Source organism: Hyalella azteca, unplaced genomic scaffold (assembly GCF_000764305.2).
Source record: "Hyalella azteca isolate HAZT.00-mixed unplaced genomic scaffold, Hazt_2.0.2 contig5073, whole genome shotgun sequence".
NCBI classification, from domain to species: domain Eukaryota; kingdom Metazoa; phylum Arthropoda; class Malacostraca; order Amphipoda; family Hyalellidae; genus Hyalella; species Hyalella azteca.
The window spans coordinates 1-72,089 of NW_025935277.1; the positions used below are offsets into that span (position 1 = coordinate 1).

The 72,089-nt window shown below is 39.7% G+C and overlaps 4 protein-coding genes across 4 annotated transcripts; 3 read left to right on the forward strand and 1 right to left on the reverse strand.

Moving 5' to 3' along the window:
• Positions 1-3: 3 nt before the first annotated feature.
• Positions 4-6,575, forward strand: LOC108679325 (the record flags this gene model as incomplete). Its single annotated transcript, XM_018167927.2, has 7 exons — positions 4-14; positions 1,151-2,115; positions 2,322-2,461; positions 3,181-3,364; positions 3,596-3,755; positions 4,769-4,896; positions 5,640-6,575. Coding segments are annotated over 7 exons (1,644 nt in total), but the record flags the coding sequence as incomplete, so codon positions are not given.
• A 716-nt stretch (positions 6,576-7,291) lies between these two features.
• LOC108679326 lies at positions 7,292-17,908 on the reverse strand. The gene is made up of 9 exons (XM_047880252.1): positions 17,561-17,908; positions 13,696-13,807; positions 13,207-13,337; positions 12,531-12,613; positions 10,846-11,014; positions 9,263-9,442; positions 8,604-8,789; positions 7,997-8,299; positions 7,292-7,948 (listed from the first exon to the last, which is right to left on the reverse strand). Exons 2-9 carry the CDS (start codon positions 13,797-13,799, stop codon positions 7,845-7,847), a joined length of 1,260 nt encoding a protein of 419 aa, XP_047736208.1. The 5' UTR covers positions 13,800-13,807; positions 17,561-17,908; the 3' UTR covers positions 7,292-7,844.
• Positions 17,909-19,248: 1,340 nt separating this feature from the next.
• Positions 19,249-38,022, forward strand: LOC108679327 (transcriptional activator/repressor MOT3). Its single transcript, XM_018167929.2, has 3 exons — positions 19,249-19,475; positions 36,261-36,446; positions 37,801-38,022. Exons 2-3 carry the CDS (start codon positions 36,297-36,299, stop codon positions 38,020-38,022), a joined length of 372 nt encoding a protein of 123 aa, XP_018023418.1. The 5' UTR covers positions 19,249-19,475; positions 36,261-36,296.
• A 175-nt stretch (positions 38,023-38,197) lies between these two features.
• Positions 38,198-48,468, forward strand: LOC108679328 (tyrosine-protein kinase CSK). The gene is made up of 10 exons (XM_047880253.1): positions 38,198-38,205; positions 38,760-38,892; positions 41,410-41,485; positions 42,064-42,203; positions 42,866-43,002; positions 44,194-44,355; positions 45,006-45,201; positions 46,154-46,240; positions 46,785-46,877; positions 47,754-48,468. Exons 1-10 carry the CDS (start codon positions 38,198-38,200, stop codon positions 47,838-47,840), a joined length of 1,119 nt encoding a protein of 372 aa, XP_047736209.1. The 3' UTR covers positions 47,841-48,468.
• The last annotated feature ends 23,621 nt before the right edge of the window (positions 48,469-72,089 follow it).

Genomic DNA, 72,089 nt, shown 5'->3' on the forward strand with positions numbered 1-72,089 from the left:
CTGCCGTCTCTCAGGTGCGAACCTCCGGCGTGCCAGCAAGATCTTATTATACAGGATTTTTACCTAAAATTCTTACACTTGAATATATCCTTCCAATGTAAGTTTCTGATATTTTTTTATTTATTTATAAGGAAATATTATTAAAATGGTTACTTAATTTAAATCCTTCCAATGTCAGTTTCTGATACTTTTTGATTTAATTACAAGGAAATATTATTATTAAAATAGTTATTAATTTCCAAATTGAATTAGTAGTAGTTTGTATTCATAGAAGAGTATGACAGAGTTGTCGAATTGACAATAGTTTCGTAGACCAATAATGTTGTTCTAGACTTTTGAGGCCATTCGTGATAACAAGCTACATGACTCTTAGGATTCACGTGGCTTTCCTTCCTCTCTATTTTATATATTTTTTCTCTTCCGTCAATTATCTTCCGAATATCAAATGCGAACCAAAAAGTAACGAAGTGAAGTTCGTCGAAGGACTGCGAACTTGAATTTTCCAGAACAACGGTTCAGAAATTATCTTTAATCGAGAACCACTCTGCGATCCTTTAATTAGTATCGTGACGTACCACTAAGTGCCAGCCGCGTATTACCAAATACTAACACAAATTAACCTTAAATAATAAGTATTACTTTTATTTTAATTGTCCTAATGAGCTAGTTACTAAGGAATAAGTAATTATTCTGTTTCAATTAAACAGCTGTTGGGATCTAGTGGGTGTCGTGCGGAAACTGTTGCAAATCGCTGCCAGATAACCTAATTTTAGGAATGTTAAATTATCGCGAAGCATAAACCAACTGGAGATGTTCACACCCCGAAACTGTTCACTTATCATATGATCATCACTCGTAACCTACTACGAGTCACGCGTAGGTTATGAACTGCTGATCTTGACTTTGAAATAACACATCCAAATATTCAGTAATAGGTAAAAATTCAGCTCGAACAGCTCAAGTAGAACTATTCGAGCTAAGCTTAGGTGTTGCTAAGTATTAGATGTTGTGTGATGACGTGTTGCAATGATGTAATAATGACGTGTGTGTTGTATGTAATATGTAAATAATATGTAATAATGTAATAATGACGTGACGTGTTGCAATGATGTTGCAATAATAATTTATTTGTTTTTTTTTACTTATTCAGTATCGGCATTTGGCTGATTTGGTTGCCCGAGTCGCCGATGTTCCTGCTGCTGCAGCTCAAGAACAGCGAAGCCCTCGCCGTCCTACAGCGCATGTTTGCTGCCAACACCGGCAGACTTGCCAAGGACTATCCTGTGAGTGCCTTGACGCAGCGCATGTCTGCCAACACCGGCAGACTTGCCAAGGACTATCCTGTGAGTGCCTTGACGCAGCGCATGTCTGCCAACACCGGCAGACTTGCCAAGGACTATCCTGTGAGTGCCTTGACGCAGCGCATGTCTGCCAACACCGGCAGACTTGCCAAGGACTATCCTGTGAGTGCCTTGACGCAGCGCATGTCTGCCAACACCGGCAGACTTGCCAAGGACTATCCTGTGAGTGCCTTGACGCAGCGCATGTCTGCCAACACCGGCAGACTTGCCAAGGACTATCCTGTGAGTGCCTTGACGCAGCGCATGTCTGCCAACACCGGCAGACTTGCCAAGGACTATCCTGTGAGTGCCTTGACGCAGCGCATGTCTGCCAACACCGGCAGACTTGCCAAGGACTATCCTGTGAGTGCCTTGACGCAGCGCATGTCTGCCAACACCGGCAGACTTGCCAAGGACTATCCTGTGAGTGCCTTGACGCAGCGCATGTCTGCCAACACCGGCAGACTTGCCAAGGACTATCCTGTGAGTGCCTTGACGCAGCGCATGTCTGCCAACACCGGCAGACTTGCCAAGGACTATCCTGTGAGTGCCTTGACGCAGCGCATGTCTGCCAACACCGGCAGACTTGCCAAGGACTATCCTGTGAGTGCCTTGACGCAGCGCATGTCTGCCAACACCGGCAGACTTGCCAAGGACTATCCTGTGAGTGCCTTGACGCAGCGCATGTCTGCCAACACCGGCAGACTTGCCAAGGACTATCCTGTGAGTGCCTTGACGCAGCGCATGTCTGCCAACACCGGCAGACTTGCCAANGGTATATACAGGCTATATACTACAGGTATATACAGGCTATATACTATAGGTATATACAGGCTATATACTACAGGTATATACAGGCTATATACTACAGGCATATACACTATATATACAGGTATATACACTGTATATACAGGCTTGGAACAAAATTAGGTTTTGTTTGAGCTTGAGTTAGGTGCTGCTTTTCTATACATGTGTCGGCAGTGTGTATCTGTCGCTTCAAACATCTGCCACTTCACACATCTGCCACATCACACATCTGCCACTTCACACATCTGCCACATCACACATCTGCCACTTCACACATCTGCCACTTCATCCGTAGTTCTATTAACCTCAATAAAGTATTACCCTGATGGTTGAAGTTTCTATGCAATAAGCCCATTGAAGCACCAAGGAGCTTCACTAAGATAATTATTAGCAAGCAGTTCATGGAGTAAAGATCAGATGGCAGAGGATACAGTACATATTGCAGTGAAGCAGCTGTAGTACATATTGCAGTGAAGCAGCTGCAGTACATATTGCAGTGAAGCAGCTGTAGTACATATTGCAGTGAAGCAGCTCTAGCGAGACTAGGTCCCCCTTGAGTGACTTCTTATGAAGCCTCCACAGGAACACGACATAGAGCGTTACAGTGATCTTACGTAGAGAGAAAATAACCAATGTTTCCTAAGTCTCGATATCTNTACTTACGCTCTATTTTCTTGTCTATGATTGGTGGATTTGGCTTGAAAGGCCGTCAATGATTGGCTGATGAACTTACGATCTCTTACCTTTTTTTGAAAGTATAGGTCCTGCTGCCGTTCTCTCAAATAGTTAAGAGTTCTCAACTTCATTAGGTAAGCAGTGACTTCTTTTTCAAGCTAAACCCGATCAATCTTAGTCCAGAAATTGGCCGCTAAGTACGTATATGTAGGCCGCTAAGCACACTCAGGCTGCTACGGGACTTAGGCTGCTAAGTGTAATTTTAATTGTACCTTTTATTTAGTTTACTTATATCGCTTTTTTACTTAATCATAGTAGCATTAGTTTTTAAAGCCTTTTTACGATGTGGTTTCATAAGATTGCGGTGTGCGATGTCGTGGAGTTCTCAGGCTCGAGTAACGCCACAAGTCCCTGCGACAACCCTGACGGTCCCGTGGACACCCAAGCCCTCATCAACACCCTCATCACGAGCATCGCGCCCCTCCCCGCCAACATCTGGACCATCTACCACATGGACAAGCTCGGCAGAAAGTTCTTCCTAGGTCCTTACCTTAACTATTTGCCTTCCTATCCCCGTCAAAAGGAATATAATTTTTTCATCAATTCGCGCCAGAAATTATTTTTATTCGGACTACTGTGAGAAAAATTCCCATTTGTCTCTTCTACTCTGAAAAAAATTTTGAAATTGACTGAAAAAGTTAGTTTATAAGAGTTTCTTAGTTACATTAATTTGTTTTGATGTGTATTATAACAAAGGACGTTTGCCGAGACAGTTCTTAGCATGGTGCTATCGGGCTCGTCTGTGTTCGCGATCTACGGCGTGAAGTCGACAGCAGGAAACCTGGCGCTGAGTTGCGTCTTCGGGGCGGTCTCCACCATGGGCTACAACGCCCTCGACTGCCTCGGCACCGAGCTCTTCCCTACACAACTCAGGTGACACCTGCGACCATACGGTGAACTCACAGAAATGAGTCGGACTTTGTCTAAATAATGTGACAGTTTTGGCCAATGTTGTCTAAATAATAAGGCAGTTTTGGCCAATGTTGTCTAAATAATGAGGCCGTTTTGGCCAATGTTGTCTAAATAATGTGACAGTTTTGGCCAATGTTGTCTAAATAATGAGGCAGTTTTGGCCGATGTTGTCTAAATAATGAGGCCGTTTTAGCCGATGTTGTCTAAATAATGAGGCAGTTTTGGCCGATGTTGTCTCTGTCTCTTATACACATCTAGATGTGTATAAGAGACAGTCTCTGATGCAAATCCTGCCTGTGCCTCGTGTTTTTTCTGACCAACACGTGTGCACTTGTCATGAACATACCGCATAAACTTTTTAATGCCTTTCAGTACTCACGCAGAAGGATTGATTTTTTCTCACAAATAGTGTTAATATGGTTTAAAATGCAAAATTTATTACCTATTAGTCGTTTACATTCATAAAAGACACATGGTGAAATTATGCGAGTTTCCCTGGAGGCCTCGTTTTTTTTTAATTTTTTCTCGATATAACTCACTTGCGTAAGGTGCACTGTGGCTGTGAAATTTCCTCTGGAGTCTTGTATGGTGCATTGCCATTCAAGATATCATTTCACCGTAAAGGGTATACGGTAACCGTATGAATAACCCGGAAGCTTCGCGTTAATTTTNGCCTTAGCGATATATTCGTCGTATTTATACACTAACGAGGATGGGTAACGAACTATACCGTCATTGGCGAATACGAAGAGACTGGCTTCATTGAATTTATACCGGACGGAGTTGACTAACAAATGCTAAATTCTTCGTCTGCAGGTATACGATTATATTTTAATGGCCGCTACTAGTAAGTCATTCACTAATACTACTACTACTTCACCGCTACTAATAATTCATGCACAGGCTGTATATTGTGTAGAAAGCTATTATTGTTGAAGCAGTTATATAATAATGAGTTATACTGCTGTGGTTAGGTCTACGGCGCTGGCGGTGACGCTGCTGGCGGCGCGTGTGGGGGCCATCTGTGGTAACGTGGTCTTCGGGTACCTCGTGGACACGGTGTGTGTGGTACCCATGCTGATGGTGGCCTCGCTGCTCGTGGGTGAGTGTAGTGGTTTACGTTGAGGTCATCACTGTACGTTGTTTGTCACCACTAGTGGTGAAGTCAACACTGCACGTTGTTGATAGAGATGCTATCTCTTGTCCTGACCTCGTTGTCAGCTTTGCTAGGCGATATAACGGCGCCTAGGCTACAATATTGATAATTATTTTCCATTCTTCAAGGATAGAAAGGTATTTTTTTGATAGATTCTATCCTCGTGAGAGTTGATTTCAATCAAAGGCGTGGAGCAATAGAAAAAATAGATTTTTTAGAATATTCAGATTTCGTATTATATATGTTAAAATATGTTATATAAAATATGTATATACTTGTTAAAAACCGCGAGGTTAAATGAACCAACATTGGTTCTGGAATAAGCACTCGTTAACTGCTACTAGATGATCATCTCTGGAGTAATTATCTGCATTCTTGAATATATTGAAACATTTTAATTATATTCTTATTTCCTAGTCACGTTAACTTAATTTCCTCGACTTTAATAGTCAAGTCAAATTTTGACTAAGAATTCATTGTTTGATCCTGAGTCAAATAAGTTTTCGAATACTTTTGCCGGGGTTCATTCCTGTCAAGTATCTTCTTCAAAATTTTTTTTAAACTTATTGTCCAGGTTTCACTTTTGACAAGTGTTTTCCTCAACATTTTTTTTTAAACTTATTGTCCAGGTTTCACTTTTGACAAGTGTCTTCTTCAAATTTTTTTTTAACATTTTATATGTTCAACAGCGGGCGGCATAGCAAGTATATTCCTACCGAACACGACGCGCACAGCACTGCTTTAGTCACGTCTTGGACTACACTGCGCCTGCTGGAACTGGAATATAAGAATAACTGGACCATCCTTTGAATATAAACCAAACATTCCTAGAATAAAAGATTTACTTAATTTTATTGTCTAGAGCTCAATTTTAATCTATTGGAACTTGTGTATCGGTTTCATATGATTGTTATTTATTTTTATGTCGCCAATGACGATGAACGCTACGTCGGCGAGTCATTGGTGTCGTGTGGTGCTGATCATTGCAATGTTGCATGATGTTGCGAAGATACCTTGTTTGTTTTAACTGGCGACTTCTACGTACATCAAAGACTATTTGTAGAAAAATAGTGCTGATTGTAACAACCTTTCTCAGGGTTACTGAACTTGAGTACTCTTGGTTGAACCCCACTTTTCCATGCGAATTTGTTACTTTTGAAAAAAATGACCGCCTTAAAAGCTTGGGCCCAAGTGCTCTCTCAACTGTGCCCATTCCTTCACAAGTGGAATCTTCCGCTGTTGAAGAGCGACACAAATTGTAAGGGAAATATTGGTACAGATTTCCCTTCTGAACGTCATTGAATGATATCCTGTCATATTGTTTGGGATGCACGGAATTATTTATCGAGACGCTAGATCGGCTAAATTTAGGTGGCTAAATTACGTTTATTAATATCAACGTGATTTTTAATTTGGGGTCCACTTATTTGGAGTCCGATTGAAGTTTAAGAAGAAAATACACCGTGAAATAAGAATTTATAGGTTCTAAAGTTTCTTATTTTCGTATCGGGCATTTTATATCGCACGCAAGGACGCATGGTTTCTGTATGACGGTTGGCAGATATGTATATCAATTTAAACTGAAAATAAGACATATTCATGATGAAGCAGAAGTATAACTCGAACTTGATTCTGATTATCCAATTTTATTTTTGGGAAATACAACTTAAGCAATTTTTAAAGCATTTCTACGAATAACAAGACTACACAACATACAAAAGGTTACAAAGCAAAATGCGTACATACACACGTGAGAGCACTTCTAATCCATGAACACATTACTACATTATTTACAAATACACAACTGATAAGGCAACTCAGTCCAGGAACACGCCGCACGTGGCAAGCGTCCGCCGTGGATGGATGTTACTTCGCCACATGCTTGAACTAGTATAAGGTTGACCATGAGAAGCTCATTTTAGCGGATGTAGTTTGTTGTTCGCCTGTGACGTCACTGATCTCAGTGACGTCACATGCATTAACCAATCACCGAAATACGATCAAACCAGTCAACCAATCCGTCATGGGCATGACGGGATTGTTTACGTTTCTCGATCTCAGTGACGTAACAAGAAAGCTGAACTGAAAGACGGAAATCCTCGTGGGTCAACCTTAAATAGTTCAAACATGACTTCACCAGCAGGCCATCAACGGTTATAAGGCCCTATAACTCATTCTCCAACACCGGCCATTCATGGCTATATTTCATATCCGTTTGTCGACGTTAGCATAGAATGAACACCAGGGCCTATACTTTCAAAACTCGCTAAGTAAACGTAAGTACTGGCGCTCTATTTTCTTGTCTATGATTGGTGGATTTGGCTTGAAAAGCCGTCAATGATTGGCTGATGAACTTACGATCTCTTAACTTTTTTTGGAAGTATAGGCCCTGAAGTACAGATGCTGTGTTCAAAACACCCGACGAACTCTGAAGAAACAACAAATCGGCACAAATTCCAAGCAAGGCTATTGCTGTGCAACGTAAAATTACCGCAAGACGCGCTACAAAGTAAATAGACACACACAGGGACAATTATCCGGAGGCCAAAGTCGAAAAAGAGAAGAGATTCATTTAGCACAGTAACAGCATCTTTGTTAATTAATTAACAATTATCATTGTTGCTTATCAACTGTTATAGGTATAGGATTTGTTGCAATGGAGATGTCATTAGCAAGTAACAGATCTTACAATTTTATGAAACTCAAAGTCGAGCACCCAACGACGTATAAATACGTTATGTATAATAAAATATGTATATAATATGTTACGTATAAATATGTATAGATTGTATCCAGATGAAGTAATAGGCGTGTCAGGAAGCGAAGTTCTCGGCCAACGAGCAATAGTCCCATAGGCCTGCGAGCAGCGTCAGCAACAGCCCTGCCAGCAGCACTCACGACGTGTCGCACGGTTCGTCCTTGTCCAGACTCGCCACTTCACCGCCGTCCCTGACGCTTGGTAAACGCTCGTAGTCTGACGTGACCATCTGTGTGACTGTGACGTTCGGTAAACGTTCATAGTCTGACGTGACCATCTGCGTGACTGCGCTGCCGTCCTGTGCCGAGTTCGTCAGGCTGTTGTTTGTGCCCAGGGGCGCGTTGGTGCACATGGGGATGCTGGTGTTGGTGCACATAGGAGTTGGTTTAGTGCAGTGGTTGGGAGAGGACAAAGTAGTGGGAGGTGCAGGAGGAGGTTGAAGAGGAGCAGGAGGCTGGGGAGGACATAACACTCCCCTCATCATGAGGCTGCCCAGCATGAGCATGACAGTGCCTGATACTTCACCGTCCTCATCCAGCGTCCAGAGTCTGTCGCGCAGCTCTGGGCAAACTTGGATGAACTTCAGCAGCACTGAAACATCACATATAATGCGTTAATTAACGCGTTTTCAGTCAGGCTAAACGTTTCATACGGCATGAAAATATCAACCCTTGTCAGATTGCATAGGTACAAAGTTACCAAAAACGGCAAAACCTGGTACGAGTATAACGTTGTAAAATTATGCAGTCTGGAAACGGATAAGGCAACATTTGAGGTTATTTGAAATCCTTACATTTTATTCTAATCACTCAGATTTTTCCTCAAACATCATTTTCAGCTACTTCTCAGTCCCAACTTCAGTAGAGCTTTGATTACGAGATAGGGGGAAAGCTGCCATTCAATGAATACAAAGGTGCAGGAGGAGGTTGAAGAGGAGCAGGAGGCTGGGGAGGACATAACACTCCCCTCATCATGAGGCTGCCCAGCATGAGCATGACAGTGCCTGACACTTCGCCGTCTTCATCCAGCGTCCAGAGTCTGTCACGCAGCTCTGGGCAAACTTGGATGAACTTCAGCAGCACTGAAACATCACATATAATGCGTTAAAATAGCGCGTTTTCAGTCAGGCTAAACGTTTGATACGGCAAGAAAATATTAACCGTTGTCAGATTGCATAGGTACAATTGTACCTGAACCTGGTACGAATATAACGTTGTAAAATTATGCAGTCATGCAACGGTTAAAACAACATTTGAGGATAGTTGAGATCCTCACCTTTTATTCTGATTACCCATATTTTTCATCAAACATCATTTTCAGCTACTTATTAGTCACAAATTCAGTTAAGAGTCCTTGATTACGAGATAAGAAGACAGCAGCAATTAAATAACTGCAAGCGATACAAGACAGCAGCCATTCACTGAATACAAGCCATACAACACAGCTGCCATTCACTGAATACAAGCCATACAACACAGCAGCCATTCACTAAATACAATACAATAAAATACATAAATGATTATAATACAATAACAATAAAGACAAATATCCAACCTTTGCACATGCTAAGCGAGATGGGGTGGGAGAGGCCGAGATGTTCGCCGGGCGCGAGTCTGGCCGCGAGGGTGGAGAGCAAGGCGAGCGTGTAGCCCTGGCGACGGTGGGCTGGTCGCACGTACACCGTGTCGAGCGTGTCACACGCATACACTTCTTCACCACCCCAGATGCTAGTGCCTGCCGTCATAATAGTGAGATTAGTAAGATGGAGAAGCTACCATATACCATACACCATATACCATTCTTCACCGCCCCAGATGCTAGTGCCTGTCGTGATAATAGTGAGATTAGTGACATGAAGAAGCTACCATATACCATACACCACATACACTTCTTCACCGCCCCAGATGCTAGTGCCTGCCGTCATAATAGTGAGATTAGTAAGATGGAGAAGCTACCATATACCATACACCATATACCATTCTTCACCGCCCCAGATACTAGTGCCTGTCGTGATAATAGTGAGATTAGTTACATGGAGAAGCAAAGGACATATATTATCAGTCTACTTATATCGCAAGTTCACAAGGAATTTAAAAGCAAAGAAAACACCGAGCAAATTCACCATATCGATATTGAAAACGTTTCGGAGTCCAGCTACATGATCAGTTCGAAACTGATGATGGAACTTCTTTGCTTTTAAATTCCTTGTGAACTTGCCTCCGGCATCAACTGATGATGGAGCTGGACTCCGAAACGTTTTCAATATCGATATGGTGAATTTGCTTGGTGTTTTCATTGTTTTTAAATTCCTAGCAAGGGACATAAGCTCGTCCTATTCAACAATAAGACACAGCACACACGTACTAAGCTGGTCCTATTCAACCCACACATCCTTGGCTCACAATTAAAATTAGTTTCAAAGACAAAATATTTTTACAGGCAATGAAGGTTCGGAACAATCTTTTGAGGGTGGACAGCATTTCCGACAATATCAGAAGAAGATAAGCGTAGAACAGCATTAATCTTATTAATCACATTATATTGTCACAATAATAATAATTAAATTATATTTTTAATTACATATGCCTGCGCCATCAGCGCCAAGCTCGTGCTGATTCAGGTAGCATTGCATCAATACATCATACAGAGCTCCGACATCATGGTACTATCATGACAGTTAAGTTCTGCCGCCATGTTTATACCACGACAGTTGTGTTGCTACGTCATGTTTTTACCATGACATGATACTACTGCCGTCATGTTTATACCATGACAGTTCAGTTGCTACGTCATGTTTATACCATGGCAGTTTCCGCCGTCATGTTTATACCATAACATACTACTGATAAGTTATACAGCCTCACCCTGACACCTGAGGGAGGCCATGCCCTATACAGCCTCACCCTGACACCTGAGGGAGGCCATGACCTATACAGCCTCACCCTGACACCTGAGGGAGGCCATGCCCTATACAGCCTCACCCTGACACCTGAGGGAGGCCATGCCCTATACAGCCTCACCCTGACACCTGAGGGAGGCCATGCCCTATACAGCCTCACCCTGACACCTGAGGGAGGCCATGTCCTCTATAGCCTCACCCTGACACCTGAGGGAGGCCATGCCCTATACAGCCTCACCCTGACACCTGAGGGAGGCCATGCCAGCAAGTCTATGGTGTCGCCACAGCAGGTATGTGGGGTGTGTGGGGGAGCAGCACCCGTACGGCACCTCCCCCTCTGACTCCCGCGCTCGGTAGTCCAGCTGCGTGAGAACCAGCACCAGCAGCCGCTCCCCCAGACTCTGGGTCTGGTGGACACATGACACACTTTGTGACACATGACACACTTTAGGTTGACACACCAGCACCAGCAGCCGCTCCCCCAGACTCTGGGTCTGGCGGACACATGACACACTTTGTGACACATGACACACTTTAGGTTGACACACCAGCACCAGCAGACGCTCCCCCAGACTCTGGGTCTGGCGGACACATGACACACTTTGTGACACATGACACATTTAATGACATATGACACACTTTATGTCACATGACACATTTAATGACATATGACACACATTAGGTTGCATGACACACTTTATGACATATGACACACTTTAGGTTGCATGACACACTTTATGTCACATGATACACTTTATGTCACATGGCACACTTTATGTCACATGACACTTTATGTCACATGACACACTTTATGTCACATGACACTTTATGTCACATGACACACTTTATGTCACATGACACTTTATGTCACATGACACACTTTATGTCACATGACTCACTTTATGTCACATGACACACTTTATGCTCAATTGTAAAATAATCATACAGAAGGCTTCCAAGTGTTCAAGTCTCGAACTAATAACAGACCTAACAGACATTACTGAATTATAAGTTCAATGTGTGTTCTTGTCTTCATACTACAAAGGATTATGAATTTCGGAATAAGTATTGAACTCCCGATGGAGATCGTCTCTACAACGTTTTTCTAGGCTTGCAAGGCAATTACATTATGAGATAATTTGCATTTTAGGCAATCTAGCGATCTTGATTATCAATTTCCCGTTGGTATTCTTAACACAATAAATACAATGTATTTCTTGGAAAGACGCTTTTCATTTTATAATAATCAACATGGGGAAAAGTCAGTCCTGCGAAATGTTCTAGGGAACCTGAGCAATTCTATCAAAAACCTCTTGAATGGATATCATTGACGTTTACAATATCGCCTACCATGTAATCTTTTATCACTCGGCTCACATAAAAGTTTACACTTTCTGGAAGTATCTGTCGCTTGCAACTCACGTAAGTTGTACAAACAATTATAAAAATGCATAAATCAATGCTAATAGCACATGGAAAATCTATCATTTACACAACAAGCCTGAAAGAACATCAAGTGTAACTACACGGTGCTGATCACCAGAAATATTCTGCCTCATGTCGAACACATTACACGTTCAATAATATTCTACAAGATAACAGAGATAAGGACATTCTCATGTCACCCCGTACCTGATGCCAGCCTTCCTTGTTGGAGGTGATACTCAGCACGCGCTCCAGAGGATGCCAGTCACCTTTCAGCCACAGATATTGTTCTGTCGGATACAATACTTCTTTATCTTATTATTCTGTCGGATACAATACTTATTGAATCGGTTCTTAATATCAAAGTGAGAACGAACTTATTGCATAACTACACGGTGCTGATCACCAGAAATATTCTGCCTGATGTCGAACACATTACACGTTCAATTATATTCTACAAGATAACAGAGATAAGGATATTCCCATGTCACCCCGTACCTGATGCCAGCCTTCCTTGTTCGAGGTGATACTCAGCACGCGCTCCAGAGGATGCCAGTCACCTTTCAGCCACAGATATTGTTCTGTCGGATACAATACTTGCTGAATCGGTCCTTATCAAAGTGAGAACGAAATTGTTGTATTCTGTCGGATACAATACTTGCTGAATCGGTCCTTATCAAAGTGAGAACGAATTTGTTGTATTCTGTCGGATCCAATAGGTACCTCTTGAATCGGTCCTTATCAAAGTGAGAACGAACTTATTGCATTCTGTCGGATACAATATAGGTACCTATTGAATCGGTGGTTATCAAAGTCAGAACTAAATTATTGTAAAGAGATTACAAATTATTGGTGGTCCACTTACGAATGACCACTTACGAAGTTACTGCATGGAGAAAGAATGGAATCATCCGTATTATCCGGATTCTAGCAGTGACATTCTTCAATGAAAATTACCTCCGACGGTCAGTAAAACTTGCATCAAAATAGAATTCGCTGAAAAGGGAATTCTATTTTGAATTCTAAATGAATTCAAATCTCATACACCGGAAAAAAATTCGTAAATGCCTCAGATTTTAAAACTAGGAGGATTTGCGTTTACCAAACACTACTTAATCGGATATCACATTATAATAAAATTAGTAAGGTGAAGATTTTCAACAAGCGTAATCACCTTCTCGCGCATCTGTGTAGACGAGGATGCCCTTTTCCAGTTCCCTGTGAGCTTCTTCGTTTTCCTGAAGAAGTTCCATGAAGAAACACTCGCCGGGCACAGCGATGGCCAGGTCCTCTGCTCTGATGGCGCTGCTCACACATAACCGACAACTCCTTAATGTACTTCTAAGCATCAAATTAAAATATTGCAGACATGGTGGTAACGAATAATCCGTATTTTAGCAACAACAGTCATATTTTCAAGTTTATTTATTACACGAAATCTACACACAGTCGTGATAAGAAAATAAATAATCAACCTTTCGATTTCTTGGCCTATACAACCATTCCTACAAAAAAACATTCCACGTTATGAGACGAAGTGAGTATTACAGGAAATGTACGATAAGCAAGTGAATAATCAACCTTTAGATTTTTTGCCTATACAACCATTCCTACAAAAAATATTTCATATTATGAGACAAAGTAAGTCAACCCCAAGACTCACTGCAAGCCAGAGTGTGCGTGAGTGGCAAGCCAAGTGTCGATGTTGGTTATACTCTCCTGCACCTCCTTGTCCGTGAGCAGCGGCAGTTTGCAGTCCGCCATCATCAAAGCACCTGCATCATTAGGTCCAATGTCACTTAAACTTCGAAATAATTACATGCTTCAGCACAACGTACATTTAATATTAACTTTATTCATTTCGGTTAAGTTTACAGGTAATGAAAGAAAATTGGCGGGCAGAATGTCCCGTATCAAAAAAATACAATTAAGCTGCAACAAAGAAATAATCTTACAGAATAAAGGTTGCCGTCATTACAAGCGGAGGCAGAAAGAAGCCATAATTACATAAAAGAAAGAGAGGGTAAAGTGAAAAAGAATGGCAGTGAAGTGACCGCAATCAATCTTGTAAATGGTTAATGGATGCAATTAGTCCACTATATACATAAATAAGTTGCTTGTCTGTTGCGAACAGACAGATCACTAATATATAGTAGTATATATTTTGATATTTTTGCGTATTGTTAACAGTTGCTGGTTATTGACGACGAAGAATACGTAAAATGACGCGTGTTAGCGGTACTTCAAGATTTGATTTGCGGGGTAACTAAGTTATTTACATGTACGTTAAATACGTATATACATTTAATATATCGATGTAGATTTGATTATTAATTTAGGACTCTGTTAAAAAAGTTTTATTTAACATTTGAATTTTCTGATATAGATACAATAGTGCAGTTTTTGTAACTCGCGTTCTTGGTTTGAAGCTCCGATATAGTCGGTGACGCTGCTGCCACAAGAACTGTTCCAAGTCACGGTTTTGTGAAATATATATATGTATATATTGTCAAAATACTAACATAACATAGACGCTCAAGACTTCATGCGTACACAAATTCTACAACAGTGGTAGATGAATCGTAACTACGAGAAGAAAAAGTGGCAAGGAAATAAACCTGTTTGGAAACGTTTTGTGGGCCATCGTGAATTATTTGAATTTATTATTTATTATTATATATTATATTTATTACTATATATTTATTATATATATTATCAATTATTTATTGGTTTGAATTTCTGTCTACATAATTCGTAAACGTGATAGCGAATGCATATTAAGTGCAAGCTCACGTCAGAGGGATGACTCAGATAGCACAAACGGGTTGGTGTTACCGCCGTGTGCAGAATGATCTTATGAACGAATGAACCGAACAAACGTAGGTATCCAGCCATGAAGAACTGAATCATACGATGCGGCGCGATATATGATCGTTTGTTTGAGACTGTACGATCCTGTGGACGCCTACAGAAAACCAATGTCTTGAACGCCCCAATTCATGTTGTAAGAAGGAGCAAACATTATGAGCAGCTCCGTTGGCTGGATTTAAATTTGACTCTGCGCCCGTTGTTACGAAGTAAGCACTATTAACGGGAGTCTATGTTATTCTATGGCTGGGTTCCGTATTGTCACAATTACAAGTGATACTGTTTCGATATACATACAGAATCGATATGTCAGTGCTGCCTCTTCGCTACTTTTTCACCACGTTGAGCGCTTGGGGGTTTAAATCCCATTGGTGCAGCGGAGAGCTAAAGAACTCAGACTAGAACTAGCATGCAGTCACCTAATCAAAACTCCGCGTAGCTTAGTTCTTGGGGGAAACAAATGTGGGAGTGGGGGGCTTTTATACTATCAGGGTTAGCAACTGAAGTTCTTCTTTGAAATTTGAAGACCAAATCCAAGAAACGACGATACTTCGGTAAATAAGTATAATCGATGAAATTTTTAGTCGGAATGTATTACAAAGGTTGAATGTCGCGTACAAATATTGATAGGAGTGTTTGGCTAACCGTTGGTATTCATTAAAGATAATGAGCAAAATGGCACCAATGACAAGAATTTGCTCGTGTTGAGCAGTGATCACATAGTTTACATGCGCCAATTTATATACTATGTACATTCTACAAGAAATAATTAACGAAATGACATCGGCAATAAGAAGGTGCCTCTGCTGAGCAGTAGCAAAATATATATGCATTTCGCAAGAGACAATAAGTGAAATAAAATCAATTACATGACACTCTGAATGAACTAGCAGGCTAGTTATGTGAGCAACCCTGCAGGCTAGTTATGTGAGCAACCCTGCAGGCTAGTTATGTGAGCAACCCTGCAGGCTAGTTATGTGAGCAACCCTACAGGCTAGTTATGCCAGTAAATAGATATCTAAATCAACAGACAATGTTCCCAAGTCAGGTCTGGTTTAGTGTGTGAATTAGTCCTCACTTGTAAAATTATTTTGCTTGCTTTTCACATTTCTCAATTTTATCATTACAAGTCATGTTTTATTGGTGAGAAGTAACCAGATGTTCTTTTGTGCACCTTCCTTTAATAGTCATTAGCATTAATTTGTTGAATGAGTCCCACATACACTTGTATGCACAAAAGCAAAACGATTGCAAGACCTTATGTAATGGTGCAGCACATACAGGCAACGAACATTCTTGGTAAGTTGGTAGGGTTATTTGCCTCAAAATTATTCCCTTGAGAATGCATAATAACATGAAGCATCATGTCAACAGAGCTTAGGTGTTCCCAAATATGTATACATAAACACTAGACATAACCTGACCTTGGAGTAGGTAGATAAGATATGCAAGAGTAGATTAGATGAATGGCAAAGTGTTGCACAAGTGTCAACAGTTCTGAGTATTTTTTCATTGATCATGATATCATACTTAAAAAATACTTTTATAAAAGCACTAATACTTTAATCTGCATAAAAAGTTCACCTAAAGGCTCAGGGCTAAAGATTGTGTTTCTTTTCATTCAATCAAACAAAAACAAAATCCCTCAATAAACAAGCTTCTGTCTATTTGCAGCAACAGTTGTCGTGCACATGATCTTGCAAACATAAGCATTGCCACTGTGAATTTCCCATGTAAAACTAGAGGAAGTTACCTTGACGTGAGTGGCAATGCACAATCTTTTCCAAAGACAGACATGCTTTGGTGAAATGGCTAACAGTGCACTCTTCAACTATATGGAAATGCATAAAATACCATTTGCCCTTCAGTGGTTGTGTAGCAACTGTCCTTACTTCTTGATTTCAACCACTAAAGAGATAGGCTCAATTTTTGTCAACCTGGTTGAATAAATTGCATTCATGTTCAGTTCATCACCAGCTCTGTATCTGTAAACAATTAATTGCTTCACACTGTAGTCCAGCCTCTCCCTAGCCTCTGAGAGTCTTAAAAACTTTTATTTCAGCATTCCACACCTATGAAATTTGACCAGAACAAAACCAACATTAAAGGTGACCAATTTGGTAATTTTTGCACATGCCCACTACAGGGTTTAGCATTCAGAAGACAGCCCAGGGAACAATATAAAATAGAAATAATTGAGGTGAACTATTGAAGACAAAATGTAGAGATTGATATATGTGAAAAATCTTGATTAGATCTAGCAGCTGGCAATGACGGGCAATAGTTGAAAATTATAGATTATGTATAAATTACTCAATATTCATGCTACTTGTAGAAGAAAAGTTAATTACAAAAATTTATTTTCTTCAAAAATGTATGAATTACCTGATTGCAACAACATAATATTTATTTTATACACAATATAAAATTTTATTCACTGCTATCAAAGTACTAGAATGATTAAACCCTAAGTTGACATTTTCAAGTTTTGTACATTATTGCAGCGATAATTTATTACTATAGTGAATAAAATAATTAACAATCTAGAATAGTTTAGCAATAAACATGAACAGTTACATCTTTTACAAATAAATTTTCTTGAATATTCATAGCTTATTTCTAGAATCAAGGCTTGTGTAGAATGCAAACAGGAAACTTACTTGATGAAGCAGAAGAAAAATTCACACCTATTATTTGAGTTTGAGTAGACTTTGCAAAGACCTATGAGGCTAATTATATAATCTAATAATAATGCTTAGGTAAGTGGGCACTTATCAAAAAATTGTTCTAGCTAGTGTCAATACTTGAAGAAACTCTGCCTCTGGTCATGGGAAACTGACAACTGTTTGCTTGCCAATTTTGTAACAAATTTACTCTTTGATTTTTTTTAAGTAATGTAGACACTTAAATAGTAGAACCATTTTTACTTTTCAAAAGCGCCTCAGGGTCAGGACTCAGAAGTGATAAATTAATATTTATAACGTTTTACAAACACTTTTCAAATTTAATAATATTCTTATGAAACTGAAAGTATTTCTTTACAAAAACTTTATAGAATTGCCAATTTGTATTTCTTTATCCACAGTACATTTTCACATTATTATTTTATAGTTATTGAGTGCCACTGTACTGTTGAGCAACTTGAGTGTTGACTGAAGGACTGTGCTATCTTAGTTTCCAAATTTAAATAGGTATACTAAATGAGTTTCGTTCAAGAATTAATATGATACAATTTTATCCTTGGGACTTTATCAGGACATGTGCAAGATTTACGGAATTAAGACCAGTTAGACCACAGTGGGCACACCACCGCACCTGACACCCAAGAAAGTTCCTCTGAGTCCTGAGATCTGCCGAAGTCGAGCGCTGCAAGTGTTCTGCTCCAGTGGCCATGGCTGCTTCACGCATCGTCGCCACCATCTCGTGTGGCTACCCAGCCATTATAACCATCCTGTTACGCTTCATGATTTTGCGTCAGCCAATGATGCCAATTCTTCAATAGAGTTAATATATAGGAATATAGCTAGCGAACAGATAACGTGGTGCAAGTTCGTCGGTTACACTGTTGACACGGAACATACACCATTCAGCGCTTCTCACATCGCGTTCAACACTCAAATGACGCGGAACAGCTGATCGGTCAAAACAAACAATTTTTTAGTAGAGGAGGAGGAAGACAGATGACATTTCAGTCGAATTCAAGTCTGAGTGATGCTGTAATTAATTTTAGATTGAATGAATTAACTGAAAAATACCTTAACTTCTATAACTTCAGCATCTAACTGTACTTTTTTCAGCTAAACCAGCTTCAAATAAAGTTGCGATTCGGTCAAATTCGCATGGTTGAAAGAGTATAGTTCAACCATGCAACTTCACTAATTCATATATTTTTTGTCAATGTGAACAAAAGTTCGTGAATTTAGATTGCTTCACGACAGAAATTCAAACTTAATATTATATTCTCTAAAGTTAGATGGAAATGCCTACAGAATTAATATGTAAATTTTCATATCAGAGACTAATAGTCATTATAGTTGATTTAGACGTTGTTCGTTTTAACTAAAATAATCCGTTAGATAGTATTTCTAGGTTTAGCCAGTTTTCAGTTTATACTAGCCCCAGGTATTATCTTTATTATCGCTAAAGTTATATAGATTTGCTTATATAATATATAAGCAAATCTAATTCATCAATCGCTATTAAAATATTTATGTTAGCAGAGCAAACAGTGAATTGTGTTCTGCTTCAAGAATTTGCGTAAAATAATTTATTGTTGCTAAAACATGTTTTAGGGGTTTTCCCTAAACAGTAAAGTAGTGGTCGTGTTCCAATCATATCGTAGTAGCGAGTACGATTGAAAGCGCAAAACCTGTAAAGTTTAGTTGGTGCGCTGTAGTAGTTGGTCGAAACTCGAAAGTGGCATTTGAAAGTTCGTGTAATTGTAAAGACATCGCAGTCGACGATTTAAACGTTAGTTCAATTTATTTTTGTAAAATCGTAAATTGAGTCAAAAGTTTTCTGCTGCCATTTGTTGAAGTTTGGTAATTTGGTTGCTGCTGAAATTGTTTGAAAAAGGTAAGATTTAATTAGCTAACTTCAAAGTTATTTGCTATTCCCAAATTTAAAATACAATTTTTGCTCAATAATCTTTGTTATATAATGCAAAAGTAGAATAATTTTGCATTTATTATAATTTTATGCATTTAAAAATATGATTTTACTCTGATTTTTACTTCTTATCTAAAGACTTATCTTATTAAATGACGCTCTCTAATGGTGTGAGTTGTTAGTTGAAATATCAATATTAATTTGCTCTAGTTATCTAAATGTTAAGTAGGTACCGGCCATACCGCGTACCTAGGACCTACCTACATTTTAGATTAGCAGGCTTTGTCATTTAAAATGCAGGCTGCAGGTGCTGGGCCAGGCCCGCCAGGGTAGAACAGATTTAGGACTGGAGAGATAAGTACACATAGGCTATCTTATTGAATTACGATATCTCTAACAAGACCTTCCTTTAATAACTTTTTAGGTAGGTAAATATTTTTGGACTAATATTGAACAAGAGAAACAGACTACAAACCCAGGCCTCACTCCCCCCAGAGACTGGTGTGGTGGTGTGGAATAAATCTAACTTTCAAATCTTTACTGTAGCTTTCCTAATTCCTACTATTTTTGAAGCTGCAAGATTCCTGCAAGTCTGCAACTGCATAGTAGCAAAGCAGAGAGTTTTTTAAACTCTCCCTCAGCCTCAACTTCTCAAGTTCATTTTTGAGTCATTTGAGTTGACCAGTAAAATATCATGGATACCGGTACCATCATTAATATATAGGTATTATTGGCATAATGGCATCATACCAGTTACCAGCTCATCATGCATTTTAAATTGTTTTAAATCTTGAACCTATTTAAATGAGGAAATTAAAATTGAACTGATTCTAAAAATTTCTGGTTTGTCCCTATGCGGGTTGGGAAAGTCCTACTTTTTTTCTGAAATATCGCAGCTCTAATATCATATAATTTCAGTAGGTATGAAATCTTGCAGCTCTGATGTTGTGGATTTTTGTTTAATTGAAAAAATTGCAGTTTGCCCTTTACAAACATGCCCTTTCATAAAATTTTCAACTTCCACAATCCTCATTGCTCCAAAAAGTCTTTTTAGGTCTCCCAGACCCCACTTTCCTCTTTGGCACCTCCCCAGGTGTCAACTTTTTTTGCGCTGCAAGGACCCTCAAGATGGACCTACGGCTCCTCCCCGTACGTTCACAAATGTTTAAAATACTCACTTTTTCTTCACGTAATGTCATAATGCACACTTTTTTCGCAAGTGAGAGGTGTTTAGGGGCCATTGTAATCAATTGCAATTTCACAAGGACGTTTATTATAAAAAACGGGTTTTCACTGAAAAATTGTGCCTTGCGCGTCAAAACATACACCTGCTACAAACATAAAATGGCGACTAACGTATCGCCGAGTGACTGGCAACACTCATCAGGGTCTCTGAAGTTGCCAGAAACCTCCTTTAGTAGATTGCAATGTTTACAGCATCTGAAACGCAAATGAAATTGACCGCGCTAAAACAGTGAAAATGGATGGAAGGGTGCCAGTTTTTATTGCGCTATCTGTAGTAAATAAGTTTGCATCTCGGAAATGGCTCATCATGGGGGCATGGCCAAGATATGGAATTCACGGTTTGAAGAAAGGGAATCATGGCTCAAAGAAATTGAATCACGGCTGGCAAATCCATAAAACCACGACTCGAAAAATCCAGTCATGGCTTGCCAAGTGGATATATTCCATGCACCATGCCTGTCACTATGCCTGCAGGACAAATTAAATCTTGTATAATTGATTATGAAATTGAACAAACAAGCTGCAGGATTCTAAATGTATTGAAAATTTGTTACTTTGGAGCTGTAAGATTTCATTCAGAAGTTGGGAAAATTTCAATCTATCCTGCGATTGATACTAAATATATTATTTTCATTTCTAGACTCCGATCAGTTCGATGATATTTTCAGATCCATCAAATGACTGGCTAGAGTGAGTGCTAGATAATTTTAAATTATAAGTAATCCACCATGCAGTCTTATGTATTATGCAATAATTCTGAAAAATCGCAGGTATGAATGATTATTTCATGGGTGATTTTTCAATATCTCTAATTTTGTAAAACAGGCTTTAATTCTAAAGGGATATTAAATTAACCAGAACACTAAGAATATTGGATAAAAAAAATCACAGTCTGGAGAGGCAGACATCACAATCCTGATAACCAATCACTGTCTGGAGTGCATAACCTTACAACCAATCACTGTCTGGAGATGAACATGCATCTGCCCAGAAATCACAAGCTTCATTCACTATCCTATATACCGTAAAATGGATAACTTTGACTACTTTTTTCAAGATGATGCCATTTTTTTACTAGATAAGTTAAACTTGAGTTGAAACGTGCAAAATACAGGTCTATACTCTAGCTTCACTCACCATAAATTGCTGGCTCCTGCGTCTCATAGTTTTGATGTAATTTCAAAAGTGATGGTCTTTGTTACCCCAGCTCCTGGGGTTTCTTTGACCGGGTGGTAAAATCAATTTTATTTTTTGGTAAAATAACTCCAAATAACTCCAGGTTGTGGTGCATTGTAGTAGAACTCTTCTAGTTACATATGCAAAAGACAAATTTTAGGAAAGTGTCGTAGTTTGCAAATGGGGGGTGCCGCCCCTAATGGGTGAAATGTGACCACCTAATGGTAGCCGTGACAGGGTAATATTGACTGGTTTGGAAATTAAGTTAAAATTACCATATATAAGACTCTGTAGAGTCTGAAACATAAAGAAAAACACATTAATAGGTGTATCAAACATAAAATATGTAGTAGCCTCAGTATTGGGCCTTTGATGGCCATTGACAAAATTTTCCTATGTCAATCGTTTTTGAGTTTTGTTTTTTTTTTTTTTTTAAAAACGAAAAGTGGTCAAAGTTACCCCACCGGTCAAAGTAACCCCATTTTACGGTATAATATTTATAAAAAATAAGAAAATGTCAAATATTATCCATGAGACCCACAACCACTTGTGAAATGATAGTTTTCTCCTTTAATTGTTGAAAATTTTGTTTGATAGTGGATTGGCAAGAATGCACATGCATTTTTGTCCAATTCATGGTTAAATTTTGCCTGTGTTTGGTTACCCACCATTTTTTTAATACTACATCTTCTTGCCTAAGAGGCTATGAAACCTTATTTCAGATTTTTGAACTTCTTTTATTACCTGAGGAAGATCATGATTTTATGCTCAAAAGTTTGTCAATGTTTTTGCTTTGTTACCAAAGCTATCTGAGTCATTAAGATTTATCAAACCCAAAGTTGGGAAGATAGAGGTCTTTGAAAAATTTTTCTGCCCAGAATGAGCATTCTGGAGCCATTGGACTGCACAGTTCATGCAGGACCCAGACTGTAAAGTATGGCTCAACACTGGTTGAGGATGTCAGATTCTCAATTCTAAAAATGTCAACTTGTTTCCATGGCACAATTAAAACAGATAAAGGTTTCTAATCACATTTTCCATGAATTGTAATTCACTATCAAAATAGCCATTGATAAATGACTGATATGGACATATGCACATTGGGATTGCTGTGGGGAGATTCATAGCATCACAGCAGCCTAGACCAAATTTATACAAATTTGGTGTTTCAGTTTTGGATGCTTGCAAAACAAATGATATGATTTCCAGATTCCAAAAATTGTTCACAGAAACAAATTTTCATGTTCCAGTTTCAAAAGCTTTCAGAATCAAAATGAAGCTTGAATATTCCAGTATCAAAATCACAGAGAGAGTGAAGTTTCTTAGCTCAATTCATGTTGTGTTATACTGACCTGGAAACCATGACTGCATCATGTATTTTCTTATGATCAGAGTTACTCTTCATATAATGTGCTAGCTGAGCTTAGATTACCAGCAGAGTTACTCTTCATATAATGTGCTAGCTGAGCTTAGATTACCAGCAGAGTTACTCTCCATATAATGTGCTAGCTGACCTAAGATTCGCACTTCAGGTCAACTCTCATTTGATATTTACTGGATTATTAAATATTAAATTGTAGCTTATTCATTGATTTTGGTTTCTTGCCTCCCTTCATTTGGCGTATCAACCATTTTTAAATAGTGGCAATACTAGCTGATGGTTGTGGCAGGACTAGCATTTGGCGTGGCAACCATCTATAAATAGTGGCAGGACTAGCTGATGGTTGTGGCAGGACTAGCATTTGGCGTGGCAACCATCTTTAAATAGTGGCAGGACTAGCTAATGGTTGTGGTAGGACTAGTGGCAGGACTAGCATTTGGCGTGGCAACCATCTATAAATAGTGGGAGGACTAACTGAACAGTAAATTATTTTGCACAGCTTAATTATCTGTGTCGGGATTATTTTGGAATCCATGCATATAAGCTCTTCTGCGTAGACGCTGAAGTGACAAGATATTTTTAATTCTCCTCCGTAATTCCTGTCATGGACTGTTTTTAAGTGGCAATACTAGCTGATGGTTGTGGCAGGACTAGCATTTGGTGTGGCAGGACTAACTGAACAGTAAATTGTTTTGCACAGCTTATTTATCTGTGTCGGTATGATCTTGGAATCCAAGCAAATAAGCTGTTTTGCATAGACGCTGAAGTGACAAGATTTTTTTAATTCACCTCCGTAATTCCTGTCATGGACTGTTTATGGACAACGCTCAATTTAAATTTGACAGAAATATATTAGGTATATATATATACTACATATTCTTGACTTGCATAAATGACTGTGATATTGTGCTTCAGTTTGATGCTAATCGCTTAATCAATAAATGCTTGACAGGAATAGGAGAAATATGGTGGCAAGATCATGGTGGCTGATCCTCAAAAATCAATTCTTTTAGTTTTATTATTTGTTCTTCTGATGTTACTCTTCAGTTTTTAAGTTGTACCAGCAGTGCTCCACTGCTGGTACAGCCATGCCTGTTAGGGACATGAAGGCTCTCTGTGTTGGGGGAGTGTCCTGAGATGTTGAGCTGACATCGCTGAGTCAGCGCTCTAGGACAGCTAGCGACTTGATCCGCTTGCGAAGTATTTTTCATGTATGTTTGTGTCATCATGAGCGTCTTGTAAAGATTAATGCTCTGGTTACTGTGCCGCGGCTACTGTTGCTGCTGCGCACAACCGTCACACGCTGCACATCTGCTGTGCTCAGTGCTCACTGGTGCTGCACTAGAGTCTGTTACTGCTGCTGCCGCAGCTATCTTCTCTCTCTTGGCCAGTTAATTATTGTGCAAATTATACGCGTGCTACTTTCTGTCCCGTCTTAATTACAATAGTAAGCTCACTCGATGCCTCAAGCCCTGCACGATGACACTCGAGATTCGAGCGTGCCGTGGGGTGTAAATTGTGTACAGAGCGCAGTTATTATAGATACGTTAGCTGCGTTGTGCAGAACTGCTGCACCGTGCGAAGCTTCCGTACGATTCGTTTGCTCGGCCGCGTATATCACCGGACTGTCACCCTCCCCCACCAGCCCTCCCGCATCCCGTGGGTGGGAGACACGGGGAGGGTAACCGTGACCCAAGCTATGGATGGTCGCTCAAGCGGGCACCCTCTGATGGCCAGAGAGGGGGAGATTTGCTCCCTCTCTCCCCACGCTGGTCATTCCACCGTCAGAAATTATTCGCTGCTCTTAATACGTTTCGTAAGCCTTGATCTTGATTGGATTATGGAAGCATTCATGCGTCCTGAACTGCGTCTTGGATGCGCGCCAACTAAAGGTTTCTGCGCTGCGATGAGTGAACATGCGACACGCTTCGTTGAGAAGCAGATATTTTCCAAGGTTTCCTGGCAAGTCAGCTTATTATGGCTTTAATTTGTGCATGCCTGCGGCGCTCTCTCACGGATTCCTTGCTCGTATCTTCCTCATGATCACACTTGCAAAATTCCTTGAAGTTAACGGGGCCGTTATTTAAGATGACCTACAATGCCCATATGTCTGCTTTATGTGGATATCCAATTTGTTTCCGAGCCTAATTTCGTCGTTTTATTATTCAGGCATAGTTTAACTGAATATTATTACAAAGGAGGTGAAATACCGCAACCTATGTTTTGTAATCGCCTTCGCGCGTTGAACTTGCGGCCGACTTGGTTTTGTCGTTTTATGCATTTTTTTTCATTAAACGCTTATATAAAATGCTATGTATCACAGACACCAGAATCCCCGTGTCGTAATTAGTGTTGAGAATGATCAAGAGCTTACATCTATACCCCCAACATCAGGGCTAGCGTTTGCCATGTATGGCGCGAGCTGTGGCTGCACACTCGAGACCATAAACTGAGAGCAATCGAGGACAGCGTATCAGCATAGAGCTCATCGTGCCAGAGACCCCTACAGATGGAGGTAACGCTATGTAAACTGAGGATTGGTCATACACGCCTCACCCATGGTTACTTGATTTAGCGCCGCCTGTGCCATACTGTGATGACTGCTTGGTGCCCCTGACAGAACTGCATGTCTTGTCCTAGCCACAACGACATCCAACAGAACTGCTACCCCCAACACATCAGCCCCTGATCATGACGATATGCTCACCAGAATGCTAAGGTAGGACCAGCGAAGAAACTTCAGAACCCACAACCTCAGACGATACTTGATAGAATGCAACCTGCTGCCAGAGATCTAGCATGATCCCATAATGACACCGCAAATCGGCCATATGCCGCTAAACTGTATTTGCACCTATAGCCCATCACCCAGACCAAGCCTCACTTAATTAATACTGGAGTTTGTACATGAAGCCGGAGGGACTCTCGCTCCGGGAGCATTGTATTTACCGCCCATGCAAAACCTACGCCTAAATTGATAAGTCTGCAAGCCTGTAAAATAGAAGAGATCAAAGATTAAGTTAACCTTGACGTAACTGAAGATCTTACCTCCGGCACGAAATAGATTACTTTTTGAAGCACTAGTAAACCTTCTCCTACTTGTATCGATAAAACAGCTCAAGTTGTCTGCACTCGTGTGCAGTACCTGGCGTTATCAGAGGAGGCGATATGAGTCGTCATGTGCAGCTTGAGGCGAAGCGTCCTTTTTGCTATGCTTTTTCGTTCTGTATAAAGCTTGGTAGGTATTTCTTATCGTATTTGGCTTTTGGCTGCAACTTGTATTGTGGTGAATACATAGGAGTACAATGTTATTTAATATATTGTTATCAATGCAGATACGTGCAGTGTGATGATATGTAATCTTATCAACGCATTCAAGTGCTGTTATAATATATATTTTAATAAATATATCGGAGTGTTATGTTCTAATATATATATATTTTGGTAATGCACGGAAGTGCCCTGATAAAATGCGTATCTTTTTGCTAAAGCTCAAATGACACTCAAAAGCAGCTGAGACATAGGAAATTTCAAAACTGCGCAATTTTCTAGTGCTGGAATATGTTTTTAAAGGCAGGCTATCGGATCATTATCCTTATCAGAGCGCGTTGCTAAACGACTCTCTGCTCCAGTCGTCTCTACATGCCCAGTTTGTTTCGCCTAAATTGCACGCAAAATTCATATCAACTTCATTAGTATTGACGCCGCTGTTTGTCAATTACTTGCTGGATATTAAACAATAAATTTTCGTTAACTTTTTCTTCTCTCCAGTGATATATTTATTACCTTTGTTTAATAAAATCTGTCCCTAGTTGTAGATTTGTTCATTGTGTTGTTAATATTCCCTTAGAATGTTTAAGACACCAGTACTAATCATCCTCACAACTTACTAATCACCTTTAAAAATTAATAATATTCTGATATTAATCATCTCTGGCAGTGGGCTCGGCAATATAAGTCCGGTTGCTCATCCGTGCCGTGACATGAAGCGCTGCTGTCAACGGATGCTGATGATATCAGATATGACGCTTTGCTATATACTAAGCACTGCTTTAACATACATTATCTTCATTGCAATGTGACATAATATAAATTTACCACACTCGCCACTCTTGCTGCGATGGTGTAGTGGATGGATTACTGCTGCGGTCTCCTGCACACGCTCTGCACGACATGTTCTTTGTGTGTGAGCGACTTCTGTGCTGAGTAGGTTTGTTGTTACTTTATGTGTTGGATCTGTGGTTTTGGGATCCATGAGTTGAATGATGCTTTAGATCGCCTAACAGCTGCAGAATTTTTTCCCGTTTGTGGTAGAAACCAATCACACCCGACAAGTAGCCGCAGGTATGAGTACAGAATAACCAGAACCTGCTAAAAATGGAAGAGACAACCGTGCACTAATATTATTTTTCCGAGTCATTGTTGATGAAATGAAGCCTCTCTTTTGGATAGCAAGATATCTGGTGCAGGAGTGACTAGAATTGCGTTACGATGAATACTTAACGTGTTTTTGAATATCGATTGCCACGCTTTTCCTTCACAATTGAAAGGAAGTGTTCCGTCGTTCATTTGAAGAGCACGCCGCTTGGATTTCTAGTAAGCACCGTTGATTTCTAACCGGAAAGCTTGCGAGGTGTTAAGAAATCTGGCCGGACGAACGCCAACCGTCGGGGCTCTCCTTTCCCGCGCATTCCTGCGCTCAATTAGTTGCGCCAGCTCCATGTGCGCTCCATCAGGCTGGGGGGTTCTGCTCCATCAGTGGGAGACCTTATGCTCGCTCCATCAGGCTGGAGAGTTCTGCTCTATCTGTGTGGGAGACCTTGTGCGCGCTCCATCAGGCTAGGGAGTTCTGCTCCATCTGTGTGGGAGACCTTTTGCTCGCTCCATCAGGCTGGAGAGTTCTGCTCCATCTGTGTGGGAGACCTTGTGCGCGCTCCATCAGGCTAGGGAGATGCCGACGCGGTACAGTCATGCTCAGTGCCCGCGGTACAGTCATGCTCAGTGCCCGCGTCATACTCACCCTGCACTTCATACGCCAGTTCGGTAGACATTGTTCTACATTCTCTATAGTTGCTGCTTTCAGTTCTGATTCTTTCAACTAGTTAATTGTACAGTATAACGTAGACAAATATACATTTGTCTGGGCCATTGAATTAATGCGCTGCAGCGTGTAAGTATGTGAATCATATTAAAGAAAAGTTGCTTAATTTTACGTTATAGTTAAAATGATATTCCATGCATGTTCTGCATAAGGCTAGGCGTGAACGAGCAGAAGAGTGCCATTGGCGCTGCAGGCCGACGTTTGCAGTATTTATGCGAGCGCAGCGATGCATCACCGGTAAGCCATTACAGAATAAGAGTTACATGCTTGAATAACGCTGACTGCGGCCGAGCTCTCCACAAACTCTTCCTTGTGCTCCAGTGCTGTGCAAAAAAAAACATTCGCAGAAGCCAATGAAGCCTGACAGCATATTAATGGAGCCATGCCTGCTATGCCCCTGCCTTCATGAGTAACCGCCTTGCCGCTACACTTCGATGCCCATTTAAACGTGCTTGCGACTCGGCATCATTGCGAAAGCTCTCTATAAGCTACGCATGTGCAAGTTTTTTTACACAGTATTATTGTGGCATTTGCTTCTACACTTCTGGCCTAGGGACAAAATTGTTAGGAATAAAAAATACTTTGCTACACGTGGGTGGAATGCATTGTGTGAGAGAAACCAATCTCTCCCGTGTAGACTGAGTCTGCTTTAATCGTTTCATCGTATAAACCAGCCGTGTTTTAACTCCATACCTATAACTATTAGGAGCACAGTTCTAACTTGCCGTTATGCTGGCTTGCGTTTTTTAAGCTACCAGTCCAGTTTCATCATGAACCTCCTTTCTCTTCATGTTTCTTTGCGCCCGCGTACCTCCAGCGCCTACGTGCGCATGGTGCTTATTGTGTCATGCGCCCGTGCGTCTCAGAATCAGAAAAGAAAGAATCACAATTGCATCTTTAAGACTCTTCCAACCTCAGCAATGGAAGCCGTCAGTTTTATGCGTCTAGTTATTTTGCATTTTGGCCAACCTGAATGTTTAGTTTTGCTTCAGAAGTTTTTCTGGAGTTTTTGTTGACGTGACCGCAGCACAACTGGCGCTCTGCCCGTCACGGAGCGCGGCTCGTCACGCTGCCCGTGACAGCCTCGTCACGCTCAGCTGCTCCTGCCTCTTGCTGCCCGCCAGCGCCTCTTGCCTGCCTCACAACCTGCCTCAGAACCTGCCTCATAACCTGCCTCGTAGCCTGCCTCATAGCCTGCCTCACAGCCTACCTCATAGCCTGCCTCTGCCTCACGGCTTCCCTTCTATCTCCTTCTATCTGTATCTCCTCTCCCTGTATTTCATCTCCTCCCTGTATCTCCTCTCCTCCCCGTATCCTATCGTTGCATCCCGAGCTCAGGGATTCTTGACCATGAGGCACAATCTACGAGTGCTGCCCTGCACCTCCCAATGCACCGATTGCACCACTTGTCAAACTGCGACCCCTCCCCAGGCGCCTATTATACGGGTGGCTTAGAGAATTTAAAACGAGTTTCTGTAATAATTATACAAGTTGAATCTTCCCCGCCAGCCGCGTGCTGCGTGTCGTTTGTCAGCCGTTCTTGTATTATTTGAAATTTTGAAATTTATAGTGAATATAGTCTATCTTCTATGCTTAAAATTGTCAAATAATGAAATGTTAACTACGCAGAATAACACTAAATTATCGACCGCTTTACTTATATTTCAGCCTGCATTTTCTCATCGACATTTCTTTGTTTTAGGCGCAATACTCAGCTTTGCGTATACACGGGCGTTCGTTGATTAACAATAATTATTTATACTTGGCGTGCTGATAAGAAAAAGAATGCAAACGGTGTATCCATCACCAAATTGTTCGACACTAAATGCGCATAATGTTGGTATGACATGCCTTCATTTGGTAACAGCCATGGGTGATAACGAGTGTGTCGTGAAGGCAAATTGTCCCATTTGACGTTCGTGTTGAGATGTTCAGTGCCGTGGTGTTCAGTGTCAGTGACGTGGTCTTTAGTTCAATGCAATGTTGGGCCTTATATTGGGGCCCTTTATTATTCCTACAGTTCTTCTAATCGTCTTTTCTGAAGCAGTTGGTCCTTAATTGGTCACGCATGCGCAGTCGTGTCGTTCGTGAGGAACGTGTTCTTTTTCTGCTAAGTGCCCACGATCTCGTTCCGATTGAGGGGCGGCTGTAATCACGCCCAGTGGTCACTGTGCTCTAGGCGATATCCCGAGGGCATTGGGCAAAGCCCGGCCCTGAGGGTGGCTGCATGGTGGAGCGCCCCTAGCTTCGTGTCCTGTGATCCATAACAGGCTCATGGGGCGTCAGTGATGCATGAACGTGCCCAACACCCACACACTCCACGGCCTCGACTGCGCATCACTGCTGCCGCCCGCCACGCTAGCAAGCCCTTCTCTAGGTTCGCTTCAATATTGCACTCGACTTGCGTTCTAAGTGTTTATAGTATCACAGATACCAAACCATGCAAAACCCGGAGCGGAAACGTGCCTTCCTCTCAAGGATGCGTTGTAAATTTGATAATTTTTGCCTTTATATTTAATAAGATCGAGACCTCAGCAATGTAAGGCTGTTAGCAGATACATGTGCATTTTTAGATGTGGTGGGTTCGTAATTATCATACACACGTGAACTTCTCCATAGCTTTGAAATCAATTCGGGGGAAATGCATGAGAAACTTTTGGTATTGAAAATCTTCAAATTTAGGGTACAGGGGTGTGATAAAATTCGATAATGTTAATATTCACAAAAACCGCGGTGGGTTTTTAGCGCATTTTCTCATTTATGGAAAAAATGCACTATTGTGCTCGCCATGTCCGTCCGCCCGTCCGTCTGTCTGTCCGTCCGTCTGTCTGTCCGTCCGTCTGTCCGTGACCTCAAGTTTTCGTCGACGAGAAAATGCGCTCTCTGTCACTCACTGCAGTGAGTACTGAGTTATATTTTTTTTAAATATTGTTGACTATCTCCATTTTAATCCCGACGGTATTTTATGCAAACGAATAGATTAATTACTTATACATGTATATCTTAGAGTTTAGTTTCTCATTCTTATTCGCGTAATTAATTACCTTATCAGATCATTAGTGTTCTTAATTCGATATTTCCTGATTACAGTAACAAATATTTAAATATAAATCAAGATGAAGCCAGCAATAACTAAACGAATCCAGTTCAGTACATCATTGTGTTTGTTCAACATGAAGCATAGCGAAGATACGTCACCTTGTCATCAAAATTCCTGCGATGATGAAGATTCTCACCGCAACCATCAGCACATTTTTGTGCGCTGCGTCATGTGCGGTGTCGTGTGTGCTTGCGTTCGCAGTTTCGACGGAATTTTACAGCAATTCACGCCGCTTTTGATCAAAAAAATTTTTCGGAGGGCATTGTTTACCCTGTTGTGGCGTACGGCATAAGAAAATGCTCCTTTCTATTCATATCATATCTTCACATTCGGCTGTATTTTTTTCTATCGTTACAGTATCGACGAAGGAAGAGGTCATTATTAATCTGCAGTCAAGCATTGTCATAGTCCCCTTCCCTCAACGCGAGTCCGGGCTTCAACTTTATGCAAACCACGTTACAGGAGCCGTACTATCAAACGTAGTTCCGAGTTCGTAACTCTGTCAGCCATTGATTTTCAAGCCAAACCAACTAATCACAGACGAGAAAATTACCGCTAAATGTACCTACGCGAGTTTTGAAAGTACGGCCCCAGAATGCTCCGTCTAGTGTAACGATTGCTTATCAACATAATGCTTGCCTCCAAACACACAGCATAGTTTTATTATTAAGCAGTTTGCCACGCGGCTCACATCTCCTTGTCGCCTTCATGTAGGCGGTAGAAGTAACGATAACAATTTTGCTAAAGGTTATTGATGTCCTCCATGTCGCTGGAGTCCAGCAGCGCTGGCCACCGGCGCGTCGCGAGCGGCAGCGGTGGCGTGGAGCGCGCTTCCTCTCGATGTTTTTGCGTCGCCGTCACCGTCGTCCGTAACGTCACGCTGGCGCTCTCACTACATCATATCATAATAGCACGACTTACGAAATAACAACCTAATCTTACATTTTTAGCGCATTTTCTCATTTATGGAAAAAATGCGCTATTGTGCTCGCAATGTCTGTCTTTCTGTCCGTGACTTCACGTTTTCGTCGACGAGACAATGCGCTAGCTCTCTGTCACTCACTGCAGTGAGTACTGAGTTATATTTTTGCATTATATCATGATCGTCCTCTAATTACGTATTGCAAATTATTGCCATGTTCTGTGCACTATCTCATTATTACATAGGGTCAGTAAAATATAACAATAAACCATTCATCAAATACTCTTTCGTGCCAGCACAAAAAAATCTCAAATTGAACTAATGTGCATTCAAAAGAATTTGTTTAACCATCGAGAGTAAATTTCCATGTAATACTCCTACACCATAGCAATTAAGCGCTCGAATAGCCTTCAGTGAATTTTCACTCTGAGGTTTACTTTCTTACTTTCCAAAATTCATCAATTCTATATTTCGTATTTCTGTGTTCCAAATCGGTTTAGAAAAGATTATCTTTACCTACTAAACCCAGAATCCCGTTGAAATGTGACGCATTTTTTGTTTCGTTTTTTGTTTTCAAATTGTTTCGTAAGATACAAGTTCACTAACTACGTAGGCGCTCAATCTGGGCGATTAATCCTGAAAATTCATGTTTACTAACTTGAGTTTTCCATATTTATTTTAGCCAATAAGGAAACCGGTATTCATAGTATTCGTACAGCTGATGTGAAAGCCGTGCTATGGGAAACATTTCAAATACCCGCCCGAAAATACTATTAATACTAATACTACAGCCTAAGGGTCTTCCATCTGCTGAGGGTAACTCTAGTTACCCAACTTTTTTGAGGATAACGCTGAAAACGGGAAATGTATATGTATATAAAAATTGTAAAAAGGCTCAAACTAAACTGTTTTTCCTGCTATCAAACTTCATCCATAATTTGACCGTGTAAGCGCTCTATCTTGCCAACCTGAAGTTACGGTAACTGTAACGTGGATCTCACTCCCGGTGTGCAAGAGAGCCTGAACTCATACGTTGAATTCAGAATTTTTTCTGCGATAAAGGAGAAACCGGCAACGTTCTGGATGCGTTGGTATTGCGTTAGACCTACGTTGTTGTGGGGGATGGAATGAGGGGAAGGTGGAGGTAGAGCAATGGGAGCCTGACGGTCGTTCTCTGGAACACTTCGCATGACGGACCATACGCTGGACTTCCTTGCTACGTCCAGCCGTGTGCTGCAGGCCGTGTGACGGGCCTGTGCTGCAGGCCGTGTGACGGGCCTGTGCTGCAGGCCGTGTGACGGGCGTCGTGAAGCATCATGAAATGGGGACCCGTTGCGTATATTTACCATTTATTTCTTGTATTAAATATATTTAAATTACGCTTGGAATAGTCTTGTATATGTTTAAGATTCTCTCATTTCGAGACACTTCACTCGAGGCACGACAGAACAGCTCATCGCCTCCTCATTTAACTGCAGTCAATAATGTAGGTTGTGTGTATGCTGTCACCAACGTCCTCCTTCACCCTGCTTGTATATAGCACTCGTCTCGCTGTCTGCGATGACGTGAGCCTCTAATTTCTGCTTGCCCTGCGTTGACATGCAACTTTCACTGCGCATTCTTCCGATGATGTAGCGGCGTCCGTGGGCGCTCAATCTGGATGGCGAAACAAGAAGCGTTGCTTTTATATTCGACTTTTTCATGTCACTCTCTTCTCTCTGATTGATTTTAGTTTCAGCACACTTGAGTATAGGTTTAAGAGTATGACTTTCTCCAGGTAATGTGTGTAATGATGCGCGTCGCGTGTATTTACAAGTGGTGCTTGAAACTTCGTTCTTAAGAGAAAACTATCCGGGCTATATTATTGTTGTTATTGTGATCCTCATAATTCTGGACCATCGTCCATGACAATCTGAAATTAGCTTAATGACATATTTCATTAGTTGAAAGACTAAAATGTAGAGATGAATGCGTGTGTTGAAGGACTGAGCCCTCCTTCGCTCCTCTGCTTTTAGCTTTTTTGCCGCATCAACGTCGTATTCTTTCCATTGCTTTTCATATTGTCAGGGTAAATTATTCTAGTTGTTATTCGTGGCTTTATGTGTATAAAATTACAGGGAACGAGAATTTAAAAGCAAAGAACGTCAAATTAATTAATATCATGAATTTACTTGTATTTTTTTCTGCCTTTGAATTTTTGGCAAGTTTAAGATTTGAGCGAACTAATGATATACAAGTACTTGAATTCCAGGGATGTTTTAAAATTATGTAGGCATTGAATATCTATATTATTACTACGGAGGATATTTTTCAGCAATTAAACCTAGTACTCGAGTCATGACGTTGTCTAGCTCAATGATTGCACAAGCAAGGCTATTAATCATTGTACTCAGCTCTACTTCTAATGCTTTAATGTTTGAAACTACTGATTTTTCATTAGGGATTCGAGTAAAGTGAGTTATTTATCCAATTACTTCAGAAACATAATTCGTTAGTAATGTTTTTTTAAGACTTAGTGTCCAATCAGAGATACCTGCAAGTAGATCAAGAGATCGCAATTGCCCGCAGGCTTGATCCTGATGCATGTGGTTCCCCGCCATATGTGCCGTGACCGCACACTTAGATTTTATGGCTGTCAATTTCAAGTTAGGCTTTACAAAGATCTTTTACATTGTTACTGAGGCGTGTGTTTGGTGTGCGTACAAATGCTGTCATCTTACGCTGATCTGGCGGCCGCTGCGCCTACCGTGCAGCACTGCAGCGCCTGCCGTGCTGCACTGCTGCGCCTGCCGTGCTGCACTGCTGCGCCTGCCGTGCTCACTGCTCACTGCAGCGCCGTGCTCACTGCTCACTGCCGTGCTCACTGCTGTGCTCACTGCTCACTGCCGTGCTCACTGCTCACTGCCGCGCTCACNGGCGAGACGCTGGAAACCTTTCTATACTTTATATTAATGCTCAGAACGGTTTTCAGAAGTAAACACAAAATTTTTTGTGGACTTAAACGTTAAAAACACTCATTTATTCAATACAAACTCTAAAAAACGGTTTTATAATTGATATAAATAGTAGTATTTTGTCTCTTGTAATCGTCAGTCGAACAGTCGAAAGCTGTTGTACAACTTCGGCTTCTCCTCAGGTGTTCAATTTCAGGTCCTGGCTTCGATGCGATTTGAGCTTCTGCTTCTCATCTCATCACATATATGGACGAAGATCTTTCTCAATTTAGCGAAGAATGCCTTTTTATGCAATAGAACTGCATTTAAAAATATTGTTTCGCTGCAATTTTTCTCAACAACTTTTATAGCGTTGCGGGAAAATTGGACGGCTGAAGATTCGTCGATTTGCTTTTTTGAGCACTTCATCTGGAGTTAATTTAGTGCCCCATTACCTTGACGATCGCTTAACTAGCCTGGCAACTGACTAGTAGTGCTATGTTGTTGCAAATTACGAATAGGACAATACAATTCATACAAAACTTTTCATGAGTAAATTGTGTGGCATCAGCTGATCCTAGGATCCCTAATATATATGAGTACAAACTTGATTGCCCTTTGGTTAAACACGCTTTTCTTTAGTCCTTAATGTCCTATGCCCATCCACCACCTCCTAACTATCCTATATTGAATACATTTTGCTATTTTTCTTGTATACTAACGCTGCATTCAAGCCAATGCTTGATCTTCCTTTACAGTCTCTTCACTGAAGAGACTGTAATTGTTGTCTCCTCACGCGCTGTATTGTGTTGTGTGCTGTATTGTTGCTGTATTGTGCTTGTATTGTGTCTCCCCATGAGTGCTGAACTAACCTAGTGCCCCGTCCTCCCCTAGAGCGCGGGGTGTCCTGAGTGCCGTGTGGGGATTGGCATGGAGCGACTGGCCGCTCCTGCACCACTGCACCACCACCATCACCACCACACCACAACCTCCTCTGGTGGCTGGAACAATACCGGCTCTGCAACCTTACCTCACCCACGTTCTCACCCTACCATCCACCAGCACCATTACCAATACCAAGTGCGTACTAACTTAACTAACTACTTTCTATACAGGCATCTCACTAACTAACCTATCTACACTAACTAACTTATCCTCCACGCACTAACTACTTTCTATACAGGCAATCCACGATGAAATAACGGCGATTAAACGTTGTTATAACGAAATCATTGAGTAATAAACGTTGTAATAATCTAATTCACCGGGAAGGTTACAATTTCTACCAATGAGGATATGATACTCATCACTCTATCATGCAGCCAGCCTCCCGCTTTCTCGCTGAAATAATTCAATAAAAAGTTACTGAAATTCAATAAATGCATAAGCTTCACTCAGTATATATATATATATATATATATATATATATAGTGCGTGAATACATCGTATAACAAATGCATTTCACGCATTAACTCCTGTGGGAGTTGAAGTGCGTCGAGCGTCAAACGTAACGAACTTGCCACGTAAAATCTGTTTAATTTATTACCATACTTTTTCATGGTTGTACGTACTATTAAACTTTAGATAATTATGTAATGTCAATTTGGGAACACAGTTCATCGCAACCTCGCGACTAACTCAATCCAATAGACTTTTGAAACAGTGGCAATCTCGCTTTCTTCCTTTAGCCGCACATATTTATTCATGCAATTCATGCTTATATTTTAAGATATTTTTAATTCATTTTCTCTGATCCAATTCAAATCATAGCTGGCGAAAAGTTTTCTTCGTGGCGAGAAGAAATAACAGCGCTTGGCCTTGAATATATATGCATGTAAAACAGTTCTATTTTCCTGTTTTTCAACAAATATAGTGATGAAGCGTGTGTGCTGGATTATCATTGTTGATTTTAGTGAATCAATACACAGAAAACTTTCGCGAGTTCAATTATCTTAATTTATGAAAAGGACAAAACTATATATTTCAATCTACAATTGGCGGAAAAGTCTTAGTAATTGGAAGACCGATTTACGAGTATAGAATTTTTCCTGAGATTTGCAGGTCAATGTGAAAGTGGACTTGACTGTCAATGTGATGATGTATGTATGTACGGTACTTTTAACAATTTGCCATCCGTGTGTCGCCCACGTCCATGTTGATTGTTGCTTCAACTGGGGGAATTAAACTTCAGAGTGAAGCTCCTTACTTATCGCCTGTCCAAATTCCTTTCACATTTCTCACAAAAATTTCTATTTCCACTACTGCCGAAAAACGTGGCTATGTGAAGTTCCGTGGCCTAACTTAAGTCTGGTTTACAGGTACAGCCTTGCAACGTGACTGCGTGAAGTTCCGTAGCCTTAAGTTTTATTTACAGGTGCAGCCTTGAAGCGTGGCTGTGTGAAGTTCCGTGGCCTAACTTGAGTCTGGTTTACAGGTACAGCCTCACCGTGGTGGCAGCGCTGGCGGCGGAGGTGGCAGTCGTGATGTGCTCAACACAAGCCTAGACTCTTCCCTGGGACCGCCAGGCTGGCGTCCCGTGTCCACCCATGAGTCCTTCAACGCCTCCGTCGGCGCTGTTCCTCATCCACACCACGGGTCCTCGACCCACAACCTGCCTGCTGGCACCAACCCACTCAACCTGCCTGATCCATGTTGATTGTTGCTTCAACTGGGGGAATTAAACGTCAGAGTGAAGCTCCTTACTTATCGCCTGTCCAAATTCCTTTCGCATTTCTCTCCAAAATTTTTATTTTCACTACTGCCGAAAAACGTGGCCGCATGAAGTTACGTAGCCTAACTTAAAGTTTGGTTTATATGTGCAGCCTTTAAACATGGCTCCGTGAAGTGTAGTTTCGTAGCCCAATTTAAGTTTGGTTTGAAGGTGCAGCCTTGAAACGTGGCTGCGTTAAGTTCCGTGGCCTAACTTAAGTCTGATTTACAGGTGCAGCCTTGCAACGTGACTGTGTGAAGTTCCGTGGCCTAACTTAAGTCTGATTTACAGGTACAGCCTTTAAACGTGGTTGCGTTAAGTTCCGTGGCCTAACTTAAGTCTGATTTACAGGGACAGCCTTTAAACGTGGCTGCGTTAAGTTCCGTGGCCTAGCTTAAGTCTGATTTACAGGTACAGCCTTTAAACGTGGCTGCGTAATTTCCGCTACTTGAAAAAAATGAGGCATAACGCAACCTATTTTGTGAAGTAAATTCCATGTAATAGAATTGTGAAAAATGTAATAAAATTACACTTGATAATCGAGTGAAAGTTCACATCTTTGAATTGCCTCCTGTCATTAATTCAAGAACAGTCTACTCTGAAGAAAAGAGTTCCTCTACATCACTATAATTCGGAGCATGAATTCCGTTCTATCGCATTGTAATTCGTAGCTGTGTTGGCAGATGGTTCCGCGGCAGCATTACGAGAGATGAAGCAGAGAAGCTCCTGCAGCCCAGAGAAGACGGTCTCTTTCTCGTGAGGGAAAGCACCAACTTCCCTGGCGACTATACCTTGTGTGTCTGCTTCAACAGCAAGGTGAGTTGTTGTTGTTGTCGTTTTCGTTGTTGTTGTTGCCCCGCGTTGTTGTTGTTGCCCCGCGTTGTTGTTGTTGTTGCCCCGCGTTGTTGTTGTTGCTGCCCCGTGTTGTTGTTGCTGTTGTCGTCGTCGTCGTCATGGTCGTTGTTGTTGTTGCCCTGCGCCCGATCCCGGCGTTAACGGCCCAGCCGTGGCTGGAGCCAGCGCGCGACCGCGGCTGGGTCCCTCCAAAGGTGTATGGTGCTGAAGGGCGTTGGGTTGTTAGGGCAGTTGAAGAGGTGGGGCACATCATCCGGGGAGAGGTGGCAGTAGTTGCCCAGGTTATTGGTGTTATGTATTCTGCTTTTCTTCTTCTTTTAATGACAAAGTGAGTCTGTCATTATGTCAAATTCAGGACGAAGTTGTCTATGACTGCTCTGATGCACCGCCTTCGTCTTCCACCGTCCTCGAGCGTTCGATAGGCAGGCCAACCTGCCTGCTACTGGGTAGCGGAGGTAGCGCTCAACGTGACTTCAAGTATCTGATCTTCTTTGAGCAAACTGATGCTAAATGCTGTTGCTTGCTACTTGCTGGTGGTAGTGGGGCATAGTCGGATGATTCAGGATAGTGATCAAAAACGCATCTAGGCGTCTCGTGAATATCACAAGGATGAACACCATCCTCTCTAAAAGCCCAAGGGGAACAGCCTTGTTCATGTCACCGAAATAGACCCATCTCGAAGAATCTGAGTCCGCCAGATACATCCATTTCATTGTCTGCTTTACCAACTATTGCCGCTATATGGTCACCAAACGTGGCTTTTGTTCGATGCCAAGTCTCGACAGCTGAATCTACTCTTTGTATCAGTACTTGTAATTTGGTATCGTAATAGCATATTATTCACAAGGACCCTGTCGTATATTTGTAACAAGTTACCCAGCAGCCCCTTGAAGACCAGCTAGTCTGTAATCCTCATGGGCGCTCTTGTATCGTCTGTAAATGACGTACGCACGTGGTCGGTGTATAGGTTATTTGCGTGGACTGTGTGGCTGCTACCAGGGCAAGGTGAGTGTGGCGAACTATGTTAGGAATTAGATTACTTGATTTCAGGACATATTTGATCATTTCATGAGATACACGTTCAAATTTTTGAAATTTGATCGCATTGTGGAATTCTTTCCTGAGTTGAATATATACTAAAACTTGAATCTAATATAGACCTTCATCGTCATGATTAAAGCAGCTTAAACCAGATTGACTTTTAGGTTTATTGATTCAGGATGGTAGGTAATTCGAAATGTTGTAAATTTTTTTTTCTCAGCTATAACTTTACCAAGTGTTAATAACACGATGATAATAATAATAATAAATAAATGTTAAAAAAATAATTCCATAACTTCGTTATGTAGGTACTTTTCCTGAACACAAACTGTCTTCAAACGTTCATTTTCTGAATTAAGATTCTAGAAAAATCAATTTATTTATCCCCCCAGAAAGCGTAGCAATATTGGCAACTTGTATCCAACTAAACCTTTAACTTTAGTGAAGGTGCAGGATTTAGGCTGCACAATTGTTCCAGCTTTCATGATGTTCTTGCCCGCAGTCTTGCAATGAGCGGCTGAGAAATTCGTCCAGATTACATCTCTTTTTGGCTCGTGTTCAGTTTTCTTTCTACTTCTAATGATGAGAGTTTGTTCTTCTTCAGACAAATGACAATCTTTGTAATTTTCTGAATATTTTGCTTAAGTAGATAATTATACCGGGTTTTTCGTGGTTATTTTAAATAGTTTTTAGGGAATGAAACCTCTATTGCACGCTCATCGTCTTGATGGTTGCTATTATCATCAATATACTGACGAAATACCCACCTTCTAAATCGCTCTTTTCTTTTAACACCTTCAATTTTTCGCATAAATTTTCTGATTGGATGCCCCATTCTTTCGTGGCGTGTCACAGCAAAAACTACCTGGAATAAAGTGCAAATCCACAGCGCTATCGGCCTGGCGGCTCGATAAATGCGGCTTAGATCGGGCATCACATGAGCTCGGCATACCCCAAAAAGTTCATGATTATTTTAATGCAATCATAAGCATCTTGCGAGTAAATAAACATAGAAAATTCATACATAAAAAATGAAAAAATAAATGCCCACCTAAGGCGTTAAGGTCGGGGCCCTGATCATTGACACGAACCCATTCCCTGTTTTTAATTAATAAAATCAATTCTTTTTTTGTTGGAATGGTGAGTGTGGGAGGCCTTTAAAAAATGAAAAAGTATCGACAAACAAGTCTGTGGAATAAGATGTCAACTTCTTATTGAATTGCATTTTGAGTGTTTGGAGTGCCTTTTTCGGCTTCGGTGGTTACGTAAGTGTCCATGATTACTGAATTTCTTTTTTTGTGTAATTATTGGTCAATTCTTGAATGTTGCAGCAAATTTGTCCTGTTTTTTCAATTAGTTAGTGTGATTTTAACTAATGAGTTGCTTGTAATCTTTGCTAATTGATTGGTTTGTTCAAGTCTCTCATATGTGTTGCAGGTGGAGCACTACAGAGTTATTTACAAGGACCGACAACTGACAATAGACGAGGAAGTTTTCTTCAATGATCTCACATAGCGCCTATTGCGTAACTTGTTTAATTGACAAAAAATCTTCTATTGCCGACTGATGAATTTGAAAAACTTTTAATATCTCAAAATCTTTATTATACAAAATGATTTATAACTTCATGATGACTTCATGATGTTGAACGTATCTCGTTTAACACAACACATAACGCCGTGTAACATAGCACATAACGACGTGTAACATACCGCACAATATCGTGTTACACGTGTATCATACCACATACCGACGTGTAACATACCACATAACGCCGTGTAACATACCACATGACGTGTAACATACCACACAATGTCGTGTAACACGTGTATCATGCCACATACCGACGTGTAACATACCACATACTGACGTGTAACATACCACACAATGTCGTGTTACACGTGTAACATACCACATACCGACGTGTAACATAACGTTGTGTTACATACCACATAACGCCGTGTAACATACCACATACCGACATGTAACATACCAAACAATGTCGTCTTACACATGTAACATACCACATACCGACGTGTAACATAACGTTGTGTTACATACCACATAACGCCATGTAACCTAACGAACACCCCCGCGTGCAGCACTACGAGCAAGACTCAGACGGGCTGTGCACGCAGCTGACGCGCGCTCTGCCCAGGCAGACGAGGGCGACGCAGCAGCAAGGCTCCAAGTTCAGGGACATTTCTTTGATAGACAGGAAGGAGCTCAAGGTCAGTTGTGCAAATTTAAAATGCTTGCAGTATAAAACTCTTGACTATGCATCTGCTATTCCTTACTCTTGTTATTGGAGGCCTTTTTATTACTTGCATCTGTTATTTCGTTACTGTTGTTATTAAAGGCCTCATAACTAAGCATCTGCTATTCGTTACTCTTATTATTGAAGGCAAGGCCTTTTTAGCGTATTTTCTCATTTGTGGAAAAAAGGCGCTATTGTGCTAGTCATGTCCGTCCGTGACTCATGGCCGTCCGTTGCAGGTCACAAGAATTATTAAGATTTCTTACTGAATTCATGAACACATCGAACACAATTTTCATTTTTCTTTTTGTTGTTTGCGTTTTTTATTTTTATAAACCATATCTCCTCCCGGTTTATTCCAAAACAATTTCTGGACTCACAAACTACTACCCAAGTCACTTTGTGATCGATGTCTCAAATTTCCTGTTGAATTTCCATTGAAGAAACCATTTGATGAGACGAATTTAATTTGAATTCGTTTTTAGCGCATTTTCTCATTTATGAAAAAATGCACTATTGTGCTCGCCATGACCGTCCGTCTGTCTGTCTGTCCGTCCATGACTTCAAGTTTTCGTCGACGAGAAAATGCGCTCTCTGTCGCTCACTGCAGTGAGTACTGAGTTATATTTTTCACAGATTGGTGACAGTATCGGCAAGGGAGAGTTCGGTGACGTGCTGCTGGGGGAGTGGCGCGGAGTTAAGGTGGCAGTCAAGCGACTCAAAGACAACATCCACGCCGCCGAGCAGCTGCGCGAGGAAGCTTCTCTCATGTCGTTAGTAATCAATCTTCCTTCCCGCTAAACCTGGATAATCATCGTTATTTTGAATATGATCCATCACTTCGATACAATTTTTTGCGTAATATCTTGTTGCATTCATGCGCGTTACATCTCACTATCCGCTTATATCAACTGATGAGCTGTTCAAATCAATTTTTTCTTGCTTCCGCTTTGCTGCATGACATTAGCAGTTTCTTCCGACCGGACGTTTATCAAAGACAACATCCACGCCGCCGAGCAGCTACGCGAGGAAGCTTCCCTCATGTCGTCAGTAATCAATCGTCCTTGCTGATGAACCTGGATAATCATCGTTATTTTGAATATGATCCATCACTTTGATACAGTTTTTGCGTAATATTTTAAATTCATGCGCGTTACATCTCACTATCCGCTTTTCCCTCATGTCGTTAGTAATCAAACTTTCTTCCCGCTAAACCTGGATAATCACTCTTATTTTGCACAAACGACATCACTTTGATACAGTTTTTGCGTAATATTTTAAATTCATGCGCGTTACATCTCATTATCCGCTTATATCAACTGATGAGCTATTCAAATGGATTTTTTTCTTGCTTCCGCTTTGTTGTTTGACATTGGCACTTTCTTGTGTTCGGACGTTTGAAACGTGTAGCAAAACTTGGTGCATTTGAAATTTGGAAATTTTTTCAGTGCTTTTCGTAGTTCCCGCTTATGGTATGATTGTATTTTGTTTTGTGATTCTTATGTAGTTATTTTCACACACATTCACGATAGTGAATTTTTCGTTATCAAATAACATTCAATTCCCTAATTTTGCTGCTCACTGTTCACAACTGTATTTTCCTCACAAAACTTTATTGAAACCTCTTCTATTCTTTGATTGTGTCAAGTGTCACAATTAATTATGTGATACACTTAAGTGTGCCACGAAATAAATACACTAGTTACTTTTGTTTTACTCAAGTAAATGCGGCTTTAAGTGTGTCAATTAACTAAATTAATGAATTATGTGTGCCAGGAAATAACTACACTAGTTACTTTGTTTTGCTTAAGTATATGTCACTTCAAGTGTCACAAATCACAATTATCAATTAATAGATAATATGTAAAGTACCAGGAAATAAATATACTGGTTACTTAGTTTTACTCAAGTATATGTCACTTTAAGTGTGTTAAGTAATTAAATTAATGAATAATGTATGCCAGGAAACTGACACACGAGAACCTGGTGAAGTTACAAGGGCTGGTGGAGGAGGAAGGCAGCATCCTGCTGGTCACCGAGTACATGAGTAAAGGCAGCCTAGTGGACTACCTGCGCAGCAGAGGGCGGCTCCACGTTACCAAGAGGAACCAAATCATGTTTGCTTGGTGAGCTCAACATCTTTCATCAGGTCTTGCACTCTCTACAATCTCGTATTTTGAGATATCCGTTGTTTGAATCTTACACATTAATTTAATACCATCTGAGTGTATTGTTAGCGTTGTTTCAAATTGTATCCAAAACTTGAAGCACTGACATGAATTAAATTTTGTGATTTTACTCCTAACGCGATAATGATCTCTACTAAGGTGTAATCTCTGTCCCTAAGTTGTATTCTGTCCACAGAATTTGTTTCATTTACATGCTATCACATTCTCAAATCAATAAATGTCATTTATCTATCGATTTGTACGTTTGATCTGCCACTGAGATTTATTCCAAAAAATTTATTTTATTTTTCTTTTTAAGATCAAAATGCTTTGCTAAAAGATGTGTAAAATACTGCATCGATTTAGTCGACTTTGAATGAGACGCGCGTCGGCAATGTTTCTCTCACTATCAACTCATCGAACTTTTCAATAGCTTTTGTTGTATTTTAGGGACCATAATAAATATTCCATAAACGTTTATATATTTGCTAAAGTATCAATTTCGGACAGTGACACGGAAGTTTTCAATGGGTTTTGTTGTATTTTAGGGACCATAATAAATATTCCTTATACATTTAAATTTTTTCTAAATTATAAATTTCTGACAGTGACACGGCAGCGGGCATGGCGTACCTGGAGTCCAAGAACGTGGTGCACAGAGACCTGGCCGCCCGTAACGTCCTCATCAGCCACGACGACGTCGCTAAAGTCTCGGACTTCGGGCTGGCAAAGTCCGCCCCGGCCACGCGTGACGGCGTCAAGTTCCCCATCAAGTGGACGGCTCCTGAGGCACTGCGTCGCAATGTGAGGCTTGCAGTTACTGCAGTTACTGCTGCTACTGCTGTGCCAGGCTTGCAGTTACTGCTGTGCCAGGCTGGCAGTTACTGCTGTGCCAGGCTTGCAGTTACTGCTGTGCCAGGCTGGCAGTTACTGCTGTGCCAGGCTTGCAGTGTTACTGCTGTGCCAGGCTTGCAGTGTTACTGCTGTGCCAGGCTTGCAGTTACTGCTGTGCCAGGCTTGCAGTTACTGCTGTGCCAGGCTGGCAGTTACTGCTGTGCCAGGCTTGCAGTGTTACTGCTGTGCCAGCACTAAATTACCCATGCAATTCATCTACCTGCGGTGGCTATGTTTTCATTTACGTGTCAGTCGACGTTTGCCTTGCAATTTGCTCCTGATAAAAATTTTAATTTGTGCAGTGCGAGGAAGTCATGTTTATGTGGATCTGCAAATTCTTGTTTAGATTAGAACAAATAAAAGAAGCAGAAATCTTGATTAAACCATATTAATGATAGGGATATTTCACGTTGTTGTCATGTAGCTTTGATTGTAATAGTTGGACTGCTTTGTAGCTGGTGTAGTCTACCCGCAGCTGCATTCCCACGAAATTTTTAAAATAGAATTATTACAAAAACATTTTAATTATAAGAATAAAACAAAAACCTGTTCAGAAAATGTGATTCATATCTGAACATTCATGTTCCTCATTTGTTGTCCATCATCCTAAGTAGGTTTCGTTGCGCTGGGCACAAGTTGAAGCTATTGTCGTATTCTCACGGCTTCTCATATGAAGGATGTTATTGGCTTATCTTGAATATGGTTTATGTCTGCTCCGGTTGTTTGTATTTCGTAGATATGACCCCATTCATCATATATTCCTCAAATTTCCTTGAAGTTAAGTTATTTTTAATGTTTTAACTCCTTATCCTGCTTCGCAAATCTGACTGTGTTACAATATTCACATGAACCTTCCTTGCAGATTTTCTCTAACAAGAGCGACATGTGGTCGTTCGGCATCCTGCTCTGGGAAATTTACTCATTCGGCAGAGTTCCTTATCCAAAAATTGTAAGTGTTTACGTTGTAAGTGTATGGCACTGCCCGTGAAATTCTTTTAAATGACTTGCAGATGATGAATCTTTCCGCCTCATGCTAATTTAAACAGAGCGTATAAGCCATCATTACCTGAAGCAATTAAATTTCAGAGATCTTCAAATTATTGTATGAAAATATTGTTTTTAAGATATTCATCTTGCTTCATTTGGTACCAATGAAGGCTTTGTGTTTGAGTTAAAATTTAGATCATTTTAGTTCTTTAGCAATGCCCCATAAAATCATGTGACTGAATGTTGTTATTACTGGGCTATTTCAGCTGCTAAAAAGTTGTTATCTCACTTAAGTTTCCGCATTAAGCATTTTTGTGTTGCCGTTTATACGAGGATCAAGTAGCTGGGGTTGACCAGCGTCGTTGCAAGTTTATACTGAGCACATCTCATAACTTCTTGGATGAGCCATACAAATGAAAGATATCAAGCACCCAGCGATGCATCTGGAGACTTATTTTAAATACGATGTTTTAATTTAAGTATCTATGTGGATTTTTTTCCTACAGCCATTGGCGGACGTCACGAAGTACGTTGAGAATGGCTACCGCATGGATCCCCCAGAGAATTGCCCAACGGAGGTTTCTAAAATAATGAAGGAGGTAATGTATATTGCGGGTACTGAGCTTGATGTTAGGAATGCTTGCACATGTTTCAATTTATCCTGTGGTTCCCAACTGTGGTACGCATACCACGTATGGCGCGAGCCCTGAATGATTCTTGTTTGGCACGAATTTTATTTCACAATAAACGGAGGTTTCCAAAATAATGAAGGAGGTAATGTGTATTGCGGGTACTGAGGTTGTTAGGAATGCCTGCACACGTTTCATTTTATCGAGTGGTTCCCAACTGTGGTACGCGTATCACGTATGGTGCGAGTCCTGAATGATTCTTGTTTGGAACAAATTTTATTTCACAATAATGTTCACTGCCTTACACAAAATAATCCGCAAGCGATATGCAATTGAAGGACGCTTTTTAATGCAACTGTAGTGTACCTATTATTACACCTAACGAATGTGATAATCATTAGTTCATTAATTAAAATAAAATGCTGACAACACGGAGTGGTGGCAGCTGATATAAAGTATTAGTGGTAGATGTTGGTACCAGTGGGAAAGCGGTGACTGTACGGGACCTTGAAGTGTTGCTGGATTACCTATGTAAAGTTACCAAACCTCTGATGTATTCTGGCATACCCTGCTCGATCTTGGTTCCAGTTTACGTTTATTAGTTTGGGCCAACATATTTCAAGAGACTTGCTCAATAGCTTCAACGTAATACAACACAAGCCGCTTGCATCTTCCTTCATTGATTGATCTTGCAATTTGTTGTTCTGTTTGTTCAGATCTGTCGTTTAGTTCAGTATAGCATTACACTCGTTATTCATGTCACTTGAAATACTCTTGAAGGTGAAATAATATGTAGCATAACCATGTTAAGTTGACACACTAAACTTTTCGCCTTACCTGCACCAGGCCTGGCTCCTGGAGAGCGATCAGCGGCCGACGTTCAAGGAAGTCCTAAGAAGGTTACAGGAAATTAAAGCCACCACGCCTGTATAACCTGGCGCTCCCCCCTAACGCACATCTCACGACTCTACATCCACCGTGACGCGAGTGTTGTACGCGCGTGTTGTACGCGCGGGTTGTACGCGCGGGTTGTACGCGCGGGTTGTACGCGCGTGTTCTACGCGCGTGTAAACCAGGGACCAGATGCTGAACAGCGCTAGAAAGTTCCTTCTCCCGCCTGGCAATCGCGATTAAAATTCTCCTGGAAGTTTCACAGTTTTAGGTCCCCAGAAACGCCATTGATGAAAATTCACGATCAGGAATAAAAAAAAAACCGACGCAAGTGAAATCTTAAGCCTTACACGCTGACTACGCAGGCGATATTAAATGCGTCGAGAAAGCCAAACCTTGTTTTGCGTGAACTGTTAATAAGAAGAGGAAGAAACAATTCCTGATCAAGTCAGCAGCGCTGAAAGTAGCGTTAAATATACAGGTCCTGGTGACTGTGAACTACAGGAGAACTGCAGCTCGTAGCATCTGGTGTGTGGTCTCGTGGTCATATCAACCTCTTTTTATACTTGACTTATTGAGTTCTCTCCACATTCCCTTTCTGCGTTTCTGAGCACTTTTTGTACAGGGGCCATACTTTCAAAACTCGCTAAGTAAGTGAACTAAGTACTTACGTTCTATTTTTTCGTCTATGATTGGTGGATTATGCTTGAAAGGCCGTCAATGATTGGCTGATGAACTTACGATCTCTTAACTTTTTTTTGAAAGTATAGGCCCGGGCTTTTCTCATATTTTTTGACAAATTGTTAGCTATGTTGTGTCCTTTTCCAGCTCTTGTCACAAGTCGTGGTCCTTATCAAGAGTTTAATATTCATCCGTTTAACCATCGCCTACAAGTGGAATGTTCAGAATATTTATTTCAAATTTTTGAGCCGCTACGGAAAAAATCTGAACATTTATCTCACTCCGACACTTTACAACATTATGAAGGGAAAAGTATTTTCTTGTGCCAAAACTCGGAAGCAAAGCTTGTATTCTTAACGCACATCGGGCGTGTGCCGCGCACGTTATTTAAACCTGATTCTGTCCATGAATTTCTTGTTCATCTAAATGGCCAACTCTACAGGCGCTATATTTTATAGAACGGAAGCTCCTTAGGCGAAGATTTTTTATACAGTTGTTATGAATGAAATTCAAACCAAGGGAAAAAATTATGGAAAATTTGTCTTGGAATTTATGGAAAAAAAAATGTCTAGGAAAATTTTCCGTTTGCGTGTAAAGTCGCTGGGCTTATCTGGTCCCCTCTACCACTGTACGAGCGATCATTTATTTTCAGTCTCACGTAATTTATCGCTCTGATGTTGTTGATAACTCTTGTCTACCTTATTTGTTGAGGTTGAGGAGTGCCCCTGGTATTTTATTCGCTTGTTGAACCTAGTTGATGTACATTATATATAAGTAAGTAGAACACTGCCAGGACGCTATTGTCTCCGCATCAGGAGCCGTCTCAGAGTTAAGGGATCATAGCCTAGCTAGTGTCGCTTGCAATGTCTATGTTTATTGCTATTATTGTTTCTGTTCTGCACAAGTCTCTCTGTGAAATGTGATGAACTTACATTTGTTAGAGCTTCGTGTCTCTGATGACACTGAGATATTGTGTTGGTCGAGTATTTAGTCGATCGATGATTATAATTTAACAGATTTATAGCGGTGCTTTTCAATACTTGGTATTATTATTTATTGTAATTTACGAAGTGAACGTAGTTTGTATCAGCTCGTGAACTTTGCCTGACATTTGCACCGATAGAGTCGTGATGTTGCACGCATCAACTTAATGGTTAGTTTTGGTCTCATGGTCGTTAATATGGCCGAGGGCCCGAGGCATTCTTCATTGTAAGACAAAAAACTTTGCTCTTTAGCACCGCTAACTAAATAATTAGTTGGCATATCTGACACACGACGTAGTAGTGTCTGAGCAATACGCATCGGATCGGTAGGTTAGTTCAGGATAGCATTACACTCGTCATTCATGTCACTTGGAATATTCTTGAATATGAAATAATATGTAGCATGTTTTAATTTATAAACTTGATATTAAATCAATCTGATGAAATTTCCATGTTGTTTTTTACAATTAATCTTGAGACCTCACTTCGATTGGTGGCACAACTGAGAGTAAAGGGAGCGGGCAGTTTTGCGATATCGTCTTCTTGATCTTTTTGGCCTCTGGCAAATTCTTCGTGAAAAGTTGTACTTAAGTTCCCGAACGCGCCAAAGTTACGTCAGTAGTAGCTCATTTATTCGATACTTAAATCTGATAAGAATGTTTTTATGAGATCACTTATTTCAAGCCTATTATCTACTTGTGCTTTGATAGGTACTTAATTTTTCTATTTAGTCATGGAAAGAGTGGCTGGAGTTGTGCTGATTCTTATCCTATCCTCTCTCTTTTTCTGAGGTATTGAGTGTTGTTTTATCGTGGCGTGGCTCTCTGTTGCTTTAAATTATACCGTCTTCCTAACTCATCTTTTCCCGTCACGCTGAAATTAATATATTTAATAAGGAGTCAACCTGTTGTAATTAGTTGGTGAACTTAAATCGCTGTTGTTGAACTTATTCCTATAGCTGCATTTTCTCATTCTAATAGCTGTCGTTCAGAAGATTTATGCCTCAAAAGCAGCTCGCAACCTGCAAATCTTTCACGCTCTGAATTAAGCTCAGTGCCCGAACTGTGTTTCTCCTCACTATCCTTGCTCACTATTGACGTTAGTGTTTGGAATAAAAATCCTGTAGGTTCTTTTGTGGTCATTTATATGCCAAACAAACCATCGCCATATTGCATTCCCTTATATTCAGCCACCCAATCGCTCGCCTTGCGAAGTAAGCGCTAGAGTAGAGGAATTTTGACTTCGTACCAAGAAATTGCGATCAGAAAGGAAATATTTTTATTGCTTTAGTCTCGCCTTGCCGAATTCTCAGTACTGTTTTATTCATATTTTGCCTGGTTTCTTACGATGTTCCGCTTTGTGTTATTTTCGAAGTGAGCTTGTGGAGCTTGGATGCTTCCATTGCCTTCAAATTGCGGTGATGGGTACGCTCCCAAGGCATCAGCGACTTGCGGTAAAATTTAGTTATTATTAGTTAAAGTTATGAAAGAATTTTGCCCCTATGTTTAGTGTTTTACACACTGTTAGTGTTGCACTTGTGCTGCCAAACCTCTCATTTGCACCTGTGATTTCTTTTTGGAAAATATTTAGCATTTAATACTTAATTGTGAGAACTATTTCCTTGTTTATCACACGGAACATGGTATCTCTTTTTTGTGTGATCATTTCTTAGTGAATATTTCGCGTTAACGCAAGTGCATGCGTATGTGGACAAAATTACCGCATGAAATAAACTTGGAAAAGTTATAAGTACCACTAGTGCGTCACTTAAGTGTGCGTTTTCAACAGAAAAGTTTATGAGTCCGTTCGCTAGTTAGAACTTCGTCTCGGTTCTGAAAAGACTTTAGTGAATGGAGTGATCTGGCTCGAGTGAACGCACGCTCCATGTGGTGCTCTAGTGATCTTATCATTTAGAGACATTTAATTTTATTTGTTTATAAATATGACTGCGGTTGCTGTAGGTTGTGAAGTGAATACCTGTGAAAGTTTTCACTAGTGAACAACGCTCAAGTCGAAGACAATTACTTCAGTTTCTTGAAGGCTGGTGATGCGAGTTGCCTTTTTTTTGTTGTACATAATATTTTCGATGAGTTTGGTGCACCAGTGAATCTTGGCTGCTAAGGGCATACCTCTTGCGGCCAGCTACGTGTGGAATGCTGCGAGTTGTAGAAGACGTGCCTCTTCAGACGAGCTATCTTAATTCTTTATCATGCAACGATTTTTACAGTATTTTCCTACGACAGTGTTGGCGCTAACGCAACGATTCTGTCTCTAGAAACAGCCACTCGCTGTTACGTGCTCCATCATTTTTCCACTTCGTGTGCAAATCCAATATCCTGCAAGTTGGGTTGTTTCTTTTCTCCGTTTATATTCTCGTTGACGCATGAAAAGGATCCTTGAACTCATCTGTGCCAAGAAAGTTTTTTAGTCTTATACATTTTTTGAATTTCGTATGTAATATCGCCCATATTTCTGTTGAACTTCTTCATAGATATCACTCGTTGATGAAAACACATTTGAATTCTGGGCCAAGTGTAAATTTTGTCATCGTCTTCGAACGAAGCTACGTACGTTAAAAGACCATTGTAATCATGTTGTTTCTACCCCTATGTAATGAAACGAAAAATGGAAATGTGTTATGCGAGCTTACCATTGCTACTCTTGCCTGCTAACGCTTGCTTTGGTATAGTCTCACTTTTGTCCTGTGCCAGCAACGAACTTCGTTATCGTCGTACGTGGATAACGTGGATATCGTCGGCCACCAACGAACTTCGTTATCGTCGTTGTTCACCTCATTCTGTGCAGTGATGAGCTCTCTTGTTATCGATATTTTATCATTTATCATCTTGTTTGTGAAGACTGTCTACTATTCATGTACTGTGTTGTGAATAAATTTTAATGTAAATTACATTCCCTAAAGATATTTGTTCAGCTAACATCTTAGTGATTTGCCGGGGATTCTAAGATACAGAACGAATCGATGACAGAAGATTTGCGACTTAAGACTCTTAAGTTCACAGTAGCGACTTAAGATTTGCGACACAGTCGCTACTGTGAACAAGTCAGCGAAATCTATAACAAACCCTCGATATGTTAGGTGGCGGTTTGAAAAGTAATCTTTAGGAGTTAAACGAATTGATGCCTATTATTATTAAATTAATGTTTTAGACTTTCACAAGTCATATGTTTATTTATTAATTACATGCCTGTAAATGTCGCCAAAATTCGTAATCATTTTTTACCGATATTTGTTACAGTATTTATCGTTATAATAGTTGTTTTTACTTCAATTTTGAACATCTGTCGGCCGGCATGCACTATCATTTTCATGGTTACTTCCTGACAACAATTTGTGTTTCCTCCCTCAAATTCTTAACCACCAAATTAAATTCCAACGACGGTGTTCTTATCCCTTTTGTTTCTCCTCTTTCCATAATTGCACAATTATTTCAATTAAGCGCACATATTACGAGTCAAAATAATAATAACCGAAAAATCAATGTGAACGCCAGCTGATAGTCTTGTTGCACGCGATTGAATTTGAAACAGTGACATAAACGCTTATGATGCGCGTTTAAATCTACGTAGACCTATCAAGTTAGGCGAATAAAGTATTTTAAATCGTGTACAAACTCGTCCCTGCAGTGTAATTAGTACAGCATCTGTGTGTACAGACTCCTTCCTGCTGTGTAGTTTGTACAGCCTCTGTGTGTACAGATTCGTCCCTGCTGTGTAGTTTGTACAGCTTCGTGTGTTGCTTCTTTGCTTAGTTCGTCGCATTATTTGTGCTTTACATTTGTTGGTGTCGTGTAAAAGACAAATTTTCTGAGTTGTTCAAAGCATCATTTCAAGATTGTTGATCATTATTTTCGTTTCCCCGTACCTACGTAAAGGTACAAAGATAAGTGATAATTCTTTAGATATGCGATATAATGCCAAATTATTTATATTCGACATGAGTGGCTGTGTTCCGTTCGTCTGTTGTCTAGCTTCCTTTCTTCGATAATTTTTATCTGAAGCTTTTTTAACAATTGCTCTAATTTGAATACATGCATCTGGTACGTTCATTACTTGGAGATCAGGTCGACATTCAGCTTCGTGTTTTAATGTATTCAATGCCATCTATTATTCATATGCAGGTTTTTTGTTGCGATAAATTCTTTGTTTTCGCTATGCACAAAGTAAAGAAGTTCCCCTACAGGCATAAGGATATTCTCATACGGGTTCCTTGCACCACTTGCTCTACCCTCCAATTTATGTAGCGGTAATCTGCCCAACATGGCTACATGGGTAATTAAAGCAACAAGCTTGTACAGCAATAATTATCGTCCAGCACATCACTTTACTCCTCAATTGATGTGCATTATTGCTCTGCACATCGATTGATGATGTGAATTGCTCTGAGCCTCATGTTTTCTGTTGCGTCATTGCAATCTTTGAGTAGAAAATATGTCAACTGAGACGAAATTAGGTAACAATTTATTGGTGGAAAGGAATAGGTGTTTTTTTTCTTCATTATGACATATTAACGGACCTTTAATGTGAACTACGATATTTGCAGTTGATTTGTATAGAAACTTGTAAGTTTATTTGTATAAGTGTTGGATGAGTGAAACTGAAATATTTGTGTGTATTAAATACTTATAGAATATATTATTTTCTGCGTTTTTGTGTTTCTCTGAACCTTTTAGCTCGGCCTTGTTGCTGGGCTCATAAAAGTCACGACCTCACACCTGTCGTAAGAGCTCCTGTCTCGAGGCCTGCCATTGTCCGTATTTTATCATTTATAATTTATTGATGAATTAGCAGAAATAATAGTAAAGCTGGGATAGATTTTGCGACAAGAAAAAACACAGGAATAAATTAGGATTCCAGTCGCGGTGCCACATTTTGGCAACATTTCACTGAAATGATTGATCTTTTACTCGCTCTGCCTTCAGTTAATCAGTTGAATTTGAGTAGGTCGAGTAATTCTTTTAACGAAATTCTTGCTTATTGACGTTTTCCAAAATGAGTTTTTAATCAACATTCATTTCTTTAATTTATGGATGTTGTAGGAGATCATGCTGCGTTTTTAAGTCATGCCGAACTTCATGAACGTGAATTTGTAGACAATACAGTCAGGGAGGCCCTTGCTTCGCTTTCTGGAACGTATGGACCATCGAACTTTTTTTTAAATAAACAAACAATCGATTTATGGTATGAAAGACTAGAAATCTTTTCCGGAGCCCTAAAATACTAGAGTAAATCGCACAATAAACTTAGGCGGTGCACAACTTGACTATAACTGAGGCTCGATGCGGCAAGGAAAAGATGGCATCAGTGATAGCTACGACATAGTAGGTGCAGTTCGAATCCTTGTAGCGTTGAGATCAGTCATTAATAATGCACGTATAACTCGCTAAATCAATAAAGGGTTCTGTCTGGTCATTTATCATTCAGAATCCGATGTTCTTGAGAGATGACCAGAACGAAAGATCCAATCGAAGATATGGCAATGTTCTCCGGCCGGTTGTTGATCGTCGCCCGCCGCCGCTCGACGTATCTAGGCTACGTTACTATGGTAAGATCAGATAGCCTGCCGTTGCCCAGGAGTTTGGATGACACTCTATGCAATAAAAATTGTTGGGGTAGTATTATTGCGGACAGGAGGATAAACCTGACCAGAACGCAGTATGTATAAACCCTTTTTCTTATGTCTTCAGACTATCAGTGTAAATAACATTTTCCCTCTTCCAGGCCATCCGTAAAACCTGTTATCTTCTATTACAGACTCCTCTATAAAGATTAGTTTTTTCATTTCGATACAGATACGAGCGAGCTGTTGCTAGGTGATTATGTCCAGCCTTTACGAATGCAAGCTACGCTAGTAAACTGTAATAATTCAACTAACAAGTAATATTTATTGGCTATGAAAGCAGCTGCAAAATTGCTTGTTGAGTGAGGTGCGAAGATTCAAAATTTGATGGAAAATTTTTAAATTCATAATTTGAGGTTATGCCACTGACGATAAATTATAATTAAATGGAGGGTTATGCCTCACTGTATCGTCATCATGCGGTATGCATGACGGCAGCCTCGCCATATAAAATAATATGAAGCGGTATATATTATATAGCCATACAATATAATGATAGAGCGGTTTCAGCGTTTATTAGGCCGTAGGCCTGTCGCCGATTCTTAACATTGCAGAACATCCACAGCTTGTTGCGGGCTCGAACTTGTAACTCACTGCTTCAAATTTTGTTTGCTTAACCGCCCGGCCTCCTTGCAGATTCTGACCAGAAATTGGCGCACAGAGCTGGGATCGAACCCGCACCTCTCTGCGCCAATCTTGGTACTCTGATCTGTAACCACTGGGCCACCATGTAATGACAGCCATAGTTTCTCTCACGGCAAAATCAAATCATAGTTATGAATTATTTCATTATCCTCAGCCTGAAATATCGCTACAAAAACATTTTCAATATCATTTCCAAAAATTCTGTCAATAAACTGACCTATATAACATATTTGACGCTATTCCTCAAGTTATCTCATAGCACGGAAGCGTCTCAAAGAAGTGATTTTAACGATATCCTTTTTCCGTTATAACGGCGAAGTGCTACACCTTCTTTAAGTTGCGGGTTGCTGGAGTTCTCTTCAGGCTGGGCGGATGGTCCCTAATTTGGTATACACTACCAACATATACACTTCATAATTGAATACCCTACTTCTTGCGTATATTATCAATAGCGAACATTCATTGTTATTCCGGCTAGCACACAACCATTATCTCGTATTTATTTTCCTTTTATTATTGACTTTAAGAAAATAGTAGTGGCTCACTTAGCACAGAGTTTCGATAAGTAATCACTGGGAGCTTCAGGCTTGGCAGTGGCAACGCTCAATTTTGCTGGGAAGTATACGGAGGTCTGCTTAGAGAACGGATACGGTCAGGCGCTGCATAGCCCAGCTATATTTAGCAACAGTTTTTATACGCAAGAAAGGCATGGCTTCGATTCTAAAGTAGCTCTATACCTTTCTTTATAGTGAGGCTTCCAGTTGGTTAATAAGTATTCTTGTGGTGAGCCTCAAAAAAATCGACGGCATTGTAAAGTGTGTGTACGTGTGGCGGCAGCGCTTCAGGTTTATAAGTAAATAGCCTTTGGACCCGCAACGAGGTCGGCACCGGAGCGGGCCTATTAAGTTTGTGAGAGCCTCAACTCACCATGGATTTATACGAGCATTCGGCACGCAGTCCCCTCCTGATAACGGCCTATAAGTAGGATTTATGACTATCGTAGAAAATAGAACTTGTTTTCAGTTCTTTCATGAAACTTAGCGGCATATCTACTATAAACTTGTGGCTGTTGATGCTTATGATTTTCGATTTGTGATGCGATATTAAATAAATTACCGTTGTTCAGTATCGGTATTAATAATTCAAAGACAATAACTTGGAGGTGCGCACATCCACATAATGTCAAGATCTGCAGCGTGATTATAATTATGAGGGCTTAACGACGTTTATAGGGTAAGGATGCAAGCATGCCACAGTTAATAACTCTCTGGGAGACTAGCGGATTTTTTCACAATGGTTCAAATTACTTGGACTTCAAAACCTGACAGCAATAAAGGTGGCCGCAAAATGAGGAAAATACATTGAAAAACTAGAATGCATTAAAAGTAGTGGTGTGAGGTACGGGAGATCGAAGCAGGCAATCTAGTTTAAAAAGTTTATAAGTGCGAATTAACCGGTATGATTAGATGCTTTCAAACATTATGAGCAAACCTGATTTAAAATAAATTTACTTGGTTTTCAGGTAAATAAATTTCAAGAGATAGTATCATTTCTTACATTTATTTACCCGACGATATATAGGCGAGAACAAAAACAAAGTAGCTGACAAATGCTAATTGCTTTCACAGTTTGTATCATGTTTCAGATTGTTTCAATTAAGCCTATTTTGCATCATAAAAATATCCATTAACCATTACCAATATTATTTTTATTTATCTAATAACACTTTGATTTTACAGAGTTCATTTTTATGACCTGTAACTTGAGAACGAAGTTTTCCAATATTTTCACTGTCTATATTCAAAACAATTTTTTTTAAGAAAACTTGTTTAGATCCCTACTTTTCATATATGGTATAAAATGTTGATTATACGGTACAAATTTGGTATGTTCGTTAAGAACTTTCCTTGGGTAACATGCAATCTCGGCATCATGGATTCCATCATATTTCTTCTCCGCTACCACGATTGCATGCGTTCAATGCATTGATCGTACGTATATCTTATATGACCTCACGAGCAATGCTCGGCTAGCCTCATATAATCTATTACACATATAGTTGTTATTAATTGATTGTCGAAACCGCCATTTGTGACAGGCGAAGACGCATTTTATTGTCGGCTTTATCATTTTGTCTTCACTTAAAAGCTGCGTCCGTACTTCACTCTGACTCTACTTCGCCTCCACTTTTGGCTTTTTCCAACGAAAATCCAACTCAGTTGGAATGAAGTTAGAACAAACCGTCAATTATTTTAGACAATATTAGAACGAATCTCGGGTTACTTTGGTCAAAATCTAAGATTAAAAACTTTCAACAAATCTCTGACGAAATCTGGACAAATCTTTAAAAATATTCCGGGCTATGTTAGGTCAAATTATGAACAAATTTCGGGAAAATCACGAGCAGCGTCAGCTTTCAACATCAGCCATTCATATAAGGCCTCAAAAAATTATTTCATACCATAGCGAACCTTGAGTGCAACTGAAATTTTCAGTTGCACTCAAGATTTCAGATTCACAAGATTTACTTTCACAAGAGCTTACTAGAGTTAGGTAAAATTTGAAAATACGTATAAACTTTTTTCGAGGTCATGAATTATATCTTGGACATGACTCCTTATCCTAGTTGGGCGATTAATTTGGTTAAATTTTTGTTAGATTTAGTGCCACCTAATTAAGTTAATTTGTGACTTGAAGTTAACCAAGTCAAAGAGTTCAGTTCCAGGGATGATGGTTCCGGCCATGGTTGAATTAATACAAGGTTGACCCACGCGCAGCTGCTCTTTGCGGATGTCGTTTGTTGTTCCGACTGTGACGTCACCGTGGGCCCAAAATGTAAATACTGTCGTGAAAGACGTTGTTTTTGTGCCGTTTTTGAGATCAATTTAAGAAAAATTGCCCTCCTCAAAATCGTTATAAAAATTCCAGTAGCTTCAGCTAGTCTCTCTCTAGGTATATAGGGCTTATTGAGCAATTCTATCATGTAAAACAAATAACCATGGTTCCGGCTGTGTTGGTTTATAAGAGTCTTCTAACAGTCGACCGCATGTTTGTAAACCGGTGCACGTAGCACTTGGTATTGCCGATCGCAGGCAAGAAGTGCCTTTAATTGTGAACTAAATACGACGACCGTGGCAGTTATTGTCATACTAATTTTTCCTTCAGCGTCTAATTGAGGCTAAAGTAATTTTTTGAAAGTTTTATTTTTTTATTCGTCTGTTTTGTTGGAACTTGAAAGTAGAACATCTGCTTTAATGCATGCATTACTACATCGATTCTCAGATGGAAAGATAAATAAAAATAACAAAATTTTCTAACTGTGTATCTTTTGACGTGCATCGGATACAAAGCTTCAACGTCACAAAACTCCACCGTAGAAAAGGAAATTGAAATTAAATTCACATGGTTAGCTAACCCTTCCTCTGTAATTGAACCACAAACCAAACCCGCGCATTGCAAAGTCAATAAAATCATTCAACATTATCTCACCATGAGAAAGTTGTGAACTACTGTATATATGCAGGCTCTGTGCTTCACCGTTATAATAAATTGAGATTGATCGATTTCTCTATTGAGAGAACATTGACTTTCTTGGGCAGTTTTGGAGTCGAGACGATACAAGGAATTTTTATCTGAGAATTAAAATTATTGCTAAACCTAATTTTTGAACACTATACAATCTTGCACAACTGATATTGACCTATAGATTTAATAATTTCAACCTATCTCAGATGTAATATGAAAGTAACAAATGACACCTGTGCTAGAAAGAAAAAAAAGGTAATTCATTATAATTTGTATGTCCAAAATGACAATCTTTGGATCGTTGCTGACGCGAACGACACTGTCCAAGTCCTGAATTATGACGCTATTGAAAAACGTCGCATTAGATGCTATGATGCGGAACTGTTCGACACTGCATGACGCGCCTCAAAGCTCTCTATAGGTTTTAAACCGAAACTGGTTGAAGTATTCCGGGAATTCTGGATACAAAAGACAAAAATGCGATGCTAAAAATAATAAAAAATCTTGATTTTTGTACAATTAACAAGTCATAATTTAATACGTATGTCACGTTTATTTTATGTCAGTTTCAAGTCCACAGAAGTTAATAAGCTTTTCTGAACTACACCCTCTAGATTTTATTCCATTCTGTAAATTGAACTGAAGTTAAACAGTTTTTAATTAATGTTTAACCGTTTTCAGAGAAAATAATCGTAAAATGATATGCATTCCATTGGGTCGTTTAGATAATTTTAAACTGGGCAAATATTAAAAGTAAAGTAGCAACATTTTAAAACACGTGTGATGAAATGATTATAAGAATAACGACAATATACATACTCAAAGAAAATGCATTATTTAAGTAAAAGAGACGCCGCATCCCGACCAATTCCATACTTATTCTTGCATCGAACAGTCACACAAAGAAAGTTTCTTTTTCCTTCACTTGACAGGAAATACGGATGACTTGATCTGAAATTTCAAATGTTTATTGTGAGATAATGATTATATTGGAAAACATGTACATTGGAATTTTTTTAAATATATTGGAAAAAAGTGAATGGAGACAGTGGAATCCCTCTAATATTTTATATATTAAAGGGTGCAACACCTCTCACTGTCACGTCAGACAATGCGTTAACTTTTATCATTACTATATCCTTAAATGTTATTGAACATTACCTCCACTTTACCTTAGTTTTATAGCGAAAGCATCGAAATACTTTTTTCTTGCTCATTTCGGGCGCTAACGCCTATTTGATAAAGCTTTATGAAAGTTTGTAATATTAAATATTTTTCAATCGATTCGCTTCATATATTTTTTCTGAAAATTTCGTTCATACAAGCTTCAGGTTGAAGAGCAGCAATAATAATAAAAATTCTCAGGATCCGAACACTTAATTTTGTTTTATATTTGTTTCTCAATCGCGCACCTAATATCACAGTTTACACACAAAATACAATGTAATCTTTTGAGTTTTCGCGGTGCTTTTCGCTTTGGTCGATAAAAAAAATTATTGGAAGCTATTCCGGAAAGTTTCCAATAAATATCTTGATGATATATATTATGACAGATAAATGCTTTCGGACAAAAATTAAATTTATGTAGAGTTTTTCAGACGTGCCTAAGTCATAATTAATAAAATAATACCCCTAGAATTTTTTGCTCCATGAGGTTCTGGCGCAATTTAAATGTACTGCAGATCAAGAAGCGGCGTAACATGATTCCCTGTCTTCAAAAGTCTTCTACTTTTTGCCCGCTTATTAATGATGCAGGGAAGTTAAGATCAAATCATGCGGATAATTTTGCTTTGTCGCGGGTGCGTGTTTAAAATATAAAAATTTAGACACTTAAGGTTTATTAGCATAGATTCAATATAGCGTGGCAAGCCGTGCTTGCATGAATCGATAGGTTTGTTCACTGAGTATATGAATTAAATTGCTTGAAACCGGCGCCATCGTGTCCGTAGAGTGACAGACATTATAAACGAAGTTTATGGTCGCTCTTTTAATAGGACATCGCACAGAGCCGTGCCACAAACTAACTACATTATACCAGGTTATGATGCATGGATGCTGACGTGCCGACATCATATAGAAAACGGGACACATGGTAACTTGACGAGTGAATTGCCTTGAAACAAACCAACCTTGTTGTTTTCAAGTGTAAGATTTAATTCTACGTTATTACATCACAAATGCAAAAATGTAATTTTCCTTAGTAAGATTCATAATGAATAAATTCTTCAATGCGTCATACGTTTAATGGTAATTTATTTTAATAAACCGAGACATTACATTCCTGTCTTTAATGAGAGAAGTAGTGTTTTCTTGCTCTCATCTCAAAATGTGTAGAGAAACTCAACGCGGTGAACCAAATTTGATCCCAAAAAAGTTGTAGTGAAGTGGTCGCAGTTCTGGGAGCTTCTATCTTCCACTTGCGTGCTTGCAAGAACTAGGAACGGAGATAAGCAGTATTTTAATTTGTACATTCTTGGCCTCGTCAGACTTAACTGGTAATCACATGCCTAGCATTTTGATTGTCACACACGCGCTGAATGGGCATGACATATAACCGTGGTCAAAAGATATTTGTTCATGCGTGCGTAAGATTCAGCCTTTGTCGTCGACCAGTTACTGCCAGAAAAGCCGATTAAAAAGCTCTAGTTGAATAATCGTGCATTGGTATGAAATTTGGTATGAAATTTGGCGCAATTCAAGATTTAAATGTTTCATCAAAGCATTCAAGCTTCTTGTGTATCGCGATTCAATGATGCTCGTATTGAAAGTCGTGGGATCGACACGACTTTCATTAACAATGACACATATTGATTATATAACAATGATACTCGTATTGTAAGTCGGAGCATTAACAACACGGTTCAGCTATATTGGTCATTACAATCTCATCCAAGCTAGTAACTGAAAGCCATCAGTTATAAAAGTCAATCGCAATAACACGACTCATAAATTCAATCTTAGTAAATTGCCATCAGAGATGGGCAGTAGCGCGCTACATGTAGCGGTAGCAGTAGCGGCGCTACATTTAAGCAATTGTAGCGGTAGCGGTAGAGCCCGCTACATTTAGAGCATGTAGCGGTAGCGGTAGCGGCCGCTACATTTCAAAGTAGCGCTGCCCAGCTCTGATTGCCGTCGCATGTATTTAGTAAATGCACGACCAGCCAACTCATCACAACCAAATTTACTGCTCCCTCCTCCTGGGATGTGTAGACGCACGTGGCCGCCTCATGCCGGCTGCGCTGACATCTTTCGACTCGAGTCCTTGGCATTTCGCATGTCCACCCCATGGTTGAACTATAGTAGTCCAGCTTGCGTATGCTCGCAATCATGCAATTTCTGCTAGTAACTTCTTAAGTTAATTTAACATCCATATCGGATGCTTGCAGTTTATCAGAAAAGAATTAGACGCTGATTTCTAATGGCGTGCGGTGACGCTTTTTGCGATGGCGCAAATTTATGGATTTGTTAAGCACTTATCTATAGCAGCGCATTGAGCTTCTGCTGAGCATTATATTCTTGGGTTTTAAGATAAATAAGACGCACGATTAAGGAAATTATTATGGCTTCATAAATTACGGGTGTAATCGCAGCTCTGAACGGTCAAGAATCCTGCACCGCATGTTAATTTGTGAATGAATTTTTCACATTCACTTTAATTCATTCCTTAATTTATCGCTATTAGTTCTAGAAAAAATTTTCATTAGGGAACAGTCGAACTCCTACTGAAGATGATTTGAGAATATTTGGTAAATTTCGATTTTTATTCTGATTGAACTGTACATGCTACCGAATTCGCAAATTAGGTTCTAGAATACTTCCAAAATTACTGTCTGTTTTCTTCATGTCAAACAGTATGCCATACAAAATCAATTGCAAAGCCCCCCAAAAAATTATTTGTGACTAAAATTCGAAATAATTGCAAACGTGCATTGACAGCTCATGCATCAGGAAACTTGAATTGTGGTTTCCCACACAACAGAGCGACGTATTTATTGTTTCGCCAGCGAGGCATTCCGACAGTACCTGACGACCAATTGACTACGGTAAGACTAATTGATTCTTTTATACGGCGTACAAAATTCCATCTTGACCAGCAGCATGGATGGACACAGAGAGGAAGCGAGGACAGCCCTGCTTCCTACTTATTCAAGGTAACACAGCGCGGAAAATGCAGCATGTTTTAGCAGCATATGCCAACCGTTCACCTGTGTATAAGAAGATAAAATTTTAAAGGCAGAAAAAAATTGATCTTTCGAGGCAATTCGATGAATCATCTCAAATTAATAGCGACTGCCTAAAGAAAATCACGTGGCAATTTCAAGGACTGATAATTCGAATAAATCCCGGACGGGAGGTTTGATGGTCCAGAAATTTGGCAGAAGTTAAACACGGATGATTACTTGACTATGATATTCTTTGGTTTAAATATTCATGACATGAAGCACTTCAGAACTGTGTTGCCACTTCACTGGCAACACACTAGTCAGTAATAATTCTCAGTGAGCCTTCGATAGAAACTTTATTATCAACAACAGCAACAGGCCATGGGCCTATTTCTTCAACGCCGACACTTCTATTCTATTCTATTCTAAATCGCTTCACTGCATATTTATTTAACTTTTGTACTTGAATATAAAGCTAGAATTTCTGCATTGAGCTTAAACCGACTTCCGGTGAAATTGTGGAACTATTAGTTACTTAATTGTTATGTGAAGCAAATGGATGTTGTTTTAAAAGTCGATACTACGTACGTACCTTACAGTATACATTCTAAATAGCTTGCAGTAACATTTCCTTTATAAATAACTTGCAGTAGACATATCCTTTAGAAGTAACTCGCAAAAGACATTTACCTTATAAAAACGCTGTTACTATGTTATATGAACTTAACCGACACTTTTCCTGTACATGCATCGGAAGACAGCATTAATTCTACATTTTTATATAAATTCCCGTCTTTCCTTATTTTATGATAGAATCAAAATCTTATGCTTCACAACCATTGCGTGACAGAGAAATGCGCTGATATCTTTTGGATTGTGTGGTATATTACCGTAGCAAATGCGCCTACATTCATACTTTGTTGATACTTTGTTGATGCCTTATTGATACCTTGTTGATACTTTCTTGATACTTTGTTGCCGTCCTTATTGAACAACTATACGTAGGCAAGATATTTTCAGTTGCCTATAGACGGCAGTCTTCATTTTCAACGACACAAGAATTGTTATGAACTGGTTTGAAAATTATTGGCAAATTGTTGCCTGTTATATATAGATAATAATTATGCAGGGCCAATTTATGTTCCACCATAATGTGATAAAGCTAACTCATACACTAGGGAGGAAAGATATTATAAAGCAGTCAACTTACAAGCTTAAAACACCACAGACAAAGTAGGTGTACGCATCAACTGGGTTCCCAACTAAACGAGTCTTGCTGTTTGCTCAGCGCAGCAACTAAATCGTTGTTGCCGCTATTCAAAATTTAAGAATTATGTGACAGCTCTGATGGCAGGACGTTGGATTCAGTTACTGGAGTTCTCATTATCTCGCGGGGCATTGCATTTAAATTGACGCTGGAAGCATGCACAACCAAATTTACGGAACTAGAGCTGTTTGCACGAATGGCTGCAGGAGGTTATTTCGTTTTATTTCGACGCTCTCTATTGCTCATTCATTTTAGACGAAACCTTCTACAGGTGTTTACCCTGAAGGGCTAAAAATATTAAAGTCTTTAGTCAGACTTTAAAATTAAAAAAGTGAATAGATTTAAAAATAAAAAAAATGCTCTGAGTTGGAATTAAATTTCCCACAAGTAGTTTATAGGATTTAAAATAGGCTCAAATTTTCAAATTAGGCATTATTGAAAATCAGCAGATCTTCGCACTGACGAAGAGCGGAAAATTTGTCTCTGAGGCCTCTATATTCGGATTTGCTTGTAATTTCATAATGTTGTCTAACTTAGCATCATTCATTCATTCTTACAAAACAGGCATAAATTCTGCATTGTTCTACAAGCAACTCTTCGTAGAGCTCGGGTGGTCCGCCGAACCAAGCTACATCTTGTACTAAGTTCTTAGTTCCTGTTGCTGTTGCTGTAGACTAGTTCTGCTTTCTCAGCGCAACGCTTTTTCTTCTTGCTTTTTCTTTTTCAGCGCTTCTTGCTTTTTTGACGCAACGCTCCTGCCTTCCACTGCTCGATGGTGAAAAAAAAATTTTGTTATCGTATAATTTCTTATTAATTTATGTTATTAAAAATAATTTTTCATTGATTTGGGGTATTGTAAAATTTCATCGTGAAATTTTTATAGTCGATAATTCGTTTTATGATTATGAATGATTATCAGATTATGATCAATAATTTTTCTATGCATTTTTTTTGACTTAGGGTGTGAATGGCTTCATGACTATAAGGCGGTATATAGTGCAGTTCCGAGTCACTAAACTGTTACTATATATATATATATATGCATTTTGCATAGACCTCGAAGAATGAGAGAAACTTTTCGCATTCAATTAAGAAAGATCATAAACTATGTTGCATTACGAGTGCATTCCATCAATAATTTCTGAAACATTATACCTACGCGATTATTTACAATCAAACTTATTATTAGTTTGCCTTCGAACCCAAAAATAATTGAACATTCACGCAGTTCTGACGCTCTTAATTTGTTTTTAAAACAAAATAATTTTGCACGACTTCTAATTTTTTATTCCCTGACACCTGCCACTAGACTATATGAAGACTGGATTCAAATTCGTGCGGTATTTTACAAGTTTTTCATATGCTGTTCATCATTCAGTAGTTGACATTTTGTAGAGGTTTTCGAGGAATTTCAATTTAATGCTCAGAGAACCTTCGTTATTCGGAGAAATGAAACCTAAGCTTCAATTAAAGAGAAGTTTTTCGACTTTGACGAAGAGCAATTTATCCGTGTAGATATTCTGAGATCGGCAAGAATTCAAACAATTTAGAAGATTTCATTTGAGATACTCTCCTTTGTATATAGGTTAAGCATCGTCGCAGGATCAATATTTCTTGAGAGGTTTGAGGAGTTGAGTTAAGCAAATTAATAGGGTAACATGGGGCAGCGAGCCCACTGCGGGTCATGGGCCCATAGCGGGTTTCTCGCTAAGTATGGCAGATATTGGTCCGTGTTCTCTACCGAGTGGGCGCCTTGCCCCAAGCCCATGGGCCCATTAGTTGTACCTTTAAACAAAACAAAGAACCACCTCGTATCAATTAGAATTTCATCAAAAATTTTGTTTAAAAAAAGTGGGGGCGCGCTGCCCCATGTTGCCCTATAGCTTGTTCTTGACGATTATTCTCAGTTTCTGGTCTCGCTGGATTAAAATTTCTGAAAGTCATCATGTCTGTTCTTTTTCTTGTGGCCCAGAATTTTTTCTTATTCACCCCATTTTACTGCTTATTTTTTATCATACATTGTATCTTCCGAGGAACAACTTTTTATAGATAATATGGCATCCTGTAGGGATACCAAACTTTCAGGAAATATTTGTTCATGTGAAAATTACACAACTTCCGTTAAAGCATTTGCCTGCCGCATACTTCGTAATTTACCCGGGTTGGATGTAAAAAAGTTTACTAAAACCTCACTTCTTCAAGGTTCTCCAAGATGCAATTATCTTCTCTCACTAACATCTCGCTTCGTACTAACTCCAATTCTAATTTTTAGACTTGCTAAATCTTGAATTATATTTGATTTTCTCGAATGCATTTTTTTGCCAGCAGACCTGTTCAAAGTTAGTGTTTAAGCCGGCGAGGTATGGCTATAGCGGGCTGGGAGAGCAGACAGGAACACACGTTCACGTGCCAGCATGCAGTGGACCAACTGCCACAAGTCAACTATAGACAGTTCGTCGTCATACTTGATAAATAATAAAATTCTTACTTAATTAATGTTTATTAATGTTTTTAGAAACAAAAATTTTATAAATTCAACTTTAAAATCGTTTATTTGTAGCTATCCAAACACGAATTCTAAGATCAATATCTATTATTTATTCATCCTCTTCTATGTAAGTCATAATCATATGTTAAAAAGGCTAGGAGGGCGCCACTGCTGACGTCGCCACAGTGGCAGGGGCTATAATATCAGCAAATTATGGCAACATTGCTGCGAGTAAAGTCGGCTGACCGTGCATCGGATGTTCTCTAGCCGCTGATGGAGGAATCCTAATCTTCATTAAGTCAAGTTTCGTATTCAACTTCGCACAGCGATCTAATGAACTGACTTCCCCACTAGTTTTTGCTCCAATATAATCCTGCTAAATATTCTGGATGCTCAATAATAACGGTTTGAGCTCACAATTGAGATTTTTTGGTTTCTTGTGTTACAGGTCTTCACATTGCTCCCGAAATCATTAAATTTTTCTCAATTATTTTAGACATTGTCTGTGCTTGAACTTTGAGTGCATAGAAATTGCATGATGTATTATTTTTAGTCAACCTGCAATTTAAATCCATCGTAATTGTAGGTGGGTGCTTCAAAAAGTTTGTGGATAAACATCAGTTTGAAAAAAAACATACTCTGCTCTTGATTCGGTGGTTATTCGCCTATCTTTTTCAATGAGATCACGATCAGCATCGATGTTTTCGCACTATCTGATGTGCGTGGCCTGGACGCATCTTTAATTGGCCTCATTTCTTTTTCTACCGGAACTTCTAATCCATTTGTATATAGGTTGCTGATTTTTTCGAGGCACAATCTCCATAAACTTATTCCAGAGCGTTAATGATTTGGCTGTTCCTTCACCCAAGTTTCACCATAAATTTCATGTTGAATCTGACTTCGATTTTGGCATGTGCCATGTTGCATGAACGGTAGTTGCTTTTTATAAAAGCGCCTCGCGTTTGTAAGATAAATTTAAAGGTTCATGTGGGAACATGTTATAAAAACTTGATACAGGATCGTTCTGGTGCATTGGCCACATATTATTTACATAGAAATTTCAGTTACGTATATTTTCCACGAACTTTTTGAAGCCGCCTCGTAGGAAGTATAGGTTTAAGTCAGCATTGCATTGATCTGAATCCCATTCGTCTACACAGAATGTTTTCACTACAAATTTAGGGTTTTGATTTAATGATAATTCGTTCATTGAAAACTGTTACACGCACCGATGTAACGCTGCCGTTTACGGTAGTTTCTTATTTTACTGTAGCAATTAATGTAATAAAAAATATTCTAAACGACTGTTGTGCGATAAAGTACACAAAATATATGCATGGATACAGACAGCCTACTGTCGCTGAATGGTGTCCAACCCAGGAGAGGAATATCTAAACGGTAAACTAAACTATCGAGATAATCTTGAACTTTAGGCATTCGGAGCTGATTTTTTACTAGTTTTTATTGTTACCAATAAAATCTTTATGAATTTCCTTGTACATTAGTTGCTGTTTGAAAATCAAGCTGGTTTAGTTCAAAATAACTTTTAAAATTCTGTTTTATATAATAACAACAACTAATAATCGCACAAGAACACAAATCACTGCGGTATTATCCCAGCTTTATGTCAGTTATTTAATGCTGCAGGTTCGACTGGGCCGTGTGCATCCTACACCTACAATATATGCTAAACACCAAGCCTTGTAGGACGAGCTTGGCCAGACCAGCATTGACCGGCTGTTGGCCAGTGAGGGTTCAATATAAAGGATAGTAACCGCAAGGCTAAGCCATCAATGAAGGAACCGTTCTAATGCTTATGAATGTCTCGGCCGTCTGGCCTGCTGGAACTTGAGCAAACTTTTTCGATGCATCCTACTTGTGCTCCGGAAAACGAAGCGAACAATTAACGGCAATTGTATCTACGAAAAAATGGTTTTAATTTCCTATATGATTTAGAAATGAACTTTGGAAACTTTTGGAAATAGCATTAAAAATCTCAATTATCATCGATGCGATTGCGCAAATGAAAACTCTCCAGAAAATTCAATATCTAATATGGAGGAATTTATCTTCTATAGACACTTGTTGTATGTTGTATCTCTGCTCGTTATCTAATTAGGACTCCAATCAAGTTTGCTTTTTAGCTCACTTGTTGTTCAAATTTCCTCTTCTAATCGACATGAGCAAATCTTATTTTTGCAAGTTGCCTTCATCCTCCAAGTCCGCGAGCTTCCCAGGATGAAGCCAGCGATATATGCTCCGCTGAACTCACCAATTACAGCTGAAGCTTCTCCAGGAGTCCAAAGTACATAAAAATATTTTCTTCGCCAACAGGCAACCTTTCTCTCAGAGCCTCCTTATATATAGGCCGCAGCCAAAAATCAGCGAACTTCGCTGGTTCATTTACTCAAATTTTAGCATTTTTTGCTGCCTCCAAACTTCGCGACAACGTTACAAAATTAATTTAGAATTGAGGATGGCTTTTTGTAACGCCTCTTCCTATCACTGCTTCACCCACTAGCTGGGCAGCGCAACTTTTTGCGTTCGCTAGTTTTTTCTATAGTCTGGCTCATCAACGCGGCCGCGTACGAACGAATGGCCAAAGTTTGCTGGACATTTTACCTCGATATTTTAAAACGGCCACTGATATGGTACTATTGTATTGCTCAAGAGGTGCTATTAAAACATAATGATCTCGAATAAAAAAGGAGGGCATTACCATATATTACTTTGTAATAGTGAAGTAATTCGCCAAAAAAATCAAGAACTTAATAAAGGAGACGGGCATTCACATTGTATCATGGTATTGCTGTAAGTAAATTGGACAACTTTTCGGGAAAGTTGAGACTTGGTACTACTGGAAGACGTGGAAATGCTCTTAAAACGTTATGTGGTGCTCTTAAATCCAAAAGAGTCTCTATAAACTTATTCGTAAACTATAAATTACATGCAATTTAATTAATGACAGTATACAATCGCATATATATAAATTAAATTTAATGATAACAAGAACCCAACAATTAGTACCTTCATTATTCGATAAAAAACGAAAAGTGGAGCAGTTCCCGCCCATGTCTTGCGAGGCTTCATGTTTACATGTGCTAGACTGGAGCAAGGTCCGGTAAAATTTTAGTGGATTCTAAATTGAAGCAAATATATTTGTTCTGTCTCTATTGATTTATCCAAGAAGAAAGAAATTGTTATCGGTGCTTGCAGGCACCTTATTCTGCAGACTTGGTGTGTAACGATCGTTCGCTCGGAAGCGCTTACTGTATTTCCACAAATAAGGCATTAATGTGTCTAGACGCTGTAAATTAATGAACACTCTTCGGATTGTAATAAAGAATAAAGTGATTCTCGGCAGCAGGAGATAAAGATAAGCAGTTCATTAGTAGTGGCACCTATCGTCTGTATTACTACTTAAAGAAAGTACTAATTGACTACTTGAAGAAAGTGCTACATATAGTGCAATATATGCATTAATTATAATGCGAAATCCTTATGGAGAAATAGAATGAAAAATCTTTTTTATTGTCCAGCCTTGAAAATTAATTGCAACAAAATTTGTACAATTGAAAAGTTGAATTGTTGGTCCAAAACATTCGAGGTCTCTCCACTCCTCTGTCATCAGCGTATATCCAGATGCAGCCAGTTATCTATAAAAATAATCTGTGGAATGCAACACAAACCTTAAATTTCATGTACAAAAATTATTTGGCTTTTCAGTGAGGCAACTCAGTCGCTCATTTATCTTCCAGCAAATGTATATGTGAATAATATTCGTAGTTGTTAAAACCTCAGAAAAATGTATGGGCATTTTGAACATGGAAATAACTTTTTAATCAAGATGTTCGATTATTTTTAAGTTTCAACATTATTCTGAAATTAAGTATCCCGCAAATCCCGAGAAAACTTTCAAATGATTTAGGGCAAAGAAAGGACCCTAAACCAAGATTTTAGTACCATAAGGGAGACAACATCGCTAATTTGTAATGATTTGATGAACAAATAGACTCATTTCTCGCAATAGCGAACAAAGGCTTTATAGACCTAATTGACCGCTTGTATCTGGACCTCCTGCAAGCAGCTGACCGTTCGGAGACGCCGCGATACCAATTGATGACAGAATTTTTTACATGAAGATACGTAGCTTCGAAGTCTCTGTTGAGTACATCTCTGTTGTCTGGTGGCTGAAAGAGAAGTGCACCCAGAAAGTAACAATACTTTTTATATTATCAATAATCAAGGAGGAGTTGTAGTTCATAATGCGTTGGGGGCTCATTATAGAATTTTAACACGCATGTTTGGAATTATTAACACGCATTCTACCACCTTCAATGCAGTGCGATACCAAACCCGTACAACTGTCGCCATTTATCGCGATGAAACACTTTTTTTTACTAAAATCGGCCGGCGAACGTTTTTGGCTACATCAGGTAGTTTCAATTAGGCTGATGAATAGTCTGGAGATAACAGTGGCGATAACTTTTTCCTTCTACAGCATTTAGCTCGTAGGAAATAAATATCACAAATCTGTTGTAGAGATACTGCCGAGTGGCAAATGGACGCGTCGGTGGTTGAGCAAGCGACAGAAGAGGTGATATCAATTAAAAGACGATCCCCACAATATTTTATTCTTGAGGTACAGAGCAGACCCGTGCGAACACTGGTTCGCCGAGCGGTAGTAAGCCTTATTTATTCCAGAATGCCCTATCTGCACGTTTGTTGATTCTATGGCTTATTTCTTTCAGGAATCTTTTTATGCAAAAAATTCCCAGGACATCGATCGCCTGCTGATTCTATTTGTTCTACACTGATGGTGATATGGACTCGCTGTCTAGCTGCCTCATGCTCCAGGCGGCCTTGCCTGCTCGAGTTCGCGTCCTTGGCTAAACTAATGA

Coding starts and splice junctions, on each gene's coding strand:
- LOC108679326 (XM_047880252.1), bottom strand. CDS start 13,799: ATGATGGCGGACTGCAAACTGCCGCTGCTCACGGACAAGGAGGTGCAG. Junction 13,338..13,695: donor CACGCACACTCTGGCTTGCA/GTGAGTCTTGGG, acceptor ATGTGTGAGCAG/CGCCATCAGAGCAGAGGACC. Junction 8,790..9,262: donor CTCGCTTAGCATGTGCAAAG/GTTGGATATTTG, acceptor GTGATGTTTCAG/TGCTGCTGAAGTTCATCCAA.
- LOC108679327 (XM_018167929.2), top strand. CDS start 36,297: ATGGAGCGACTGGCCGCTCCTGCACCACTGCACCACCACCATCACCAC. Junction 36,447..37,800: donor AGCACCATTACCAATACCAA/GTGCGTACTAAC, acceptor TCTGGTTTACAG/GTACAGCCTCACCGTGGTGG.
- LOC108679328 (XM_047880253.1), top strand. Junction 41,486..42,063: donor TTTCTTCAATGATCTCACAT/AGCGCCTATTGC, acceptor CTAACGAACACC/CCCGCGTGCAGCACTACGAG. Junction 42,204..42,865: donor TAGACAGGAAGGAGCTCAAG/GTCAGTTGTGCA, acceptor TATTTTTCACAG/ATTGGTGACAGTATCGGCAA.